Source organism: Oncorhynchus tshawytscha, linkage group LG16, assembly GCF_018296145.1.
Source record: "Oncorhynchus tshawytscha isolate Ot180627B linkage group LG16, Otsh_v2.0, whole genome shotgun sequence".
In the NCBI taxonomy this organism is placed as follows: domain Eukaryota; kingdom Metazoa; phylum Chordata; class Actinopteri; order Salmoniformes; family Salmonidae; genus Oncorhynchus; species Oncorhynchus tshawytscha.
The window spans coordinates 30,489,090-30,561,178 of NC_056444.1; positions in this window are offsets into that span (position 1 = coordinate 30,489,090).

The window sequence follows — 72,089 nt, forward strand, 5'->3', positions numbered from 1 at the left end:
TTGCAAACAAGGGCACCTATTGGTAGATGTGTAAAATAAATAAAAAGCAGACACTGAGTATCCCTTTGAGCTTGGTGAAGTTATTAATTACACTTTGGATGGTGTATCAATACACCCAGTCACTACAAATATACAGGCGTCCTTCCTAACTCAGTTGCCGGAGAAATAGGAAACTACTCAGGTGATTTTAAAACAGATACAGAATTGAAAGGTTGAGATATGTGACTTGTTTCAGGAAACAAGTCATATTCGTTTTTTGACAGAAATGCCTTCTGGAACATGTGAACTTGTGCCTTCATAACAAACTTGTATGGCATCTGTTTATATGAATAAACTTGTTAAATTATGAGCCTAGTTGGTTTAGCCATGGAAAAAGATAGGAACCTTGCCGCTAGCCATGACTGGCTGATATAATGGATGGGCTGGACATGCCGAGAGATGAGTTCAGATTGGTCTGCCATGTAGCCCGCTTCTGTTTATAACATGAGCTGGTCAGTATTTGTAGGTCATTTTTTCTAACGCTGCTTTTTAAAAAAGATATCAAAGTATTGCTCTCCATTTTCTGGAGGACCGAGTTTTGAAATCAGTTGAAGTCCTGGTGGAATTAGAATAAGATAGGTGAGGAAATAGAGAGAATTCTGGTGTTTGATTGCAAATATGCAGAGGGAGTCGAAAAGAGAACACACAGAAGACTGTACAAAACACCTGTCTCCGGGTAATAACTTAAAACTAAGGGCAAACATGGCATCCATGACAGAGAGGGAGAAACATCCATCCATGTATATTAGTAGTAAGATAGTCTAGCTAGCTACATTTCAAGATATTATAAGTTTCAAATTTAGTCAGAAAGTTGTTTTCATTTCAAGTTCAAGTGTACTGTTAGGTAGCTAGCTAACGTTTGACCTGTGTAGTAATATTATTTGTATCTCAGAACTATTTGCATTGATAGTGTTAGCTAACTTGGTTGGTTAGCTACCTGCAGATTCATGCAGCGTAGTAACGTTATGGGTTTGGATTATGGTTCATTGTTTCGCTAGCTAGCTACATGTCTGAACAAAAGACTCCACTTGTCACACCGTGTTCTCTTTAACCTGTCTTGTGCTTGTCTCCACCCCCTCCAGATGTCGCCCATTTCCCCCATTATCGCTGTGCGTTTATACCTGTGTTTTCTGGTTGTCTGTTGCCAGTTAGTCTTGTCTCGTCAAGCCTAGCAGCGTGTTTTTTTTCCCATACTCCTGTTCTCTCTAGTCCTTGTTTTAAAATTCTTCCGGTTTTGACCATTCTACCCTGACCCTGAGCCTGCCTGCCGTTCTGTACTTTAATGACACTGCCCTGGATAACTGACCTCTGCCTGCCCTGACCCTGAGCCTGCCTGTCTGTACCTTTCTGACACTGCCCTGGATTACTGACCTCTGCCTACCCTGATCCTGAGCCCGAGTGCCGTTCTGTACTTTACTGACTCTGCCATGGATAACTGACCACTGCCTGCCCTTGACCTGTCATTTCCCTGCCCCCTGTTTTGTAAATAAACATCTGTGATTCAAACTGTCTGCATCTGGGTCTTATCCCAAGTCCTGATACCACTATGCAAGTAACCATTTCAATAGAATGTTCATCATGTCACTGCGACAACTGTCGATAGAAGTAGCTGGTAAATTCGCTTTGGCTATCTACTCTGATTTCAGAGCAGTCTCGTCTGAGTGTGCCAGAGCGCAGAATAACTGATTAATTTACGAACGCTCAACTCACGTTGGATATGGACGTGTCAGTAAACGTTGGCAAAAAAGCATAATTAAATAGTTTCTCATATTATGAGAAAACTGAGGATGGATCAGTACAGGAATACAATATTCTAAAACATGCATCCTGTTTGCAACATGGCACTTAAGTAATAATACAACGTTTTGTCCTGAATAAAATGTGTTATGTTTGGGGAAAATCCAACACAACACATCACTGAGTAACACTCGTCATATTTTCAGGCATGGTGGTGGCTGCATCATGCTATGGGTATGCTTGTCATCAGCAAGGACTAGGGAGTTCATTAGGATAAGAGTACAGCTAAGCACAGGCAAAATCCTATTGGAAAACCTTGTTCAGTCAGCTTTCCAACTGATACTGGGAGACAAATGAACCTTTCAGCAGGACAATAACCTAAAACACAAGTCCAAATCTACACTGGTGTTGCTTACCAAGACAACATTGAATATCCCTGAGTGGCCTATTACAGTTTCGACTTAAATCGTCTTGAAAATCTAAAGCAAGATTTGAAAATTGCTCTCTAGCAATGATCAAGCTCGAAGAATATATAAAAAAAGGGCAAATAATTTATAATCCAGGTGTGCAAAGCTCTTAGAGACTTACCCCAAAAGACTCACAGCTGCAATCACTGCCAAAGGTGTTTCTAACATGTATTGACTCACAGGGTTGAATACTTATCTTATCAAGAGATCTTATATTTTCATTTTTATTTATTTTTTATAAATGTTCCAAATTTTCTTCCACTTTGACATTACAGAGTTTTTTTGTATAGATCGATGAGATAGATCGATCGCTTTGTAACACAACACCTTTGCCCGCTTTGAGTATAACATAGTGCCCTCGACGTGGCCCACTACCAAGGACTGTGGGCTCTCCTTCTCTGTCGCCAACATGAGTAAGACATTTAAGCGTGTTAACACCCGCAAGGCTGCCAGCCCAGATGGCATCCCTAGCCATGTCCTCAGAGCATGCGCAGACCAGCTAGCTGGTGTGTTAACGGACATGTTCAATCTCTCCCTATCCCAGTCTGCTGTCCCCACATGCTTCAAGATGTCCACCGTTGTTCCTGTACTCAAGAAAGCAAAGGTCTCACTTCAGTCATCATGAAGTGCTTTGAGAGACTAGTCAAGGATCATATCACCTCTACCTTAACTGTCACCCTAGACCCACTTCCATTTGCTTACTGCCCCAATAGATCCACAGACAATGCAATTGCCATCACACTGCACATTGCACTATCCCATCTGGATAAGAGGAATACCTTGGTAAGAATGCTGTTCATTGACTATAGCTCATCATTCAACACCATTGTACCCTCCAAGCTCATCATCAAGCTTGAGGACCTGGGTCTGAACCCTGTGCAATTGGGTCCTGGACTTCCTGACTAGGTGGTGAAGGTCGGAAACAACACCTCCACTTCACTGATCCTCAACACTGGGGCCCCTCAAGGGTGCATGCTCGGGCCCCTCAAGGGTGCATGCTCAGCCCCCTCTTGTACTCCCTGTTCACATGACTGTGTAAACAAGGACGCCACATCAATCATCAAGTTTGCAGACAACACAACAGTAGTAGGCTTGATAACCAACAATGACGAGACAGCCTACAGGGAGGAGGTGAGGGCTCTGGGAGTGTGGTGCCAGGAAAACAACCTCTCACGCAATGTAAAAAAAAACTAAGGAGATGATCGTGGACTTCAGGAAACAGCAGAGGGAGCACCCCCTATCCACATCGATGGGACCGCAGTGGAGAAGGTAGAAAGTTCCTTGGCGTACACTTGACTGACAAACTGAAATGGTCCACCCACATAGACAGTGTGGCAAAGAAAGCACAACAGCGCCTTATCAACTTCAGGAGGCTGAAGAAATCTGGCTTGGCACCTAAAACCCCCACAAACTTTTACAGATGCTCAATTGAGAGCATCCTATCAGCTGTATCACTGCTTGATACAGCAACTGCACCGCCCACAACCGCAGGGCTCTCCAGAAGGTGGTGCGGTCTGCTCATAACAAGGGGCAAAATACCTGCCCTCCTGGACACCTACAGCACCCGATGTCACAGAAAGGCCAAAAAGATCATCAAGGACAACAACCATCCATTCCACTGCCTGTTCACCCCGCTATCATCCAGAAGGCGAGGTCAGTACAGGTGCATCAAAGCTGCAATCAAGAGACTGAAAAACAGCTTCTATCTCAAGGCCATCAGACTTCTCATCTCAAGGTTCCATGATGGCGTAGCAGTCCGACGTCTGTTTTTGTCTTGTCTTGTCCCGTCCTGTGTATATATAATTTTCTTTGCATATATTTCTCATATTATTTAAATATTTTTAATCTCAATTTCCATCTACGGACTGAACATACTCTCCTGCAACCCGCCTCACCCAATGTGGTACGGATCTGCTATTTTTTATACTTTAGAACTGGAACCCCCATCAGAAGCTAGCCAGCTAACTAGCTACTAGCTAGTAGTCAGTTCGCCACTGCTAGCGGTCATCACTGTTATTTCGAACGTCTTCCAGCCTCAGCCCAGTCAATTCCTGCCAGTCTGCTTGGCGCAATATCAACCCAGAGCTAATCAGACTGCTTTTCTCTACCACATCTCTGGATTCCTATTGCAAGCTCTGAACCTTTACACTGGATCATCGCAGCTAGCTAGCTGCTATCTGAGTGGCTACTCCCGGCTAAACTCTCTGTCCCGAAGTCAGCACCAGTTAGCCTGGAGCTAGCCTTGAGCTAGGCCCATCTCCCGGCTAGCCGAAGAGATTCCATTAGCTGATTCCTGGGCTACAATACCTCTTTTACCAATTGGCCTGGACCCCTTTCTGCCGACATGGAGCCCCACCGATCCATCATGACTGGTCTGCCGATGTAACCGTACGAGGGGGCTTCTACAGGCTCTTCCATTGCGATGTCCCCTGCAGGCTAGCCTGCTAGTCCCGGCCTGCTAGCTGTCTGAATCGCCCTGTCTCCAGCTCGCCTAGCCACTCACTGGACCCTATGATCACTCAGCTACACATGCCTCTCCCTAATGTCAATATGCCTTGTTTACAGCGGTTTTGGTTAGTGATTATTGTCTTATTTCACTGTAGAGCCTCCAGCCCTGCTCAATATGCCTTAGCTAGCCCTTTTGTTCCAACCCCCACACATGTGACCTCACCTGGCTTAAACGGTGCCTCTAGAGACAAAACCACTCTCATCATCACTCAATGCCTACATTTATCTCCACTGTACTTACATCCTACCATACTCTTGTCTGAACATAACGCCTTGAATCTATTCTTCCACTCCCAGAAATCTGCTCCTTTTACTCCCTGTTCTGAACGCACTAGACAACCAGTTCTTATAGCCGTACCCTTATGCAACTCCTCCTCTCTTCCTCTGGTAATGTAGAGGTTAACCCAGGCCCTGCAGCCCCCGGCATCACTCCCATTCGCCAGGCGCTCTCATTTGTTGACTTCTGTAACTGTAAAAGCCTGGGTTTCATTAGAAGCCTCCTCCCTAAGTTTGTTTTATTCACTGCTTTAGCACACTCCACCAACCCGGATCTCCTAGCCGTGTAACATTTTCCGACAAGATAGAACTGCCAAAGGGGGTGGAGATGCAATCTACAGCAGAGTTCTGTCATACTATCCAGGTCTGTGCCCAAACAATTCAAGCTTCTACTTTAAAAAATCCACCTTTCCAGCAAAAGACTCTCACCGTTGCCGCTTGTTATAGACCCCCCTTCAGCCCACAGCTGTGCCCTGGACACCATATGTGAATTGATCGCCCCCCATCTATTTCCAGAGTTCGTACTGTTAGGTGACCTAAACTGGGACATGCTTAACACTCCGGCCGTCCTACAAACTAGGCTAGATACCCTCAATCTCACACAAATTATCAAGGAATTTACCAGGTACAACCCTAAATCCGTAACCATGGGCACCCTCTTAGATATCATCCTGACCAATTTGCCCTCTAAATACACCTCTGCTGTCTTCAATCAGGATCTCAGCCATCACTGCCTCATTGCCTGTGTGCGTAATGGGTCCACGGTCAAACGACCACCCCTCATCTGTCAAATGCTCCCTAAAACACTTCAGCAAGCAGGCCTTTCTAATCGACTTGGCTCAGATATCCTGGAAGGATATTGACCTCATCCCGTCAGTAGAAGATGCCGGGTTGCTCTTCAAAAAGTGCTTTCCTCACCATCTTAAATAAGCACGCCCCATTAAAAAAATGTAGAACAAAGAACAGATATAGCCCTTGGTTCACCCCAGACTTGACTGCCCTTGACCAGCACAAAAACATCCTGTGGCGTTCTGCATTAGCATCAAATAGCACCCGCGATATGCAACTTTTCAGGGAACCAATATACTCAGTCAGTTAGGAAAGCTAAGGCTAGCTTTTTCAAACAGAAATTTGCATCCTGTAGCACTAATTCCCAAATGTTTTGGGACACTGTAAAGCCCATGGAGAATAAAAGCACCTCCTTCCAGCTGCCCACTGCACTGAGGATAGGAAACACTGTCACCACCGATAAATCTACGATAATCGATAGTTTCAATAAGCATTTTGCTACGGCTGTCCATGCTTTCCACCTGGCTACCCCTACCCCAGCCAACATCTCAGCTCCCCCTGCAGCAACTTGCCCAAGCCCCCCCGCTTCTCCTTCACCCAAATCCAGACAGCTGATGTTCTGAAAGAGCTGCAAAATCTGGATCCCTACAAATCCGCTGGGCTAGACAATCTGGACCCTCTCTTTCTAAAATTATCATTATCATAATTATTATTATTATTAGTTGTTGCAACCTCTATTACTAGCCTATTCAACCTCTCTTTCATATCGTCTGAGATCCCCAAAGATTGGAAAGTTGTTGCGGTCATCCCCCTCTTCAAAGGGGTAGGCACTCTAGACCCAAACTGTTATAGACCTATATCCATCCTGCCCTGCCTTTCTAAAATCTTCGAAAGCCAAGCTAACAAACAGATCACCGACCATTTCGAATCCCACTGTACCTTCTCCACGATGCAATCTGGTTTCCGAGCTGGTCACAGGTGCACCTCAGCCATGCTCAAGGTCCTAAATGATATAATAACCGCCGTCGATAAAAGACAGTACTGTGCAGCTGTCCTGACCTGGCCAAGGCTTTTGACTCTGTCAATCACCACATTCTTATCGGCAGACTCAATAGCCTTGGCTTCTCAAATGACTGCCTCGCCTGGTTCACCAACTACTTCTCAGATAGAGTTCAGTGTGTCAAATCGGAGGGCCTGTTGTCCGGACCTCTGGCAGTCTCTATGGGGGTGCCACAGGGTTCAATTCTCGAGCCGACTCTGTATATATCAATGATGTCGCTCTTGCTGCGGCTGTGCTCTCTAATCCACCTCTACTCAGACAACACCATTCTGTATACATCTGGCCCTTCTTTGGACACTGTGCAAACAAACCTCCAAACGAGCTTCAACGCCGTACAACACTCCTTCCGTGGCCTCCAACTGCTTTTAAATGCTAGTAAAACCTTCAACCGATTGCTGCCCGCACCCTCCCGCCCGACCAGCATCACTACTCTGGACAGTTATTAACTTACAGTAGAATATGTGGACAACTACAAATACTTAGGTGTCTGGTTAGACTGTAAACTCTCCTTCCAGACTCACATTAAGCATCTCCAATCCAGAATCGGTTTCCTATTTCGCAAAAAAAGCCTCCTTCACTCATTCCCTCAACATACCCTCGTAAAACTGACTATCCTACCGATCCTTGACGTCGGTGATGTAATTTACAAAATAACCTCCAACACTCTACTCAGCAAACTGGATGTAGTCTATCACAGTGCCATCTGTTTTGTCACCAAAGTCCCATATACTACCCACCACTACGACCTGTATGATCTCGTTGGCTGGCCCTCGCTTCATATTCGTTGCCAAACCCACTGGCTCCAGGCCATCTATAAGTCTTTGCTAGGTAAATCCCCGCCTTATCTCAGCTCACTGGTCACCATAGCAACACCCACCAGTAGCACGCGCTCCAGCAGGTATATTTCACTGGTCATCCCCAAAGCCAACACTTCCTTTGGCCGCCTTTCCTTACAGTTTTCTGCTGCCAATGACTGGAACATATTGTAAAAAATCTCTGAAGCTGGAGTCTTATATCTCCCTCTCTAACTTTAAGCATCAGCTGTCAGAGCTGACAGACAATCTGTAAACAGCGCACCCAACTACCTCATCCCCATATTATTACTTACCCTCTTGCTATTTTGCATCCCAGTATGTCTACTTGCACATCATCATTTGCACATCTATCACTCCAGTGTTAATGCTAAATTGTAATATTTTGCCTCTATGGCCTATTTATTGCCTTACCTCCCTACTCTTCTACATTTGCACACACTGTACATACCTTTTTCTATTGTGTTATTGACTGTACATTTGTTTATGTGTAACTCTGTGTTGCTGTTTTTGTCGTACTGCTTTGCTTTACCTTGGCCAGGTCGCAGTTGTAAATGAGAACTTGTTCTCAACTGGCCTACCTGGTTAAATAAAGGTGAAATAAAATATAAAATAAAAGACTGTTAAATAGCCATCACTTGCACGTAAAAGTTGGTGCATATATACGTAGACTTAAAATCACTGGACACTTTAAAAAACGGAACACCAGTCACTTTAATAATGTTAACATATCTTAGCCTTTCGCTGCACCAAAAAGAACATCTGCTAAACACATGTATGTGACCAATACAATTTGATTTGATTTGAACAAATGTGGAAAACATCTAAGGGGTGTGAATACTTTCTGAAGGCACGGTAGGAATGAATATGCACAGCCATCTGTGACTGCCTATGGATTGAAGTGAATGGTGTGTATAGTGACTTATATCACAGTCGATGCGTTATGAATACAGTATGTCACCTCCGTATTTATAACGGATGGAAAACTATTTCACATATGACATTCATATGATGCCTGGAGCTAATGGAATATATACAGTGTAAAGAAACCAACTGAATGATTGATTCAATATTATTCCATTTATTATACTGAGATGGCTCCCAGGGTGGTCTTCATAAGTCAGGCCTGCAGGCCAGCTCACTGGTAATGTCTGTGGTGTGCTTTCTTATCTGGGAGATGAGACAAGAGGTTTAACCCAGCTCTTAAAGGAGAAACGTGGAGGAGTTGCAGATTGCAGCAATGGCTGACTGATCATCTGTTGCATGTGTGCACAGAGTCAAACCAGGAAAGCCTCCAAAGAAGATTCTGATTCCGAAGTTCTAGAATGTTCATTATTCTTCTCCCTCCTCCCATTCCATTGGCTGAGGATCTCTCAAGGATCTCTCCCATGGAGAGTGATGACGTCATCTTGACAGCCCACATGTTGACCTAACATTGCCTGGTAAAATGAAAGCCATGTGCTGCCCAGACCGAGACTGCGGAGCTGGCTGTCTGTAAATTGACAGCGTAGGCTTTGAAATAGCTGATTATGCACAACACCGGGTCTGGCCTGCCTGCCTTTACTACCCTCAGATGGCCAACTCTACAAGACGGTTTGATCAGAGGAAGTTGCGTCCTAAATGGCACCCTATTGCCTATGTAGTGCACAACTTTTGACCAGGGTCCACAGGGCCACTATGTAGGAAAAACTCATACAGCATCAATAATGTCACACCCAGTCACACTATGTGTCCCTTATATTATCATTATTAGTAGTAGAGCAGTGAGATTATGTCCCTTAATAAGCAGATAGAAGCAGCAGTGATGGAGAATGAGATTGTGATCAGAATCTGAATGAAAATTCCAAAGTTAAAAACAGGTGTTCTGTCAAATGAGGCTTTCATGATTCAGTTTATTGATGATGCCGTTATCCCCAAAAACGTATTAGCAGCAACAAGACTTAGATTTCACGTCTCAAAGAATTACATAGGATACAGTACAGTATATCTATATTCATATGCTGCTATCCGCAAAACGTCTCAGCAACAGCCAAAGTCCTCAGATTCATTGTAACGGCCTCAGACTCTCACCGCTGACCCTGACTCTAGGTCAAAGACATAGAGGTCATTAGCCAGCGTCGTCTGATGAAAAATATTGACCAACGTGGCGAATAAGCTGGAACCAGGGAAAGTGGTGAAGTGGAACTTTTTCACTTTGACATATAAGTCTGGATTAAAAGACTTGATGTAGTGCAGATCCATCAGTCAGGTTGAAGGACAGGGGATGGTGGATGGAGGAGGGGGGTGTATTGGGGACATGGTCATGACTCGAGGACAATCTATAGTAACCTATACCAAGTCTGTGTGTCCGGGTATAGCATAGTCAATGGCATCAGACTGAATATAAAGGGAGAGAGGGATGGATGGATGCCGGACAAAAGAGACGGCTGGCCTGGAGCTCTCTTTTTCCATCCATGGGGTTAGTGAAATCCATCTCAGGGGAATGGGAGACCTTAAGACATAGCTCACCCTTCTGACCCCCTGACCTGCATGCCCCTGCCCGGCCACACAGCCTTTAAACGGACAAGATGGATGGCTTCTCATGCATGATTCTAGTCAAATGATTTATTGATCGTTAAGTGATGGTGATATTTTTTTATTTTTTTATTTTTTATTTTACCCCCTTTTCGTGGTATCCAATTGTTTTAGTAGTTACTATCTTGTCTCATCGCTCAACTCCCGTACGGGCTCGGGAGAGACGAAGGTTGAAAGTCATGCGTCTTCCGATACACAACCCAACCAAGCCGCACTGCTTCTTAACACAGCGCTCATCCAACCCGGAAGCCAGCCGCACCAATGTGTCGGAGGAAACACCGTGCACCTGGCAACCTTGGTTAGCGCTCACTGTGCCCGGCCCGCCACAGGAGTCGCTGGTGCGCGATGAGGCAAGGATATCCCTACCGGCCAAACCCTCCCTAACCCGGACGATGCTAGGCCAATTGTGCGTCACCCCACGGACCTCCCGGTCACGGCTGGTTACGACAGAGCCTGGGCGCAAACCCAGAGTCTCTGGTGGCACAGCTGCAATACAGCGCCCTTAACTACTGCACCACCCGTGATGGTGATATTTGAGCATTTTTTTCTCCCCTGCCTTCTTTCAACTACAAAACCTTAATTTTGCAACATTTCACCACCATGGCGTCAATTTATTTCCTTATTCTTCAGATTTTTATCTTTTCATTAATTATTATCCAGCCAGACAGTAAATCCATCATAAAAGCCTCTCTGGCAGAGAAGTACAGATAGAAAGATAATCTTGACAGAGGCTCTTGCTCTACTATTAGTGGGAGATGGTAATAACTCACTTTTTTAATATCCATGTGTCACTTTGTGAGTTGAATGCTACTCTGAACCTAGCATTGACTGACTTTCCTTCGGGCTATAGAGTATACGTTCACCTTTAGCCGTCAACAGCATACCATAGATACTGTACAATGCATTGGGATTCACACATAGGCACTGTGGTGGAAAATTACAGGCGAGAGACTGGGCAATCTGGGCCAAAGTGTTCCATAACAGCCTGACAGGTTAGAACAGCACGAGTTCCCTGCAGATACGTGGCCTATAAAAATCTGCCAGTACATTATTGCACCTACTTCCCTCTCTCTCTATGTCTTGGTTGGTCTCTCTCTCTCTCTCTCTCTCTCTCTCTCTCTCTCTCTCTCTCTCGCTGTATCTATTGCTTCTTCTAGCTTGCAACCGTTCACCATCACAGAATAACTTGGTGTTCCCATCAAGAGTGACAAGCATGGTTCAGTGATAGAGCTCATTAGCTACTTCCCCTATATCTCTTAAATTCAGTCTGTTCAAAGCTTGTGGACTGATTTTAGGTAAGACTCTTCGGTCCCAACTGAATTGTTTTTTATTCTACTTCGACATCTAAAATGTCATCACTGCACAGAAGCTTCAAGCTGGAAGAAAATAATTAGCATTGAAAATAGTGATGAACTCAATGCAAAAAGAGCAAATGTTTAAAAAGAAAACAACCCTAATTCAAAACATCGCTCAGGCTCCTGTTGCATACTGCTATAATGCAATCGTTGTCTGGACCGCAATGCACCATGGGTGGGATTGGCTATTCAAACCACATTTGGATGTTTTTGTGTCCCCAGTCCCACCACCTTTATTGTGACCCCTCTAACCCCATCCAACATTAATATGCCACGGGCAAGTAACCACAAGAAGGATAAATGAAGAGAGCAGAAACAAAGACAGAAAGAGAGAGAGAGAGACCAAGACAGAAATACACCGTGAGAGGGAAAGAGAACGAGATAATGAGAGAATGAGAGAAAGGAGAAAACAGAATAATTAACACAGATCTGCAATCCTTTGCTAGAGGTCATGTGCCTGATAAACACTTGCTTGCCTGTCTGTGTTGCATCCTAAGTGAGGATCTCAGTGTAATTATCCTGGATGCAGTGAGATACGTGGCCGAACGTGTGTAATGTCACGCCCTTTCCCCCTCTCCTAAAGCGGGGGGCTCCCCTATGTCAGCCGCCCCACAGACAGGGGATAGAAGGTCACTCACCAAAAGGAAAGGTCAGGGGAAGAACCAGACCACTGGCAGAACCCAGCGCTGTAGCTAGAGAATGGGCAAAGGTTCGTTAAGATTCCTTTACTTTCTAAGTCCTTTCTTCAATTATGTATATTTTGCAGACAGTGGGGTTTTGATTATACATGGGTACCTATTCAGTCAAACCTGCATACTAGGTTTCTGGCATATGTCAATTTCATGATTCTTCTTGCAGAGACTCAGAGGCCATAAACACTGCATGCAACTTGGTTATTCTCTTTACTGATAGAGCTCTCCGGTGCAATTTGAAATCAAAAGAGCTACATGCTGCTACACTTTCAAATTCCTGTCGACATCTTCATTAAAACATCAAAAAGTCTCTCTTTTAAAGACGTGGGCAGCACTATATATGGAAAAAAACCTCTCCAAATTGAGAGGAGCCTTGCGTATATATGGTACCAGGACAAGCTCTGCTGTCTCGGCAGATTCCTGTGAGCCAGGGGGGACAGCGAGTAGTAAAAGGAGTCCTTCCTGAAGGCTCGCAGCGTGTGTTAGTGGGCGACACCACAGAGATCAGAGGGAGAGAGAAGTCAGTAGGCTGGCCCAGAGCCTCCTCTCTCTCCAGGGACACAGAGAGGCGAAAGCTTTAATCACCACACAGCCAGGCAAAGTGATCGTGAACTCCACAAGCCTTTGGTCTCTCTCTTGCTCTGTGTCTCTCTGTCTCTATCTGTCTCTGATTCTTTCTTTCTCTCTCTCTCTATCTCACTCTCTCTTCTCCCTCTCTCCCTATCTCTGATTCTGTAGTAGTTTTATGCTATACATCCGCACATAGAGGACCACTGTCTTGCAGAATTTCTTGTTGAAGCAGCAGAAAGGCAAATGCAAGGACAGTAGTAGTTTGTTCGCCTCAGTCAGAACTCTTTCCAGTATCCAGTAGCAGCACTAATTGAAGATGCGACAGACAAGTCCCTGATCACCAGGCCTCCAGAGAGTGGATACCATAAAAGCAGCTAACGCACTGGAAACATAATTGTCAGCGGGTATCTTTAGATTTTTCTGGGAAATGGCACATGCTGTTTGTTAGACAGACCTGCCCCATTATGAGGTACTCAGGAGTTGTAACACTGTGGGGAGGGTCTGAAAGCCCTGTCATCTAATGCTAATTGAGGTTGGAAGACTGTAATGACGCAGACAAAACTGTTTCATTAGCATAGAATCCACATCCAAAACCTGAGATTGGTGGCATTTGTTTCTCTCAAAAAATATTGCAAATCATCACTGGACATGTTCAGGCATTGTAAAGCAAAATGTTGGTATTGTTGAATTTGTCTGAGGTACATTTTCAGAAGCTTGTCAATTTATTTACTCATAAAAGATGAGGTATTCATCAAATATTTGGTCTTAGCTGTTAAATGTAGATATGCTCATATAGTGATAACAACAAGAGAAACATACTAGTTGTCATGCACAGCTTGACGCCTGTCATACTGTCATACAAACTGTATGGCCTATATTCTGTAGACTAACTTTGGTATCTGAGCTATTCTGTGAATTATTCTATTTAGGGTATTTCCTGGTTTGCCACCATAACATTGGGTTACTTTGCTCATAAAACATTTAGATTCCGTATTTGTCAGGCCATAACAGACAGCAGTGGAAGTGTTGCTAAGTACAGGGTAACTCAGTAAGTCAGTGATATCTCTGTTGCTTGCCAGGCATCACAAATAAATGACAGTTGAGACATCCCCTTTGGTTTTGAAACTCATTTCCTCTTAACTATGAAGAGAAGAAGAAGAAAACAATATTATTGAAGTTGCCATGGTGATTCAATTTAAACAGGTCCCTTCCCCCAACTCATCTCCTCTCTCTCGCCCGTTCTCTCTCTCTCCCTCCCTCATTTCCTTTCTAGAACAAATAACACATATTTTAGAGAGGAATTCCCTGTTTGTGGGAGTTGAGGCGAGCTGAGCTTCACGAACATAAACTACTGGGGACAGATGGACAGACGTGCTCTCCAGGATCCAGCTTTCTATCCCATGCATCCCTTTGGGATGTGAACTCATTGGCTATTCTGCACTCGCTAGTGACATCATCACCCATATAGGCCTAATGTGTTTATTTGGAGTTTAAACAGGGAGCCTTTTTTTCTTCCACCACTGTCACCATCACCACTGAGCCTCAATGCTTCTCCTAAAAATAGAACTTCTGGACTTTCCTATGGCGTAACTAAAAAACGCAGAGAAAATCTCACCACAAAGAGTATTCAAGTTCTTCGTCTGACACTGTGGCGACAGATCCTACGGTAAACACTCACTGTAGGAAGCGTTTCAATCAATTACTGTACATGCTGCTCGGATATTGAACATGTCAATGTTTTCTCTCAAGTGAAAACTAAACAAAATGGATATCATTCGAAGGAGTGGTTTACATTCATGTTGGATAAATGCAGACTGGCATTTTGATTACATTGCTTCACAGCTTTCCCACTTAAAATTGTAAGCCAGCCAGAGTGTGATCCAACAGTCTGTGTCTGATCCCCCTATTTTTTCCTCTCCTCTGTCTAGTGTCTGTCTCACACACAGTATCCGTCTGCCATGTTGGACATGTGCCCTACGAAAGAAACACGCACACACACAGACAGACACACACAAAGAGAGAGAGACAGAAACACTTGGGAGAAGCGATATGTGTTCCAGCTAAAACATGCTGTGAAACAGAATCACAAATCATCACAAACTGGATACTACATTTACATTTTACTGCACTGTGTATTTGGCTCCTCCAATACAAAGTCAAATAAGCATATGTAGCTACTAGCTAGAGCTAAATGTCCCACAGGATTGCCTATTAACTTTGCGATTCTGTGGTTTTCCAGATCCAGTGACTGCACAACATAATTATAGTTTAATCGCGCATGTTCCAGTGTTTAGCCCGGAATGACTGGTTTGATTGAGCAAGATGGGGTATGATACTGCCGGTGGGGAAAGCCCTTCGTCAGTGCCAGGATCTCTGAAATAGACCCACGTGACAGATCAGAAGTTGAAAGGGGATCCCTTCTCTCTGGTTCCTTCTCTCTTCGTGTTTTGTCAGCTATCTCCATGGCGATCTGTGTTTATGTCAAAGCGGCCAGCAACACTTGAATGACAGACTCATTTTGTAATACCTATTTATAAACTCCAACGGCACGCAGGACAGCGGCAGTGGAAAGCATGGTCTAACCACCATACGTCCTGTCGACTCTGATTAGTAGAACCACTGGTCAGCAGTTTAGCGCTGAATTACAAAGTAGGCCCAGGAAATACGTCCAGCTATTACCATGGCAACGGGGTCACGGAAAACAACTCTGTTATTGTATACACGTCATGGTTCAATATTGTCAGTCTTCTACTGAAATTCTTTCTGTTGTAACTGTTTTATCTGTTAAACATTCAAATAATAATGAACATAATAAATACATTACACGCGTTCTCTTCTAATTTCGGAGACCTCCACTGTTGTGAGCTTGTAGTTCAAAGATATAACAGACACGTCTCTCCAGAATCCTGAAATAGGATCGTCGAAAGGCAAATTATATCAAATGGGATAACTTTTTGCAGATTCTGTGGTAATGAGAGCCTCTCAGACCGTCTGAAGGACCTACCAGATAGCAGCGCTCCAGAGCTCTGAAGAGGTTCAATTTAACTTAATATTTTGGCTTTCATTAACCCAACATATAAACTATTAATGGTCTCTAAGGTTATTTTTCAAGATAAGGCTCCCACGTTTGAAAATATCTCATTAGCACCAAAATTAGGGGACTCTCATACTGTATAAGACAATCAAGATTGGGCTCACTAAGACATATTGAGCAAAATGCATATTTAGTGTGCACGTATGTGTGTGTGTATGTGTGTGTGCCTGCGTGAGAGAGAGAGACAGAGAGAGGCAGAGAGAGAGAGAGAGCGAAATAGAGAATGAAAGAAAGAAAGAAAGAAAGAAAGAAAGAAAGAAAGAAAGAGAGAGAGAGAGAGAGAAAGAATGAGCATGCTGTAAGCCTTGATGTGTCTGTATGATCTATCTCCAGCTCTCTCTGTTCCTCCCAGGGTGTGTGTCGTATCTCCAGGAAGACGAGTGTGTGCCAGTGCGTCCTGTGTCACTGGGTGTCCTGTCTGTGTCACTGCCTGTCTGTGTCCTTGACTCTGGGTGTGCAGAGAGCAGGAGTCAGGAGTCAGGAGTCAGGAGATACACACACACACAGCTGTCAGATCCACTCTCTGTCGTCATGTCACTTAAACAGAGGATGTGCAGCGTCTCTAATACAACATGCATTCCCATCTCAGAGACAGAAAGTGAATAAATCCAAATCAAATGAAATTGTATTTGTCACATGCTTCGTAAACAACAGGTTTAGACTAACAGTGAAATGCTTACTTACAGGCCCTTCCCAACAATGCAGAGATAATAAAATGAGAATTCTATCACAAGGAATAAATACACAATGAGTAACGATAACTTGGCTATATACACAGAGTACCAGTACCGAGTCGATGTGCAGGGGTACAAGGTAATTGAGGTGAATATGTACAGTACCAGTCAAAATTTTAGACACACCTACTCATTCAAGGTTTTTTCTGTATTTTTACTATTTTCTACATTGTAGAAAAATAGTGAAGACATCAAAACTATGAAATAACACATATGGAATCATGTAGTAACCAAAAAAAGTGTTAAACAAATCAAAATATATATCTATATTTGAGATTCTTCAAAGTAGCCACCCTTTGCCTTGATGACACATTTGCACACTCTTGACATTCTATCAACCAGCTTCACCTGGAATGCTTTTTCAACAGTCTTGAAGGAGTTCCCACATATGCTGAGTACTTGTTGGCTGCTTTTCCTTCACTCTGCAGTCCAACTAATCCCAAACCATCTCAATTGGGTTGTGGTAGGGGGATTGTGGAGGCCAGGTCATCTGATGCAGCACTCCACCACTCTCCTTACACAGCCTGCAGGTGTGTTGGGACATTGTCCTGTTGAAAAATAAATTATAGTCCCGCTAAGGGCAAACCAGATGGGATGGCGTATTGCAGCGGAATGCTGTGGTAGCCATGCTGTTAAAGTGTGCCTTGAATTCTAAATAAATCACAGACAGTGTCACCAGTTAAGCACCCCTTCACCATCACACCTCCTTCTCCATGCTTCACGGTGGGAACCACACATGCAGAGATCATCCATTTACCTACTCTGTGTCTCACAAATACATAGCCGATGGAACCAAAAATCTCAAATTTGGACTCATCAGATCAAAGGACAGATTTCCACCGGTCTAATGTCCTTTTCTTGCGTTTCTTGGCCCAAGCAAGTCTCTTATTCTTATTGGTGTCCTTTAGTGGTGGCTTCTTTGCAGCAATTCAACCATGAAGGCCCAATTCACGCAGCCTCCTCTGAACAGTTGATGTTGAGATATGTCTGTTACTCTGCTAAGCATTTATTTGAGCTTCAATCGGAGGATCAGTAAACTCTAATGAAATCCTCTGCAGCAGAGGTAACTCTGGGTCTTCCTTTCCTGTGGCGGTCCTCATGAGAGACGGTTTCATCATAGCGCTTGATGGTTTTTGCGACTGCACTTGAAGAAACTTTCAAAGGTCTTATTGACTACCCTACCATCTTCGTGATAAGCTTGGAGGGCACTATGATGTTGAACGCTGAGCTGTAGTCAATGAACAGCATTCTCACGTAAGTATTCCTTTTGTCCAAGTGGGAAAGGGCAGTGTGGAGTGAAATAGAGATTGTGTCATCTGTGGATCTGTTGGGGTGGTATGCGAATTGAAGTGGGTCCAAGGTGTTTGGGATGATGATATTGCTGTGAGCTATTACCAGCCTTTCAAAGCATTTCATGGCTACAAATGAGTGCTCAGGGGCAATAGTTATTTAGACAGGTTACCTTGGCGTCCTTGGGCACATGGACTATGGTGGACTGCTTTAAACATGTAGGTATTACAGACTGGGTCAGGGAGAGGTTGAAAATGTCAGTGAAGACATTCGCCCAGCTGGTCAGCGCATGCTCTGAGTACGCGTCCTGGTTATCCGTCTTGCCCTGCGACCTTGTGAATATTAGCCTGTTTAAAGGTCTTGCTCACATCAGCTACGGAGAGGGTGATCAAACAGTCGTCCGGAACAGCTGGTGCTCTCTTGTATAGTTCAGTGTTGCTAGCCTCGAAGCACGCATAGAAGATATTTAGCTTGTTTGGAAGGCTTGTGTCACTAGACAGTCCTCGGCTGGGTTTCCCTTAGTAATCCATGATTGTTTGCAAGTCCTGCCATAGCCAACTAGCGTCAGAACCTGTGTAGTAGGATTCGATCTTGGTCCTGTATTGACACTTTGCATGCTTGATAGTTCGTCAGAGGGCGTAGCGGGATTTCTTATAAGCGTCTGGATTAGTGTCCCACTCATTGAAAGTGGTAGCTTTAGTCTTTAGCTCAGTGCAGTTATTGCCTATAATCCATGGCTTCTGGTTGGGATATGTACATATGGTCTCTGTAGGGACAACATCATCGATTAACTAATTAATGAAGCTGGTGACTGATATGGTAAACTCCTCAATGTCATTGGATGAATCCCAGAACATTTTCCAGTCAGTGCTAGCGAAACAGTCCTGTAGCTTAGCATCCGCTTCATCAGACCACTTCTGTATGTCACTGGTACTTCCTGTTTGTAAGCAGAAATCAGAAGGATAGAGGTATGGTCACATTTGCCAAATATAGGGCGAGGGAGAGCTTTGTATCTCTGTGTGTGGAGTAAAGGTGATCTAGAGTTTTTTCACCTGTAGTTGCACAGGTGACATGCTGGTAGAAATGAGGTCAAATGGATTTCAGTTTTCCAGCACTAAGACTGCACCTCTGGGTGAGCATTTTCTTGTTAGTTTATGGCCTTATACAGCCCGTTGAGTGAGGACTTAGTATCGGTTTATGATGGTAAATAGACAGCTCTAAAAAATATGGATGAAACTCTGTTAGTAAATAGTGTGGTCTACAGCTTATTATGAGGTATTCTATCTCAGACAAGCAGAACCTCGAGACTTCCTTAATATTAGAGATCATGCACCACCTGTTGTTAACAAAGAGATACCCCTTCCTCTGAGCTTCCCCAACACAGCCGTTCTGTCCTGCCAGTGTATAGAAAAACTATCTACTGTCGGTTTCTATTTACCATGTCCTCGTTCAGCCACCACTTGGAGAAACATAGGATATTACAGTTTTTCAGATCACGAATGGTGGTCGGTTCATTCTCCAGTGATTGCACATTTGCCAATAGAACGGAGGGTAACTTATCCACTCTCTGTCGTAGTCTCGTCAGGTATCCCGCACACCGGGGATTATAGTGTCGTCTCCTCCTTTCGAGTGTCGGAGATTTGGGTGTGGTCCGTGATCATAAACATGTCTTTCCTCTTCCAAATGGCTGTTAGGAATAGCTGGTCTGATGTTCAGAACTCTTTTCGGTCATAGGAAACGATGGCGGAAGCATTATGTAAAAAAATAAGTTATGATCAGCTCCAGAAAATACACAAAATAGCACAATTGGTCAGGAGCCCGTAACACATTTGTCATTCCCTCTGGAGCCATTATTCATTCCAATGATGAAGTCGGTGACCATAGTGAACATGGCTTTCATATGTCCAGTCCACTCTGTCCAGTCCGTCCAAAGTAAAACAACAACCAAGAATATCTTTAACATCTTTACAACTGCATATACTGTATATGAAAATGTATCAAGTGACGCTGGAATTAAAATTACATTTCCATGACTTCCTATCCCGTTTAAAAATTAATGAGACTGAATAAAAAAGCACTCAAGTTAACAGCCTTGAAATATCGTGCCAAGCAATTTATCTACCCTTCCAGGAAGAGTAGGGCATGTTTAAAATGTTGGCAATATAACCAGCCTGCCTTTAACATAATGCTCATGTTCAACTTAATTGTTGTCTGCATTAGTAGCCAGCTTGAAACTTAAGTTTACTTTAAAAGTGTCAAACTTGAAACTTTGTTCACACAGACGGATGCAAACACATACACCCCCCCCCCACACACACACACACACACACACACCCACCACACACACACAGACACACACCCACACCCACACCCACACCCACACACCCACACACACGCACACACACCCGCACACATGCACACAGACACACATTCCTTCCATCAGGACTAAATTATAGGTGGGGTGTGTGTGTGGGAGTCAATAAGGATATCCCTCCATGGTTAGCTACGTGGAGCTGCCTGTTAGTCATCACCATCTCCCAGAAAGAACAGTATGTCCTGTTTACATTACCAAAGGAAGCCTATGTCCTCATGGAAGGATATGGCATCACCCCAAGATCCCGCCGGCCACACATTTCTGAATTCCCACTCCCCTTGGCATATAAGGTCACAACAATCTCAGAGAAACCAGTGGCTTAATAGTACTTGAGCCATGTCCACTAATACATAAGGCCAGATTACTGTCTTATTAATACAGGAGTCTTACTGCAATGTGCACACATATAGGAAGCTAGACTACCAGTGTCATATACAGTACACTTAAGCAATAATGCCCGAGGAGGTGTGGTATATTGGCCATGTATCACAAACCCCCGAGGTGCCTTATTGCTATTATAAAGTGGTTACCAACTTAATTAGAGCAGTAAAAATACATGTTTTGTCATACCTATGGTATACGGTCTGTCAGCCAATCCCCATTCAGGGCTCGAACCATATAGTTTCTAATATAGTATATAACATTGAAGCTAAAATCTGTGACTTCTAAGTGTATATTTTACTGTACATTCATGAGACACACTTAAAACCACTTGTTGGGGATCTCTCAGTGTTGCTATACAGTTCTGTCTCTCTTTTGTATTTCTCTCTATTGAAAAATCCACTTGTCACTTAAATCTCGCTGAATTGATATTCATCTTGCGACTCTTTCATACTCTTGCTTGTGACTGACGTTTTTTCATGTTTCATGTTTTCAACACACCCCGGTAATGTCAAACACACCCACGGTAATGTCAAACACACCCACGGTAATGTCAAACACACCCACGGTAATGTCAAACACACCCACGGTAATGTCAAACACACCCACGGTAATGTCAAACACACCCCGGTAATGTCAAACACCCCGGTAATGTCAAACACACCCACGGTAATGTCAAACACACCCACGGTAATGTCAAACACACCCACGGTAATGTCAAACACACCCCGGTAATGTCAAACACACCCCGGTAATGTCAAACACACCCACGGTAATGTCAAACACACCCACGGTAATGTCAAACACACCCCGGTAATGTCAAACACACCCACGGTAATGTCAAACACACCCCGGTAATGTCAAACACACCCCGGTAATGTCAAACACACCCACGGTAATGTCAAACACACCCACGGTAATGTCAAACACACCCCGGTAATGTCAAACACACCCACGGTAATGTCAAACACACCCACGGTAATGTCAAACACACCCACGGTAATGTCAAACACACCCACGGTAATGTCAAACACACCCCGGTAATGTCAAACACACCCACGGTAATGTCAAACACACCCACGGTAATGTCAAACACACCCACGGTAATGTCAAACACACCCCGGTAATGTCAAACACACCCACGGTAATGTCAAACACACCCACGGTAATGTCAAACACACCCACGGTAATGTCAAACACACCCACGGTAATGTCAAACACACCCCGGTAATGTGTCGGTAATGTCAAACACACCCACGGTAATGTCAAACACACCCACGGTAATGTCAAACACACCCACGGTAATGTCAAACACACCCACGGTAATGCCAAACACACCCTGGTAATGTCAAACACACCCCGGTAATGTCAAACACACCCCGGTAATGTCAAACACACCCACGGTAATGTCAAACACACCCACGGTAATGCCAAACACACCCCGGTAATGTCAAACACACCCCGGTAATGTCAAACACACCCACGGTAATGTCAAACACACCCCGGTAATGACTGAAATGGGCTCAGTGGATTAAATTGTCAATCCGTTGCATCTATAAGAACGCTAAAAGCTTCACCTGGGATTTAATGCACAGTCTCGACACTTACATCACAGGAAAGAGAAGAAAGCTAACTTCAATTTTTTTGTGGAATTTAAAAAAGTTCTAGTTACAGTTGAAATGTTTACAAATTAGAAGAAATGAAAGCAACTTCTGAAAATGAACACTCGGATTATAGTGATATTATGTCTGCTCTCGCAAACAATGTAAAATATGTTTGGATAGGTGTAATCTAGACTCCTGCAATTGACACACTTGTTGAATTGTGCAACAGAACATGACAACAACAGTAATTAATGAGCCTGTCTAGACAGCGCAGGTGAGAGCAGGTAGGGTAGACAGAGCCAGTGTTGGGTGGTTGCAACCCTGCTCCATCCCTCTATGTTCATTTATCCACATACGCAAATAGACCCGATGCATTTACGGAAATGAGGCACATACCATTGTCTTTATTTGAACACAAAATATTAAATAAATACCTCATACCATGAGAAAATGTATTGCATATGAGTGCATTCTAAGAAAAAAAAGTGAAATTCGATTTTTTAAAAATGGAATACCGAATTCCCCCCAATATCCCTGAACTCAATTAATCATTTGTCCATGCCAGTAAAAAATTTTATGTGCTATAATTTAGTCAATATCTATAAAAATTCAAAAAGTTTGGAGTATCTTCATCCATTGTCCAGCTGTTGCATTTCTTAGAATTGTTTTTGAAAACTTGTTTTTGAAATTATTTTGATGACTGTTGCTACTAATAGCACATTGTCATACGTGGCTTAGTTTTAACCATTACATTAGTCTCCCCTCTTGTAATATTGAGTGGTGTCACATCAGACAGCTATTCCCTGGCTAGCTGGCTCAGAGGGCTAGCCTTTCAGTGGCAGTGTAGCTCAGAACTGGGTTCAAATACTACTTGAAATCTTTCAAATACATTGACAGTTTGCAGTAGCGTGCCAGATGGCCTGATATGACTATTTTGGAAGTATTCTATTGGATGATTAAGCCAAGCAAGCTTAACCAAGCATGGAAAGTATTTCAGTTATTTCAGGTGGTGCTTGAACCCAGGTTTGTTTTTGTGGCAGTGTAGCAACACAAACAATCTTGAAGCAGGCAGCCCACATAATTAAAAACATGTTTCTCTCATTTCAGGCTTTGGGGCGTAGACTACTTTTAATAGCCCTTTGTTTATAAAAGTCCTTAGCTTCTAATTCAATTAGGTGTATTTAACTTAAGCAGCTATCGATGTTTGATGTCAGCCCCTGTAAACAGGGCTTTACAGTACAAATTCCTACCTTACCACCTTATTTTTCAGATAAAAAATTCTATATTGTATCGCTCGTGTTGTTAATAAAGTTTGTTCCAGATGAGGTTGATTGTTGGGTTGGGGCACGCTTTTGGGGTAAAGTGAGGAAACAAAAAAATTGGAGTTAGAAACCTTCCACCTATGAGTCCAATGTGTCCCAGCATGGTATCATGTTACATATGACATGAATCCCACCAAACGGGATTAGAGAATGAAAATAAAAGGATTTAATTAAGGATTTTGTGATAATAAAAGGCAGATGACCTTGAGCGTAGCTGCTGTCCACATTCCAACGGTGGCTTACGATGATTTTGGGTTAGCATCCAACCCCCCTCCCCTGGGCCCCCTTACCCCGTCCCTCCCAGGCATAGAGGCCTGCCTCTGGTATTTACACACGCTTTTCCTGGGGTCACAGAGCTGCTCCGCCGCTCGGCCACGCTGATGGGAATGTTTCGTTTTCCACTGTTTTCATTGGCCAAAATGTGCATGGGAAAGTGCTACACGTCCTCTGAGGTTTCCCTAGTCCACTCAGTCTGGCCAATCACAGCGGAGAACCCCTTTAATTCCCTGCTTGTAACCCCTTCTACTACGGAACACAGGGAAATAACAATGTGCATACATGGGATGGGATTTGACCTTTAAAGCTTTCTTCATGGGAATACGTTTTCCACAAAGTGACAAATGGCTTGGTGAGTAAGGCTGTATGGAGGAATTTGATCCTGATACCCATTTCTCAACACTCTAACAGTTCACGACTTTCAAATTCCATAAACAATATACTCAAATGTCTACAAAGACGATGGAGGGAGGAACATAAGCATCTATCATCCTTTGTACACATTATTTTTGTACAATCAATTCTAAATCATCTTCTAAAATATGAAGTAATGCACCAAATGCCCTTTCAGATATAAGGCTTACATTATCATTAAACAGCTACAAAATCTAAATTATAGAGATCAAAGAAACTCCCTGAGTCATCTCCTGAATAAAGAATTACTCTGTGGAATTAATTTAGTTTATATTTTCACTTTGATACATGTAATACTTTGTATTTAATATTATGGAGCAATATGTTCTACAAATTGGTCTATTTTTTGGATATTATCTTGACAGTTTGGTTAGACTCAAGCTGTGCTGTAAGCTTTCTCTTGTTGCTTAGTTACTTCTGATGATGTTGAGTGGCATTTTTAAAGAGTAGTATTTTGTATAAATGGAACTTTAACTGGGTATGTGTAGCTCCATTTGGGATGTATGTTTGTGCTAATCTAATGGAAACCACTCGTGCACTAGGGAGGGCTGTTATGTAACCATAGTAACAGATGAAAAACAGTAAGCTTGACTGTCTGACTATCAACTGTGATGCGTCCAGTTTTCACAATAAGAAGTATTAGTGTGCATTTACAAACAAAGATATCAACCATTTATGAAAATATACTTGTAAAATGAATATCTGATGAAGAACCAATGGGCAATCCACAACTTCTTTATTTTTTTAACAGAATGTAACACAGATGAAGTCGGAAGTTTACATACACCTCAGCCAAATACATTCAAACTCCGTTTTTCACAATCCCTGACATTTAATCCTAGTAAACAATTCCCTGTCTTAGGTCAGTTAGAATCACCTCTTTATTTTAAGTATGTGTAATGTCAGAATAATAGTAGAGAGAATGATTTATTTAAGATTTTATTTCTTTCATCACATTCTCAGTGGGTCAGAAGTTTACATACACTCAAATAGTATTTGGTAGAATTGCCTTTAAATTGTTTTAACTTGGGTCAAACATTTCGGGTAGCCTTCCACAAGCATCCCACAATAAGATGGGTGAATTTTGGCCCATTCCCCCTGACAGAGCTGGTGTAACTGAGTCAGATTTGTAGGTCTCCTTGCTCGCAAAGGCTTTTTCATTTCTGCCCACAAAATTTCTAAATGGATTGAGGTCAGGGCTTTGTGATGGCCACTCCAATACCTTGACTTTGTCCTTTTTGACTTTGTTGTCCTTTGTTGTCCATTCTGACACAACTTTGGAAGTATGATTGGGGTCATTGTCCATTTGGAAGACCCATTTGTGACCAAGATTTAACTGATGTCTTGAGATGTTGCTTCAATATATCCACATAATTGTCCTACCTCATGATGCCACCTATTTTGTGAAGTGCACCAGTCCCTCCTACAGCAAAGCACCAACACAACATGATGCTGCCACCCCCGTGCTTCACGGTTGGGATGGTGTTCTTCGGAATGAAAGCATCCCCCTTTTTCCTCCAAACATAACAATGGTCACTATGGCCAAACAGTTATTTTTTTGTTTTATCAGACCAGAGGACATTTCTCCAAAAAGTACGATCTTAGTCCCCATGTGCAGTTGCAAACGGAAGTCTGGCTTTTTTATGGCGGTTTTGGAGAAGAGGCTTCTTCCTTACTGAGTGGCCTTTCAGGTTATGTTGATATAGGACTCGTTTTACTGTGGATATAGATACTTTGTACCTGTTTCCTCCAGCATCTTCACAAGGTCCTTTGCTGTTGTTCTGGGATTGATTTTCACTTTTCGCACCAAACTACGTTCATCTCTAGGAGACACAACGCTTCTCCTTCCTGAGCGGTATGATGGCTGCGTGGTCCCATGGTGTTTATACTTGCGTACTATTGTTTGTACAGATGAACGTGGTACCTTGAGGCGTTTGGAAATTGCTCCCAAGGATGAACCAGACTTGTGGAGGTCTACAATTTTTCCTGCGGTCTTAGCTGATTTCTTTCGATTTTCCCATGATGTCAAGCAAAGAGGCACTGAGTTTGAAGGTAGGCCTTGAAATACATCCACAGGTACACCTCCAATTGACTTCAATGATGTCAATTAGCCAATCAGAAGCTTCTAAAGCATGACAACATTTTCTGGAATGTTCCAAGCTGTTTAAAGGCACAGTCAACTTAGTGTATGTAAACCTCTGAACCACTGGAATTGTTATACAATGAATTATAAGTGAAATAATCTGTCTGTAAACAATTGTTGGAAAAATGACTTGTGTCATGCACAAAGTAGATGTCCTAACCGACTTGCCAAAACTATAGTTTTTTAACAAGAAATTTGTGGAGTGGTTGAAAAACCAATTTTAATGACTCCAACCTAAGTGCATGTAAACCTCTGACTTCAACTGTATATTTGTATGTAACGTGTTCACATTAAACTTGTATGATATTACTACACGGCTGAGTAGGATGCATATACAGCTCCTCATGTTTAGATGATGCATATACAGATCCTCTCTTAGACATAGTGCTTACTGTGGCTGGTCAGAATATCACCTTCTCTGTTCCCTTTAGGTCGAACCCGGGGAAATACATGCCCTTAACCTCCATAACTCTTAACAAATTCCATTGGAGACAAGTGAATACAAATCCTGAATTATTTTAAACAGCTTTATTATGTTGTCTAGACTGAGCCGGAAATAAATTTGAGGAGCGTACATACTATACACGGAGGTTTTAACATCAAAACAGGTCCATAACTGGGTCTATCAGGTTGCGTAACATCATAAAACATATCTAGAGATGTTATTTATTGAAGTGTTATCCTTATGACATATGGAAACCTGAGTCAAATCTAAATAATCAAATACTTACATCACATTAAATATGCCCAGTGAATCCCAAAGCAGGATTGCTGATTCCATCTGGTGTGGAATGTTAGTAGGGAACCTAAAGTAAAGCCATCCACATTAAGTTTCTAGCTCTTACTATGTATAGTACAACTGAATTGGATAAACCATATCCTACTAAGTTACATCAAAATGTCCTGGTAGCTACAATGGAATACACTTTCTATGAAGTATTTTAAGGCATTATAAAGGATGTTATAAAGCATTACACCTATTTACTTTATAGAAATTGTTACCATAGTGCCCTCTATGAGGTAAAGATGGATGCAACAAAATATGAACACACATCAGGATGTTTCAGAATGCTTCAGTAAAAGGTTTGATATGGTTTCATCTAAATGTGTAGGAGAAGGAGAATCTTTGAAACAACACATCTGTTCTTTGGCATCCACATCCTTTGTGTATTTACCAGACACAGCAGAGAAAGTGGCGTATGAAAAATGGGATCCAAGCAAACATTTCAAGTTATAACAACTACTACACTCTCTCCTCCCTAAGTGTGGGTGTGGTGCTCCAACAACCCAACCACCGCCACATATCTGGAGAGTGAATAATAAAATAAATAGCATTTGAAGATGCTCAGATTAAACATTAGTCAGTCATGAATCATGGCTCCTAGAGTGAGGAGGCCCTCCCAGTGCTTAATCCTATTCCTTTTATGGCCGTCGACCAGCATTACTAACCTAAAGCCATACTTAGGGACTGGGTCTTTTTGTATGATTCAGAGCATGATGCCTTAATTACTGCAGCTGTACTGGGAGGTGTTTGGGGAACCTTGGTCCCAGCTGAGGCAAGGGTTCTTGGGGATATGGACCCCAGGAGGGTTGGGGCGGCCTGTGGGTTACCAGGTGCCTCTGGGGTGGGGTGGGGGTCCTCTATAGGTTACCAGGTGCCTGTGGGTCCCCTCAGTGGGTGGTGGCTCCTCCAGCTGTCTATGGGGCCACAGGTTATCCATCATTACAGGGGTGGACCAGTAACGGGAACACTGGGATGGAAATGATCGACAGCTGCATCATGTTGCTGCTGGGGCTAGTTGTCTTGAAGATGACAGGACAATATATCCAGGCGCCAATCATGTAAACCCTCCCTCCGCCCCTTCATTACCCTTTTTCTGTCACAGTCCAACCCCCCTCCCCCTCCAACCCGTCGTCTCATCCCTTCCCCCGGCAGTGTTTTTGAGTGACATCTCAGAGAGAAGAAAAAGGGTGGAGTCACTGGTTCTTTGCAGCTGGTGACCTGAGCGCCATCGGCAAGACAAATCACTTTACGGAAAGAGCAACCCATTTACTCTCAATGCAGGAGAGGAGTTATTCCACCTCTTCCACCCCCCTATAACCACCCCAACCCCCGTCCCATTGCTGTCCCCCAGGGCTAGAGGCACAGAGACTTTCACCTTATACCCTATTGATCTCCCCTCCTGAGGAGTGTCATTTATTTGCAGGCTGATATAAGTGGGAGTGATTAGAACAAGGGCTCTGATTGATTTGTGAACACATGCCGCACGGCACCCTGGGAGGAAACCAGGCCTGGCGGGGAAGGAGAACATTCATCTGCTGTTTGTCCAAACCCTCAGATGCCAGCTAACATTATTCTCCGGGAGAGAGTGTGTGTGTGTTTGTGTGTGTGTATTTGCGTGTGTCTTTGCTTTAGTTTAAATCATTCTGAGCAGCTTTGAAAGAAATAAAGGAGAACAAATGCAATTTGCATTCCAATTTGTTTGCAAAATAACCTATACACCGTCAAATGATAAGATAAAGCATAGTCTTCTCAACCTCTCTGATTTACTCTCTTTTGATAGCACAGGTGTGTCATTATAAACCTATGCAGTGTCCGGGGGGATATTGCTGATGGAGAACCTCTAATAAGCATATTTCACTTGTGACTGTGTCACTTTGAAACCACAGAGTGAGACGTGTCCTCTAATACGCCAATGATTAAAAGAATCAGGCTGTCTAAAGAGTTTCAATTAGCACACTGTTACGATGCATGTCTCTCCTTCTCCTGTCTTCCATCACTTTTCAGCAAACACACACAGCATGGACTCACTGCAAATGTTCTTTGATTGAAAGCGTGGCTTTATTTGATTTCTTTCAAATCTCAGAGAATAACAGCTTGTAGAGACCTGTTTGCCTGGCAGGCTATAGGCAATAGACTAAGACATATATAGAGTTTAGTATGTTCTTCCAAATGCCTTTTTTTGGAGAAGTGCCTGCTTTTGTTCAAGCAAACAAGACAAGGTTTCTTCCTGTTTCCTCTGTTTCACCTGTTCCTCTGTTCCCCCTGTTTCCTCTGTTTCCCCATCTTCTCTGTTTCCCATGTTTCCCCCGTTTCCTCCTGTTTCCGCTGTATCCCTGTTTTCTCAGTTTTTCCCGTTTCCCCTGTTCCCTCTGTTCCCTCTGTTCTTACAACCTTCTTTGTATTACATGCTCCTTAATGAAAGACCAGCAGGTTGTGAAAGATCAGTAAAGGTGGTTTCACAAGGAGCTTCCTCTGATGTAGCGGACGGAAGCCCAGAGCTCTAAAGCTCTTTAAGTGTATGCAGACTGGATGACTGTAAGGCTGTATGCACTCAGTCTGGATGGCTGTAAGGTTTATTCCTTTCATAGACAGTGGAACCCCATGGCCAAACTATCCTTTAAAAGCCACAGTGATATTTTCATGTTGCGTGCCAAAGGTACCCTATTCCCTACATAATGAGTTACTTTTGACCAGAGCCACACTGGCCCTAGTCAAAAGTATTGCACTATGTACTGTAGGGAATAGGGTGCCTTTTAGGATACAGCCTATCCATCTCCCTTTTTATGTAACTTTGCTATAGGCTGACCCTCTCCATTGATGACATGTGTCTGATCCAGGCCCTCCAGGCAAACTGTCTGTCTGCTAAGGGCAGACAGTATCCTCCACAAAATCTGCTAACAAGCCACATGTCCCAAAAGCTGCGTTACGCAGTGAAATTGTCTCAAATTACCTATCCTTCTGCACTCAGTGCTTTTATATATTTTGGTTTCTGTTTCTGTCAGTCCGTTTGTCATATCGTTTGATTGTCATGCATACTGTAGGGTAAAATGGGATTTCACTTTAATGTATGTGCCTTCATATGCATTAACTCTATTTGATACAAATGAAAAATACCAGAAAAGCTCATAAAATAATAATACCATGTCAGTGTTACTAACCATGCTTAAACGTAATACAAGGACCAGCCATATTGTAGCAATCAAACTCAATGCTTCTCCATTAACAGTAACTACAGGACACAGCTCTGTGATTTCTCCCACTAATTGATTTTGAACGGCCTTCTCTGTTTCTGGCATTATAGTTTGTTCCCAAAAGCAACATTTCAGCCAGTAAGTATTGCCAGCCTCCCTCCTGTATTGCATATTAACTAAGTGCATCTTTTTTTTCCCTCTCTCGTTCTTAAAGGCATTTGTCCTAATGTAGGAGGAAGTTGTGCTGCTTTACCGGTCCCCTCATGACTTATTCAGCATAATGTAGGACAGTGTCATTCTAATGGCCTCCTTCCTGTTGGAGCCACTAACAAATGGCAGTCCTGAAGTGTCCGGGTTTCTGTCTGATTAATAATCAGGGCAGCCTGTGTCAATCGATGAGGTGATGGGCCCCCTGGGACCAACAGAAAGGTCTTGATAGTGTAAAACTGGGAAGGATGGAAGAATATAATGGGCAGTAGTACAGACAGGTCCAATGCCATTTATTACATGACTTAAGTCCAGAATCACCCATGATAGCGTACTATATGTCCCCTAGAAAACCTTAGTCTAACTATTTACTGGATTTACCTAGTTCTCATCAACGACCATTGAAAAGGTTATTGTCCCTGCTTTGCGCAATACGTCCAAGGGTTCCCTGACTTCACTGTCGTTTAGTGGACAATTTGTGGATTCAAGTGAAATGATCCGTTCACTTTATTTAGAACCTCATTGGGGCTTAACAATCACCATTTGTTTTCATGCCTCCTTGGTACACTCTTACACTTTCAACACTTTTGACCCTGATCAAAGAACATTCCATGCAAGGTTCTACAGTCTGGTGATGCATCAATAAAACAGGGAGAGAGACAGAGAAAGACAAAGACAGAGAGAAAGCGAGAGAGAGAGAGAGAGAGAACACGGAACAGAGAGAACATGGAATGCAGAACATCCCTGGAGCAGGACCTTTAAAAGGTCCCTGTTTCTTCTCTAGTAAACTTCCAAACGATGACAAGCCAATTAACCAGCATCATAAGTTTGAGGGCCCTTTTAAATGAAACCACAAGGCAAAGGACTTTAAGGAGGTTTAGCATTATTGATCTAATGTCAGAGATCCGGGCCGGAAGCGGCTGTCATTGGGGAATGCAGCCAGCCAGCCAGCCAGGATCAGGTTGGAGCGAATTACAGTAATGGCTATCTGTGCCGTCTGAAAATCAGCTATCATTGTTAACCACTAATGGGCTGTAACATATTGTTAGTGTGCTTGCTAATGCATTACAGATTAGCTGGGTTTGGTTTCCCTAGCTCTCCCTTAGCCTTGCAGGGAGAGCTACAGTTTGAAAGTTTTTTTAGACAGACCACTGATCATCGAAGCAATCACATTTTTATTGAATCCCAAATTATTCCCAAAATAAAAGTTCCTGTTTAGCAAACTTTCTCCCAAGCAAGCAAAATTATATCAAAGGAAGCAACAGTAATCGCACAGTACACTATCCATTCAAACCCCAATGGTAATTTCTACCACGTGAGCTTAGTCAGTTTATTAATTTCAATGATACAAAACTTTAGTTTATAACTCCCTTTTATGAAGAATTTTTACATGAATTTTGCATGGCTCCGATATTTATGTTAGCACTAAAGAACATAAGAGTGTTACTACCACAGCACATTTCTCATTATATGGGAATAACACTAAAGATGGTATTTCTTTTCTTACCACGCTTTATAGCCAGTGAAATTACCTGTTTAACTGCCTGTTCTTTTACTATGTGACAAGAGGGATTCCTTGATATTACACATAAAACTGGTCTGTTCCTTCCAGTTTAATATCGACATATTATATATTGCAGCAAATTTGGTAGGTCGCCTAATCAGGGCTTGAATCCCAAACCTTGAGTTCATCTTCATTGACTCAAATATCATCATATAAATTTACTTATTTTACTTTGATTATGTGCATTTGTATATTCCTGTGTGGTAGAGCACCAAAAGCCCACATTTAGTAAAAACCTTGATATGCAAATATTTTCATTTGATTTCAAAAACACTTTACTCCAGGGTGCTTGGCCAGACATGGCTTGTAGGGTACGATATACCATGGATACTCTACATTAGACATGTATTGCACGTGTACTACCAAAGTGTGAAGTAAGCAGAAAGAAATCCAGTTGAAAACATGCCATTTCGCCATAGCGCCTGTCTCTATGCTACGAGCTAACCTCTCTACCTTCAAAGAGCATTTTCAAACTGCATTTTAAGGCTTGCCTGCATTACTTTCTTTTTTCAGGACATTTTCAAAACAATTTGCTTTTCCCGTCTTTACTTTTACGATGTTGATGCTGAAATATTAATGGAGTTCTCTTTGCTTTCCCCTGGTCTGCTGGGACTCCCCCACAATCCACTGCAGGTGGCCCCCATCTCCCCCTTTCTCTACCTCCCTCAGCCCCCATATTAAAGGGGTAAACATCTAACACACATAAAGATAGATTCCTCCTCTAATAATCGGGTATAATTCTATGAAGGATAAGGGCTTCTAGTCGGGAGCCATTTATCCCCAAGTGGTCACAAGCACAAGAGAGCCACATATATTGAGTGTTGTTCACAGGATGAATCAATTGTATAGCCTCTTGATTTTTCTGGTGGCTTTTCAGGTAGGATTTTTCACATCCCTATGTTGTGCGGAAGAAAAAAAACACAGTTTTTCAAATACGTTTTTTGGAATACAAAATGCTCAGGGGGGTTTAAGCCTCTGCACTGTTTGAAATGAGCATGGTGCAGCTCTGGTGCTTTGAAATGGTGGAAAGATGGAGCTTTAACACAAGCGTGCTCAACCAGACGCAACTCAATTTTGCTAAATATCCTCTCTGACTTCAGAACAATATTGCCAGGAAGGCCCCAGGTTACCCCCTCCCCCCTCCCATTCTACTCAGGTGGAGATGCAATTATAGATGGGCTGTTGTATGTGGAGATTACTGTATGTGTGTTAGCATGCATGTATGCACATTCACTACGCAGGGATTCTACTCTATATTTCTGCTGTTGGCAGATTGAGTTCACACAGATGCTCTCCCTCTCTTTCTCTGTCTCTCTCTCTCTCTGACATTTTGTGCGTTTGCGCTTCCTGAACCTGTGACCCTTCACACCTTGTACTGAAACCAGCTATCTCTCATCTCATCGTGAACATACACAACGCAGATGATGGAGTAACCAGTGAATTCTCTGTGACTCTAGTATTAGTGGGAAGCTGTTTGAGGACACACCTACAAAGGACAGAGTTGTTCCATTCCATGACCTCAACATGTACGTCTTTGTGGGACTTGGTATCATCTGTCTTTTTTTCCAGACTGGTTGAAGCATATGTTCCAATCATGGGCTGTATTTTAGCTGTACTGTATTTCAACCATGAATTTTACCACATTCGAAGGTAACATTAAGTCTTCATCACCCAAATAGTGACAAAATGTCAATCGTTACATTCATTGACTATACATTTACGCATATCTATCTCTCACCAATCATTCCCAGTCAAGTGTTTAGATGTAAACATTGTGATGTTGCCTGCTGGGTGTCCAGCCCCAGCTGAGATGAAGAGAAGTACCCTGGCTCTCTCCAGCCCAAATCAATGCTGAGCTGGGCTCCAGTCAGTCCAGGGGGCCCAGGCCAGGCAACCAGTTCAAAGCTCTTTATCTCCTCCAGAATTCCTCCACTGTCAACTCCACTAGGGCCCAGTGTTTTGATAGTCTCCTTGTCTTGTATGCTACTAGCTATTAGTACTAGTGTCAGACCTCTGTAGCTTGAGACCCAAGTGTGTGCATGGCTTTAATAAAGAGAGAGGACGGGAGCAGGCTGTACAGGGAGATTGTTGTACTATTAGTGGCTGTGGTAAATAAGACAAACATATTATACTACTTATACATTCAGTATGTATGTCTGGCCATGTTCTTGTCTTCGTGAGTTAGTGTGTCTTTGCTTTCTTGATGGATGGTGTCCTTCAACCATGGCTATTGATGCCAGGAGACTGCTTTGTAATGCCTTTGCATGGTTTAGCAAATTCAGATACAAAATTGCCAACGCAACTGATTTTTTGAGTTTGACAGAGAATCTTAAGCAGTGTAAATCAAGTTAATGGTGGTGAGATGCAATGGCATCCGATTCTCTGTGACAGCATATCACAGTGCGGAGCCCACATAATACATGAAATGTATTCTAAGTATGTTGCGGAGGAGGGCATCACAGCAGCGCTAGCTCATTGGCTTTCTTATGATGTCCTCCACTGCTTTGAAGATGTCCTCCAGCTCTGTTCACCTTTGAATCCTAATCGCATGCAGCCCAATAGATCAGTGCTGAAATATACCCTCAAAAGTTACGAATTCATGAATTCTTACAGCATTATCACCAAGGTGAAAGTTTCATCACTCAGAGGGGAAACTACAGCCATGAAAAATAAAAGCTACGGTATTATTAATATCCCATGTTTACCGTCTAGTCATGTTGTTTGGAGTCGGCTGCACATGGCGGCTTACTTTCATCTGGAGCGCAATCTTCATCTAGCCTGGAATTTCAACTGAATGTCACTGTAACAGGTCTCAGGCATGAGATCCCGCTACAGATAATAAAGTCCTGTTTTACACAGGGAGAAAGAATACACAGGAGATAAGTTCGTTTTTTCACAGGAGATAAGTTCGTTTTTTCACAGGAGATAAGTTCGTTTTTTCACAGGAGATAAGTTCGTTTTTTCAATCAAGCATTTTCCTTTTTTGGCTGTAGAGGAATTATGCGTACTCTATACCCTAAATGCTCCTCCATCTCCTCCTAGTGGTACACACTGGATAACATCGTTCCCATTGGAGGTATATGACAAACTGAAATAAAATAAAAAACCAATACAAAAAAATAATAGCTTAGAAAAATATATGTATCTTTCTCAAAACACTAACTTGTGACCAAAATAAGGTGACATTCCTACATATTTACAACTCGTTAACTTTCTTCAACCTTCTAGGTTCTCTAGTACACAGGATTGTCTCCAACTTGTTCCTTCACAATGTATATTGTCTTTTCTCAGTATGACCGTAGTTTCCCATAACCTCCTCGCTCACTGCGATTCTGAACAAGCACTCTGTCTCCTGGGTGAAGTGCTACGCCTCTCATTCATCATAGTACTTATTACTTCTCGAGCTGGATTGCTTACCATTCCTCAACGTAATGTTGTATGCCTCAGTCATTCGGGATGGCACATGTCTCGGTATATCCGCTCGATGAACTTGTCTCTACTTCTATCATCAAGCCAAAAAACAGGTCCACTGGCAGGCATGGGTGGTGGCCATATAGTAGGTAAATCTCAGTAGCTTCGTGTCTGGTGACATTGTATGCATGCACGATATGGTCTTTGGGATATGGTCTTTCCACTTGCATTACTCCTTCTCTTCAAGCATTCTTAGCATCTGCAACAGAGTCCTGTTGATCCTCTCAGCTGGATTTCCTTGGTGGTGGTACGGCAATGTTCTTGAAGGGCCTACTCCTGAAATCTGCTGGAGTTTCTTTAAGAGCTGGTTCCTGAACTGATCATGATGTAGTTTTCTAAGGGTATCCAAACCGAGGGATAAAATCATTGAAGATTTGTTCCGCTGTTGTCTTGCCAGACTTGTTCTTCATGTGGTAAGGTTGAGCAAACCTGATGGTCAACAACAACCAAGATGTAGTCGCAATCACCTTGACTGGCTTCTAAGTGAAGGTTGTCAATACAGACGAGCTCTAGAGGTGAACTGGAGTTGATACTGCCCATGGGAGCTTTGACATGCGTGACAGGTTTCTTCTACTTGATGCATGGGCATCTCCTTTTGACATATTTTATTTTTCATGAATGGCTAGAAGAACCTCTCTCTAGCAAGGTTAAGTACTCGTTCTGTACCTACATAGCCTACACTTTGCAAGTGTTTCAACACTGTTTGTCTGTACTTTATAAGTATGTTACTGTTCGATAATGTTAGAATTGTACTTCCGGCGCCGATAGAGATGGCCGCCTCGCTTCGCGTTCCTAGGAAACTATGCAGTTTTTTGTTTTTTTACGTGTTATTTCTTACATTGGTACCCCAGGTCATCTTAGGTTTCATTACATACAGTCGAGAAGAACTACTGAACATAAGAGCAGCGTCAACTCACCATCAGTACGACCAAGAATATGACTTTCGCGAAGCGGATCCTGTGTTCTGCCTTTCACCCAGGATAACGGAATGGATCCCAGCCGGCGACCCAAAAAAACGACTTCGTAAAAGGGGGAAACGAAGCGATCTTCTGGTCAGACTCCGGAGACGGGCACATCGTGCACCACTCCCTAGCATTCTCCTCGCCAATGTCCAGTCTCTTGACAACAAGGTTGATGAAATCCGAGCAAGGGTAGCATTCCAGAGGGACATCAGAGACTGTAACGTTCTTTGCTTCACGGAAACATGGCTCACTGGAGAGACGCTATCGGAGTCGGTGCAGCCAGCTGGTTTCTCCGCGCATCGCGCCGACAGAAACAAACATCTTTCTGGTAAGAAGAGGGGCGGGGGCGTATGCTTCATGGTTAACGTGACGTGGTGTGGCCACAACAACATACAGGAACTCAAGTCCTTCTGTTCACCTGATTTAGAATTCCTCACAATCAAATGTCGACCGCATTATCTACCAAGGGAATTCTCTTCGAGCAGAGGGAACACCCCCCTATCCACATCGATGGAACAGTAGTGGAGAGGGTAGTAAGTTTTAAGTTCCTCGGCGTACACATCGCAGACTAAACTGAATTGGTCCACCCACACAGACAGCATCGTGAAGAAGGCGCATCAGCGCCTCTTCAACCTCAGGAGGCTGAAGAAATTTGGCTTGTCACCAAAAGCACTCACAAACTTCTACAGATGCACAATCGAGAGCATCCTGTCGGGCTGTATCACCGCCTGGTATGGCAACTGCTCCGCCCACAACCGTAAGGCTCTCCAGAGGGTAGTGAGGTCTGCACAATGCATCACCGGGGGCAAACTACCTGCCCTCCAGGACACCTACACCACCCGATGTTACAGGAAGGCCATAAAGATCATCAAGGACAACAACCACCCGAGCCACTGCCTGTTCACCCCGCTATCATCCAGAAGGCGAGGTCAGTATAGGTGCATCAAAGCTGGGACCGAGAGACTGAAAAACAGCTTCTATCTCAAGGCCATCAGACTGTTAAACAGCCACCACTAACATTGAGTAGCTGCTGCCAACACACTGACTCAACTCCAGCCACTTTAATAATGGGAATTGATGGGAAATGATGTGAAATATATCACTAGCCACTTTAAACAATGCTACCTAATATAATGTTTACATACCCTACATTATTCATCTCATATGTATACGTATATACTGTACTCTATATCATCTACTGCATCTTTATGTAATACATGTATCACTAGCCACTTTAACTATGCCACTTTGTTTACATACTCATCTCATATGTATATACTGCACTCAATACCATCTACTGTATCTTGCCTATGCCGCTCTGTACCATCACTCATTCATAAATCTTTATGTACATATTCTTTATCCCCTTACACTTGCAGAAAAAGTATGTGAACCCTTTGGAATTACCTGGATTTCTGCATAAATTGGTCATCAAATTTGATCTGATCTGTCTATAAGGTAGTAGTTTTGGAATTGTTAGCTAGATTACTTGTTGGTTATTACTGCATTGTCGGAACTAGAAGCACAAGCATTTCGCTACACTCACATTAACATCTGCTAACCATGTGTATGTGACAAATAAAATTTGATTTGATTTGATTTGACAAGTTGTCATCTGACTTGTTTATAGTATGTTAGTAATAGTATGTTCATTACCGGAGATAAATAAGAAAGAACGTGCTTTCATCCACCCTCTTGGAAACACTACAGCCAAAATGGGAGCCACCTAGAAAAACTACAATTTCTGGGTCATTTTTCCAAAAACCAGCCTGAAACTCTTTCTAAAGACTGTTGACATCTAGTGGAAGCCCTAGGAACTGCAATTTGGGAGGACGTGCGCTTATAATTATAGTACTAGCCATTGAAAACAGCGCTAAAGTGAATCTTTTTTTTGGGGGGGGTGGTTTGTCCTCGGGGTTTCGCCTACCATATCAGTTCTGTTATACTCACATACATCATTTTAACTGTTTTAGAAACTTTAGAGTGTTTTCTATCTAAATCTACCAATTATATGCAAAATCTAGCTTCTGGGCCTGAGTGACAGGCAGTTTACTTTGGGCACGCTTTTCATCCGGATGTGAAAATACTGCCCCCTATCCCAAAGAATTAACCTTCACACTGGCTTTAGGTTTCACTTGTTGCTCTGTCTCAACTATTTCGGCTATTGGCTGGATTCTACCAAAGGCTGTTCTTCTTGGCAGAGTTATGTCATGCTGGTTGTGGTTTCCTGTACATAAGGGACCTGTACATAAGGTTTTGTGGCCTTTTGGATCTCTACTAAGCCCTCCCCAACATCTAGTTGTTATAGCTGCATGTGGTTTTTACTTGGCTCAAACAGCACACAGGGTTCTGACTGGTAAAAGCTGGGTGAAACTCTACACTTAACCTGTTGCTACTTGGCCTGGGGGGGGATAACTATGCTCTGTGATCCGACTCTCATGAGGCCATCTTCCGTGCTGGCTTGGTCTGTGTTGGCTTTGTGGATCTGGACAAAGTTTACAATGGCTTTGGCATGGTCATCTTGGATTTCCATGGCCCCACTGAGCAAGCTAACTATGTTCGACAAGACTCCCCCTGTTTGTCCTTTAACTAGCTGCTCTATCACATTAAACTCAAACAAGGGTCTCAAGCGTCGGCTGACTAACTAGGAATGGGACGTGAATGTATAGATCAGGGTTGTCGTTCCCAGGTAAGTTGACAGTAACTTCAACTCAGCTATCGAAGGCTATGGTACAGTATCTCCATTCACAACATCAAGACGTCCGTTGGCTCCCATAAGCTCAGTGAGCAACCTCACATTTTGACCAGGTATGTATTTTTCCTTCCAGGCATGATCTAAGATGCTCACTTGGGCTGTTGAATCAAGTAAGACACTTGCAGCCAAGCCATTCATATTACATCTGAGGAAGCATTTCTTTCCCACAAGCTGGGCTACTTTGGGGGGTACCGATGCCTGTGGCCAGCTGGCCTTGTGAGTGTACCTTGGGAGAAGCTGTCTCGGCGGGAAAAATGTTGTGAGTCCGTACTGCGATTTGCACATTGAGGTTTCAACCCTGTGTAACCATTGGGTTGGGACTGTAACTGCGGCCTGATCACTGGTTGTCCCTGTGCAGTGACCAGTTCCCATTTCCCGAGCACTTTAATCTCTTTCGACAGCCTACTGCTTTATTTACTTCCTCACCACAGAAGAACAGTGGCTACAGTTCGGTACACCATGTTCAACACATCTGGGGCGGCCATATGATTTGTCTCTTCTGGGCCCAGATGGTTGACTTGTAGAACACTGGCACGTATGTTCTGGTTGTTTTGACTCAGTCAGGCAGCTTATCATGCTGGTTATAGCATCAAACTGCACAATGAGCTGTTGTATGGTCTTACATGTGTGTTTACGGTCAGTGACCTCCTCCTCTTTGATACAGTCCCTCTTACTATGGCTATCACCAAGCTCTTGTCTGTAGTTATTTTCATCACATGCCTTAGTATTACTTCGTCAGACACATTGCTGTGAGAGAGGAGGGGTCTCAACTCCCGGCAACATGGCTCTGTTTGTGTCCAAGCCCCTGGTACAAGACCCTGGTACAAGGTATGTAAGAAGGTATCTTGCACTGTCTTTACATCATATCGTATGTCTGTGTTGGCTTCTTTTGGTATGAACAGAACTTTCTATTTCAGCCCTATCATCCTGTTCACTTTCCTTAGCACACATAAGGTCTTGGAATATATTGGTACTTTTCTTTTCCCCTTGGTGACTCTGGAGAAACCCTTTACGCTCTGCTATTGTCATGTCATCTTGTTCATAAGCATATCCTTGAAGTTGTCAGGCTTTATGATCCACGGTACAGTTCTGACTATCTCATTCACTGCAGTTCTCTACAATCCCTTCTTCTACTCTGTCTGACGCTTGGTCGCCTATTTAAGCCCCATGAATCTTGAATTCATGAGAGATCTGACTTGTCTAGAGTGTGTTGCACGCTCAGAGTGACGGCTACTGTGTGGTTGGTTATCATGTGCAGTGCTTTTTTTCTCAGCTGTGGGTGGGATATGGGAGTTTCCTACCTAGCTCCTCATGGCTACAAAGCATTCTTTGGTACAGTATCAGTATATGATGTGTCATTGGCTACATCATTTACATCAGCTGCACTACGCTCTTGGCTATCAGGTGAAAGTACAAGACTTAGACGATGACTCTGTATATCTACATCTATTGCATCTTTCAAAACCAGCAGTTTGACCATTCCCCCATCATCAGAATCAAGCAAGGTCTTACTGTACATGAAAGCATGGATATGCTCAAAACAACCCTCTTCATCACCCTTCTGAAATTCTGACCTGTCTATGTCTGGTACCGGGCCGACAGTCTTGGCGATCTGATAGGCAGCACCCGCTGTTAGCGAGTGCAGATTCTTCCTGATGTCCCACACTAAGCTCTTCCTTTCACTGTCCGACAAGGCCTCTCTTTATCCCTCAGACAGGTCATACGGCTACACATGTCACACAGTCCTGGATGGCTGAACCACTGGATCAGCATCATCCAACGGGTTAAGCCGCTCCCGGACGAGTCCCCAAGAATCTGTAACAGGTCTCAGGCATGAGATCCCGCCACAGATAATAAACTCCTGTTTTACACAGGGAGAAAGAAGTCACAGGAGATTAGTTCATTTTTCAGTCAGGCTGTTTACTTTTTTGGGCTGTAGCGGAATTTCCCGTACTCTATACCTTAACACTCCCGCAGCTCTCCCTAGTGGTACACAGTAGATAATATTTTTTTTCGCATTGGAGGTATATGAAAAAAAAAACACACAAAAAAACAATACAAATAGATAATAGCTGAGAACAGAATATTTTGGTCAAAACACCAAATTGTGACCAACATCTGTGTCCTTCACATCACTCTGTATCATAATTCAGTGTGGATTCCAGGTTATTCTTTTACAACTATACGTTAACAAGTTGTCACGTTCTGACCTTTATTTCCTTTGTTTTGTCATTATTTAGTATGGTCAGGGCGTGAGTTGGGGTGGGCGGTCTATGTTTGTGTTTCTATGTTTTTTTCTATTTCTGTGTTTGGCCTGATATGGTTCTCAATCAGAGGCAACTGTTTATCGTTGTCCCTGATTGAGAACCATATTTAGGTAGCCTGGGTTTCACTGTTGGTTTGTGGGTGTTTGTTTCCGTGTGAGTGTTTGTTGCCACACAATACTGTTTTGGTTTGGTTATGTCACATATTTGTTTATTGTTTTTGTATTTCATAGCGTTCAGTGCTTTTCTTTTTAAAATCGCCATGAACACTTACCACGCCGCATCTTGGTCTGATCCTTACTCCTCTTCAGACGAAGAGGAGGAAATCTGCCGTTACACAAGTGTTGCAAAACATCTAGACAGTATTGCCTTGCGTTTACCAACATGTAAGGATCTGTTGTTATAAAGTACCACTGCCTGTCTGTCTGCCTGCATATGTCCGCATGTGATCTAGAACCCTTGTGCATGTGTGGGTGTGGTGGTCCACGTGCTGAGCTCGAACTCGTACGTCTGTTCCTTAAATTTGGTTCTTATAATAGTTCCACACTGTACAGTGATGATGACTCACACATCCCGTACTGAACCAGGCCGCCACACCATCCTAGAGACAGCCCTGTGAGGGGCCCATATAAACAGAGTGATTTACCTCCCTGTTATTCCAGCACCAGCAGCTGGAGGAGTGTGTGGAGAACACACACACTCACGCACACACATGGAAGTTAAATCAAATACACTTTTATTGGTCACGTACACATATTTTGCACTGAAAATGTTTATATTCCTATCTCCAACAGTGCCGTAATACCTAACAATACACACAAATCCCTCAAAATAAAAAGACAAAAATTAAGAAATATCAGAACAAGTAATGTCAGAGTCCGGAATCTATCTATCTATCTGTGCATAGTCACTTTACCCCTACCTAAATGTACAAATGACCTACATTTCCTCAAGTAACCTGTACCCCCGCACATTGACTTGGCACCGGTACCTCCTGTATATAGCCTCGTTATTGTTATTTTATTGTGTTACTTTTTTAAAACTTTAGTTTATTTAGTAAATATTTTCTTAACTCTATTTTCTTGAAACTAGATGGTTGGTTAAGGGTTTGTAAGTAAGCATTTAATAGTAAGGTATTCGGTGCATGTGACAAATATGATTTGATCTGAGCTATCTATCAATAAATCTATCTATCTAGCGATCTATCTATACATACGTCTACAGCGCCTTCAGAAAAATTTCATACTCCTTGACTTATTCTACATTTTGTTATGTTACATGGAATAAATCTATTTTTTTCTCTCTCATCTACACATAATACCCCATAATGACAAAGTGAAAATGTGTTTTTAGACATTTTTGCAAATTTATTAACAATGAAATTGTCACCTACACTCCTTCTCCGGCCTCTAGGTCATCAGGCTTCTGATTATCCCACACACCTGTCACCATCGTCTGGCGCACTAGCGCCTCATGACACTCACCTGGACTCCATCACCTCCCTGATTATCTCCCTATATCTGTCACTCCCCTTGGTCCTTTCCTTAGGTGTTATTGACTCTGTTTCATGTCGGTGCGTTGTTTGTGTTTCGTGTTTATTGTTTTGTATTATTTATTAAAACACTCACTCCCTGTACCTTGTCTCAGGATGGTGAGTTGGTGGTTGAAGATATCCCTCTAGTGGTGTGCGGGCTGTGCTTTGGCAAAGTGGGTGGGGTTATATCCTTCCTGTTTGGCCCTGTCCGGGGGTGTCATCAGATGGGGCCACAGTGTCTCCTGACCCCTCCTGTCTCAGCCTCCATTATTTATGCTGCAGTAGTTTGTGTCGGGGGCTAGGGTCAGTTTGTTATATCTGGAGAACTTCTACTGTCCTATCCGGTGTCCTGTGTGAAATTAAGTATGCTCTCTCTAATTCTCTCTCTCTCTTTCTCTCTCTCGGAGGACCTGAGCCCTAGGACCATGCCTCAGGACTACCGGGCATGATGACTCCTTGCTGTCCCCAGTCCACCTGACCGTGCTGCTGCTCCAGTTTCAACTGTTCTGCCTTATTATTATACGACCATGCTGGTCATTTATGAACATCTTGGCCATGTTCTGTTATAATCTCCACCTGGCACAGCCAGAAGAGGACTGGCCACCCCACATAGCCTGGTTCCTCTCTAGGTTTCTTCCTAGGTTTTGGCCTTTCTAGGGAGTTTTTCCTAGCCACCGTGCTTCTACACCTGCATTACTTGCAGTTTGGGGTTTTAGGCTGGGTTTCTGTACAGCACTTTGAGATATCAGCTGATGTACGAAGGACTATATAAATACATTTGATTTGATTTGTACTTGCTTCCCGACTCTCAGCGCACTCGTTACAGAATAACACCTCACCTAAGGAAAGCATCAGGGAGTGTTTTTCTTGTGTAAATGATACTGCGTCCCGGAGCCGCTACAGGCTTTCATGCCTCAGCCAGATCGCCAAGCTCACCTGCTTCCACCGGCTCATCAGGCTCTCATGCCTCAGCTGGATCGCCAGGCTCCCCTGCCTCAGCCATTCTGTTAGGTTCTCGCGCCCCAGCCTGCTCGACAGGTTTCCGCAACCTCAGCCGGCGTAACAGGTTCCCACGCTTCAGCAGGGGTGAACGGTCAGCTCCTGATCCCCGGGTTTGTCCCCTTTGACGGCATCCTGCGGCTGGAGCCGCGCAGGGGGTACTGTCACATATACTCCCTCTCTGGCCTCTAGGTCATCAGCCTGCTGACTATCCTGTACACCTGTCACCATCGTCAAGCGCCTCATGACACTCACCTGGACTCCATCACCTCCTTGATTATCTCCCTATACTGTATCTGTCACTTTCCCTTGGTTCTTTCCTCAGGTGTTATTGACTCTATTTCATGTTGGTGCATTGTTTGTGTTTCAAGTTTATTGTTTTGTATTATTTATTAAAACACTCACTCCCTGTACTTGATCCCCGACTCTCAGCGCACTCGTTACATAAATATCGTATTTACACAAGTATTCACACCCCTGAGTGAATGCATGTTATAATCCCCTTAGGCACCGAATACAGTTGTGAGTCTTTCTGGGTGAGCCTCATGGTGAACTCCCTGAGCGGTTTCCTTCCTCTCCGCCAACTGAGGTAGGAAGGGCGCCTCTATCTTTGTAGTGACTGCACCATCCAAAGTGTTATTAATAACTATACCATGCTCAAAGGGATATTCTATATCTGATTTTTTTATTTGACCTATTTACCAATATCTACCCCTCTTTGAGAGGCATTGGAAAACCTCCCTCGTCTTTGGTTGAATGTGTGTTTGAAATGCACTACTCAACTGAGGGACCTTACAGATAATTCTGTGTGTGGGCTACAGAGATTAAGTAGCCATTCAAAAACCATGTTAAATACTATTATTGCACACATGCAACTTATTATGTGACTTGTTAAACACATTTTTAATCCTGAACTTATTTAGGCTTGCCATAACAAAGGGCTTGAATACTTATTGACTCAAGACATTTCAACTTTCATTTTTAATGAATTTGTAGAAACACAATTCCGTTTTGACATTATGGGATATTGTGTGTGACACAAAATCTCAATTAAAAACATTTTAAATTCAGGCATTAACAAGAAAATGTGTAAAAAGTCAAGGGGTGTGAATACTTTCTAGGAGCACTGAATGGACAGTATATGAATAGAAAAGGTGTACAGCAATAGTTATTTAGGACGAGCCTTGACTATAATACATGAAGTTGGCAAAATAGTTTTTAAACATGATTAAAGTGACTGACCAGTGTTCATTGACTATGTACATCGGGCAGCAGTCTCTAAGTAGCAGGGTAGAGTACCCGGGTGGTAGCCCCTATTAACAGTGACTAAGTTTCAGGCCTGGGTACTGGACAGAGGCTATAGTGGTGACTATTTAATAGTCTGATGGCCCGGAGATAGTTGTTTTTCAATCTTAGTCCCAGCTTTGATGTGCCTCTACTGTCTCCATCTTCTAGATTGTAGCGTGGTGAATAGGCCATTGCTCGGGGGATGAAGCCACAACGTCTGTGTGAATAGACCATTTCAGTTTTTCAGTGATGTGCACACCGTGGAACTTCAAGCTTTTGACCCGTCACTTTCTAAGGTCTTCGAAAGCCAAGTTAACAAACAGATTTCTGACCATTTAGAATCCCACCATACCTTCTCCGCTATACAATCTGGTTTCAGAGCTGGTCATGGGTGCACCTCAGCCATGCTCAAGGTTCTAAATGACATCATAACCGCCATCAATAAGAGACATTACTGTGCAGCCGTATTCATCGACCTGGCCAAGGCTTTCGGCTCTGTCAATCACAACATTCTTATTGGCAGACTCGACAGCCTTGGTTTCTCAAATGATTGCCTCGCCTGGTTTACCAACTACTTCTCTGATAGAGTTCAGAGTTCAGAGGGCCTGTTGTCTGGACCTCTGACAGTCTCTATGGGTGTGCCACAGGGTTCAGTTCTCAGGCCGACTCTCTTTGCTGTATACATCAATGATGTTGCTCTTGCTGCTGGTGATTCTCTGATCCACCTCTACGCAGACAACACCATTCTGTATACTTCTGGCCCCTCCTTGGACACTGTGTTAACTAACTTCCAGCCGAGCTTCAATGCCATACAACTCTCCTTCCGTGGCCTCCAACTGCTCTTAAACGCAAGTAAAACTAAATGCATGCTTTTCAATCGATCGCTGCCCGCACCTGCTCGCCCGTCCAGCATCACTACTCTGGATGGCTCTGACTTAGAATAGGTGGACAACTACAAATACCTGGGTGTCTGGTTAGATTGTAAACTCTCCTTCCAGACTCACATTAAGCCTTTCTAATCCAAAATTAAATCTAGAATCGGCTTCCTATATCGCAACAAAGCATCCTTCACTCATGCTGCCAAACATACCCTCGTAAAACTGACCATCCTACCGATCCTCGACTTCGCTGATGTCATCTATAAAATAGCCTCCAACACTCTACTCAACAAACTGGATGCAGTCTATCACAGTGCCATCCGTTTTGTCACCAAAGCCGCATACACTACCCACCATTGTCACGATTTACTAGGAGTGGTGGGTGGAATCAGGCGCAGAGAGCAGGGTTCAGTAGATTGTCAATTTATTCTCTGGCCCACAAAAACAGTCACGCCAACACACAGGGCGCATACAATAGACCAGCCCAAACACAGGACCAAAATAGTCCGGAGAATAACCATACGAAAACCACCATACAACAGAGTAACAAAAACAATCCCGCACAAAACAAGGGCGGGACAACCTACTATATATAAGGACGCTAATTAAACTAAAATACACACAGGTGAAACTAATAAGACAAAACCAACAGACAAACGAAAAAGGGATCGGTAGTGGCTAGTAGGACGGTGACGACGACCGCCGAGCACCACCCGAGCAGGCAGGGAGCCAACTCGGCGGACGTCGTGACAGTACCCCCCTGACGCGCGGCCACCGCAGCGCGCCGCCACCGGCCTCAAGGACGACCCGGAGGACGAGGTGCCGGGCGATCTGGGTGGAGGCGGTGGAAATCTCTCAGGAGAGAAGGGTCCAAAATGTCCCCCACCGGAACCCAGCATCTCTCCTCCGGACCGTACCCCTCCCAGTCCATGAGGTACTGTAGGCCCCCCACCTGGCGTCTCGAATCCAGAATGCCCCGAACCGTGTACGCCGGGGACCCCTCGATGTCCAGAGGGGGCGGAGGGACCTCAGGCACCTCACCTTCTTGCAGGGGACCAGCCACCACCGGCCTGAGGAGAGACACATGAAACGAGGGGTTAATACGGTAATACCTAGGAAGTTGTAACCTGTAACACACCTCGTTTATTCTCCTCAGGACTTTGAACGGCCCCACACACTGCGGCCCCAGCTTCAGACAGGGCAGGCGGAGGGGCAGGTTTCGGGTCGAGAGCCAGACCCTGTCCCCCGGTGCAAACACGGGGGCCTCACTGCGGTGCTGGTCAGCGCTCCTCTTCTGCCGTTCTCCCGCTAACCTTAGTGAATCCTGAACGGCTTTCCAGGTGTCCTGGGAGCGCTGTACCCATTTCTCCACCGCAGGAGCCTCGGTCTGGCTCTGATGCCATGGGGCCAGGACCGGCTGGTAACCTAACACACACTCAAAAGGGGACAAGTTAGTTGAGGAGTGGCGTAGGGAGTTCTGAGCGAGTTCAGCTCAAGGAACATACCTTGCCCACTCACCAGGCCTGCCCACAACCTGGTTTACGCGCTCCACCTGCCCATTACTCTCGGGGGGAAAACCTGCGGTTAAACTGACCATAAACGCCCTCCACACTCTGGATGTGAATTGGGGATCCCGATCAGAAACGATGTCCTCAGGCACCCCATAGTGCCGGAAGACATGGGTAAACAAGGCCTCCGCAGTCTGCAGGGCCGTAGGGAGACCAGGCAACGGGATGAGACGACAGGACTTAGAAAACCGATCCACAACGACCAGGATCGTAGTACTTCCCTGGGACGGGGGAAGGTCGGTAAGAAAGTCCACCAATAAGTGTTTACACGGCCGTTGTGGAACGGGGAGGGGTTGTAACTTCCCTCTAGGCAGGTGCCGAGGAGCCATGCTCTGAGCACACTGAGCAGGAGGAGACATAAAATCTCACGTCTTTAGCCAGCGTGGGCCACCAGTATCTCCCTCTAAGACTCCGCACTGTCCTCTCGATGCCAGGATGACCTGAGGAGGGGAGAGTATAAGCCCACCGGATCAGCTTATCCCGGACCCCCCTCGGCACATACTGAGTCCCCACTGGACAGTTAGGGGGGGGGCGGCTCTAACCGTGAGGCCTCCTCTATCTCAGCGTCAACCTCCCATACCACCGGTGCCACGAGACATGACGGTGGAATGATGGGAGTTGGCTCAACGGACTGCTCCTCGGTATCATAGAGGCGGGACAGCGCGTCGGCTTTGGTGTTTTGGGAGCCTGGCCGTAATGACATGGTAAACCGAAACCTGGTAAAAAACATGGCCCATCTAGCCTGACGTGGATTTAGTCTCCTCGCTGCCCGGATATACTCGAGATTACGATGGTCAGTCCAGATGAGAAAAGGGTGTTTCGCCCCCTCAAGCCAATGTCTCCACACCTTCAGAGCCTTGTCTATAGCTAACAACTCCTGGTCCCACACGTCATAGTTTTGCTCCGCTGGACTGAGCTTGCTCGAAAAGAAAGCACACGGGCAGAGCTTGGGTGGCACGCCTGAGCGCTGGGACAGCACGGCCCCGACCCCCGCCTCGGACACATCCACCTCCACTATGAACGCTAAAGAGGGGTCCGGATGCGCCAACACGGGCGCATTGGTGAACAGCTCTTTCAAACGACTGAAAGCTCTGCCCGCCTCTGCTGACCAACGCAAGCGCACCGGTCCTCCCTTCAGCAGTGAGGTGATGGGAGCAGCCACCTGACCAAAACCCCGGATAAACCTCCGGTAGTAATTGGCAAACCCTAAAAACCGCTGCACTTCTTTCACCGTGGTCGGAGTCGGCCAATTACGCACGGCTGTAAGGCGGTCATCCTCCATCACCACCCCGGAGGTGGAAATACGATACTCCAGGAAGGAAACGGACTGTTTGAAAAACTCACATTTCTCCGCCTTGCAATAAAGGATCATGCTTCAGCAGTCGCCCAAGTACCTTATGCACCAGAGACACATGCGCCGCGCGGGTGGCAGAATAGATCAAGATGTCATTGATGTACACTACCACTCCCTGCCCGAGCAGGTCTCGGAGAATCTCATCTACGAAGGATTGGAAGACGGCTGGAGCATTCTTCAACCCATATGGCATGACGCGGTACTCATAATGACCAGATGTAGTACTAAATGCGGTTTTCCACTGATCTTCTCCCTGGATACGCACCAGATTATATGCGCTCCTCAGGTCCAGTTTTGTGAAGAAGCGCGCCCCGTGAAATGATTCCACCGCCGTAGCGATGAGAGGTAGTGGGTAACTAAACCCCACTGTAATGGAATTTAGACCTATATAATCAATGCACGGACGCAGACCTCCATCCTTCTTCTTCACAAAAAAGAAGCTCGAGGAGACGGGTGATGCGGAGGGCCGAATGTACTCCTGTCCCAGCGATTCAGCAACATATGTTTCCATCGCTACCGTCTCCTCCTGGGACAATGGATACACGTGACTCCTAGGAAGTGCAGCGTTCTCCAGAAGGTTTATCACGCAGTCCTCTCGACGATGGGGTGGTAATTGGGTCGCCCTCTTTTTACTGAATCGGCATATTCAGAGGGAATGCGCACGGTGGAAACCTGGTCTGGACTCTCCACCGTAGTCGCACCAACGGCAACTCCTATACACCTAACACTCCTCTGACCACCCCTTAAGAGCCCCCTGTCGCCAGGAAATCACCGGGTTGTGTTGAGCTAGCCAGGGAATTCCCAACACCACTGGAAACGCAGGTGAATCTATAAGGAACAGACTAATCTGCTCCTTATGATCCCCCTGCGTTACCATGTCCAGCGGCACCGTAGCCTCCCTAACTACTCCTGACCCTAATGGTCGGCTATCTAAGGAGTGCACGGGAAAGGTAGGTCTAACGACACCAGGGGAATCCCTAGCCTTAACGCGAGCCCAAGATCCATGAAATTCCCAGCTGTGCCTGAATCGACTAGCTCCTTATGCTGTAGAGAGAGAAAAAAAACAGGGAAAGAAGTCAACACATACATATGACCGACAGGAAGCTCTGGGTGAGTCTGGTGCTTACTCACCTGGGGTGATCGAGTAGTGCTCCGCCTGCCCTCCCGACTCCCAGACAAGTTCCTCCAGCACCGGTCGGCCGCGTGCCCTCGGCGACCACAACTGGTGCAGGAGGACACTCCTCCTCCGGTCCCCCTTGAAGCCGCCCCTCCTAATTCCATAGGGATAGGGGCAGGAGGGCTGGGAAGTGGAAACGACAGGACCTGATCCGAACACCCGCGGGCAGCCAGCAGGTTGTCGAGACGGATAGCCAAGTCAATGAGTTCATCCAGGGTGAAGGTGGTGTCCCGACATGCCAGCTCCCTGCGGACGTCCTCCCTGAGACTGCATCGGAAATGATCTATCAAGGCCCTGTCGTTCTTCCCTGCTCCTGCGGCCAAGGTCCTGAACTCCAGAGCAAAGTCCTGAACGCTCCTCGTCTCCTGACGCAGGTGGAACAGCCGTTCACCCGCCGCCCGACCCTCTGGTGGATGGTCAAACACAGCTCGGAATCGGCGGGTGAAATCTGGGTAATTATCCCTCGCCGAGTCCGGACCATTCCACACTGCGTTGGCCCATTCGAGGGCTCGCCCAGTCAAGCAGGAGACGAGGGCGCTCACGCTCTTCTCTCCGGAGGGAGCAGGACGCACGGTAGCCAGGTATAGTTCCAGTTGGAGAAGGAAACCCTGGCACCCAGCCGCCGTTCCGTCATACTCCCGTGGGAGCGTCAGCCGAAGAGCCCCGGAGCCAGATGTGGTTGCAGGAACAGGAGGTGCTGAAGGAGGGGGTGCTGGAGATGAGGTGGGAAGGCCACTCCTCTCCCATCGATCCATCCTCTCCATCATTTGGTCCATGGGCGAACCAATCCTGTGAAGCACGCTGGTGTGATGGAGGACCCTCTCCTCCATTGATGGGAGAGGAGACACAGCTGCTCCTGCTGATTCCATTGTTCCAGTGGTGCGGGATTCTGTCACGATTTACTAGGAGTGGTGGGTGGAATCAGGCGCAGAGAGCAGGGTTCAGTAGATTGTCAACTTATTCTCCGGTGCACAAAAACGGTCTCGCCAACGCACAGGGCGCATACAATAGACCAGCCCAAACACAGGACCAAAATAGTCCAGAGAATAACCATACGAAAACCACCATACAACAGAGTAACAAAAACAATCCCGCACAAAACAAGGGCGGGACAACCTACTATATATAAGGACGCTAATTAAACTAAAATACACACAGGTGAAACTAATAAGACAAAACCAACAGACAAACGAAAAAGGGATCGGTAGTGGCTAGTAGGATGGTGACGACGACCGCCAGGCGAATTGCAAAATCTCTGAAGCTGGAGACTCACATCTCCCTCACTAGCTTTAAGCACCAGCTGTCAGAGCAGTTTACAGATCACTGCACCTGTACTTAGCCTATCTACTTACCTCATCCCAATACTGGTATTTATTTATTTTGCTCCTTTGCACCCCAGTATCTCTACCTGCACATTAATCTTCTGCCGATCTACCATTCCAGTGTTTAATTGCTATATTGTAATTACTTCGCCACCATGGCCTATTTATTTCCTTAACTTACTTCATTTGCACTCACTATATATATACTTTTTGTTCTCTTTTGTTCTACTGTATTATTGACTCTGTTTTGTTTATTCCATGTGTAACTCTGTGTTGTTGTATGTGTCGAATTGCTACGCTTTATCTTGGCCAGGTCGCAGTTGCAAATGAGAACTTGTACACAACTAGCCTACCTGGTTAAATAAAGGTTAAATAAATTTTAAAAACTTTAAACTTTTGACCCTCCAGTGCGGGACCAAGCCACAATGTCTGTGTGAGTAGACCATTTCAGTTTGTCAGTGATGTGCACGCCGAGGAACATTACGTTTTTGACACTCCACTGCGGCCCCTTCAATATGGACGGGGACGTCTTCTCTCTGCTGTCTCCTGAAGTCCACGATCGTTTTATTAATGTTGAGGGAGTGGTTATTTTCCTGGTACCACTCCACCAGGGCCCTTACTTTCTCCCTGTAGGCTCTCATCATCTTTGGTAATCAGGCCTACCACTGTAGTGTCGTCAGCAATCTTGATGATTGAGTTGGAGATGTGCTTGGCCACACAGTCATGGGTAAACTGGGAGTACAGGAGGGGGCTGAGCACACACCCTAATGGGGCCCCCGTGTTTAGGATCAGTGTGGCGGAGGTGTTGTTGCCTACCTTCACCACCCGGGGTCGGCCTGTCGGGAAGTTCAGGCCCTGAGCTTAGTGATGAGCTTGGCGGGCACTATAGTGTTGAAAGCTGAGCTATAGTCGATGAAATGCATTCTTACATAGGTATTCCTCTTGTCCAGATGGGATAGGGCAGTGTGCAGTGCGATGGTGATTGCGTCATCCGTGGATCTGTTGGGGTAGTATGCAAATTGTAGTGGGTCTAGTAATGTGAAGGTGATATGATCCTTAACTAGTCGCTCAAAGCTCTTCATGATGACAGAAGTGAGTGCTATTTGTCGAAAGTAATTTACTTCAGTTGCCTTCGTTTCTTGGGTACAGGCACAATGGTGGACATCTTGAAGCACGTGGGGACAACAGACTGGGATAGAGAGAGATTGAATATGTCCGTAAACACTCCAGCCAGCTGGCCTGCACATGCTCTAAGGACAAGGCTAGGAATGCCATCTGGGCCAGCAGCCTTTGCGAGGGTTAACATGTATGCATGCACACACACACACACACACACACACACACACACACACACACACACACACATTTTGCATGGTGTTATGCTTGAAGCTGTTATCAGGCTGCATCTGTTTCCTGCTGCTTAAGCTGGGTGACAGACTCCATTGAGTTACACATGAGAAACATGGTTGCTGCATTTAGCTAGTTAGTAGCATGCACCTCTATGGGTGAGTCATGGAGATAGTTGGGGTCATCAGAAGAGCATCGCTATCATTTCTCTGTAGACCTATCCAAATAACACACAAACAAACTACAGGCCTGCAACCAGCAGCGTATCATAGCTCTAGCTATGTACCTCTACCTTGATTTCTACTGTTAAATTCATTATATAACTTGCGTATATTTCCTAACTTCTAACTTTTTTTACTTTCTTAACTGCAGCATCCAAGCTTGCAGACATTTTTTTTCTCTCCATCGAACACCACATCACACCAGTGAATAGAAACATGGGAAAATACTTTGACCCACTTATTCATGTGAAAGCAAGGGCATCGATCGATCAACCACAACTACATAATGTTTGGTTGTCAGTCTTATAAGCCATGTGCTTCTTGTAGAAGAATCAGCATTTACCCAGCTCACATCACACCTACCAGTCAACAGAAGTTTGAGTAGTCTATTAATGATATCCTATTGTCATAGGTTTCACAAAATGACGCACAAAATGTGAACCGAATCACTTTGGAGACATTTGCTGTTGCTATATTATTGAAGAGCATTAACATAAATCTTGACAAGAGAAAGAAAATGCACAAGACTGTAAGCCCAGTGCACAATTAGAGGGTGTGTGTACACACCATGGAAATACCGCTGATGAAGCATCCATTACGGCACCCTGAAGGGTAGAAAAAGAGTATCTCATTGCTTTAGTCAACACACACACACGGACGTACACATTCATGCACAAACGCCCACACACACATACAAGTACACACACACGCACACACACACATCCATGCAGATGTTGGGGATCTGTTAAACATACACTCCCCTTGAACAATCCCACTGGGGTGAGGTGAAACAGCTGTGGGTGATTTAGGCTACCTCTCCCATCACACACCCCCAACCCCTGGCCCCTGTCATCCCATCTCCCTCTCTCTTTCTCTCTGACCCAGTGCAGAGGAAAGGCTAATGCCACCCCCATTTCTATGGCCCAGCTGGAAAGGGGTGCCTTTGGGGGATCACGTGCTCCTATGAATCACCTTGGCACACAAAGCGGACTTGACTGAAGCGGATAATTGGGAGGTCTTGTTTGAGGAGAGGAAGGGGGGCGACTGTGCATGGCTGGTGATGTTGGGTTCTTCCCCACCTCTATAATTCCTCCCTCTAACCCTCCCTCTATGCCTCCTCCATTGAAAGAGACGGAAGAGTGATTATGAATGAAAAAAGACAGAAAAAAAGCAGGGTTTTTAAACGCGCCATCGCCATGAACAATTACACTTAACAGAATGTCTGAGTCAATTCAAACACATCTAAATCCTTCCTGTAGGTCCCCCACTGATGCACCATCATTCCTGTTTCACACAAAATCCCTCTAAAAGGGCAATCTCAGTATGGCCTCAGAAAAACATTTGACACCATTGTCTATTTAAGCAATAAGGCACGGGGGGGTGTGGTGTTTTGCCAATATACCATGGCTAAGGGTTGTTCTTGGAGTGCCTGGATACAGCCTTTAGCCATGGTATATTGGTCATATACCACAAACCCCTGAGGTGTCTTATTGCTATTATAAACTGGTTACCAACGTAATTAGAGCAGTACAAAGAATTGTTTTGTCATACCCATGGTATACGCTCTAATATACAACAGTTGCCAGCCAATCAGCATTCAGCGCTCGAACCGCCCAGTTTATAATCATCTTTGGATGGGGAAGCGTAAAATAGAAATCACTCAGGAATTTTTTCTTAATGTATGAAATCTGCCACAGCACAAGAACGTAAAAACATATTTATTGATCTGTCTAGGACTCCAGGTTCATCCAAATCTCCTGTGTCCCTCTGCTCTTTCATCTTTCCCCTCCTCCCTCTGACTCCTTCCTCAATTCCTATCTTTTTCCTTCCCTTCACCCCACCACAGTCGATTGACGGTAACCGTGCCAATCAGTCAATCTTTAAGCAAACTGAGCATATGCCTTTCTGAGCACCATGCTCCAATAAAAGGGTACATTTTCCTCTTCTCCCCATCTGTCAGCAGCTGCATCACAGCAGAGCCCAGCAGGAGAAATCAATGGCCTGTATTCTTTTTTTACTGCTAACCCAGTCCGGGGAATAGCTCTTTAAAGCCATTTTGTAACAAGTTTACAATGTTTAATATGCAATGCAAACACATTCCATGGGGTTCTATGAAAGTACCTGGGTTTATTAGTATTTTTTTATATTTTTTATCTAAATGCACTCTTCACAATAACTGCCTGCCACAGTGCAGGGACTGACATATTTCTGGTTGTTGCGGTGCTGTTATGGAAAAACATTGGGTTATTTATGTCAATCTCAATAATCGTCTCATTAATTCATCATTAGCTTGCTGTGTTCAACAGATGTTACTTTGACTTCATTGTGCATTTCTTTTTGTTGGAAACGGCACAAACAACAGAAAACACTGCATAGCCACAAGAGTATTTTCACTGTTCAAACGGTTAACATACAATCTGTACTGAGAGGCGATGAATTGAAGCAGTTGTAGCCTGAAAGTGAAAAATACATGTATATCTCTGTGTTGACAATACAAACAGTGCTACTAATTCGTTCAGTGAGGCTATTACACTGTCCACTGTATTTCTGCCTATGCATGGCCACTTTGCAACAACTTGATTTAAATACTTGATCTGCCAAAGACATAGGACCTAATACGACTATTACACACTTAAGCTGCAAACTAGCCGAGAGCACTCTGGGTTAATGAAAGCCAATGGGAATTAATGGCACCCTTATGTGGACGATGGAGGGTGCGGTTCTGGAGTGCCCAACCCTCTTTGTAACCTGTGAGTAGGCATCCAATTACCTCTGCAATTACCACAAGTGTTGTTGAAGACACTTTAACAAAAGGTCATAACAAAAGGTAGTCTGGGAGAACTACATGCATTGGTTTGGAGGATCATCATGAAAAAGACCCGATATTGTCATATTCAGGTTTAGTCATAACAACAAAATTGTTAGGATATACTTCAAAAATGCTTTAACAAAACCCATACGTAAACCATCAAAACGGCAAGCTCTGGGAGAGCAGTGTTATGGAGAAAACTCCCAAGTAGGGAAGAAACCTTGCGAGAAACCAGATCCAGGATGGGTATAATCAATCTTACAGTATGACTTGAAGCAATATTGATTTTGTTATAATATATGTGACCCACCACCTGGATTCGGTCCAATGTAGCAAAATTTGAAATTGTGTTTTTTTTTAACATAGGATAAAAGTACAGACTCAGAGCTAGAAATTAGTATATAATACACTGCAGTTGACGAACAATGGGAAGGTAATTCTGCTTTGAAATTTGATAAACATTTGGTAACTTCACATTGAGAAAATGGCCCTTGAATGATTTGGTACACCCACTGGAGAGCTCTTCTCTGTCTACACCCATTCAGCATCATTCACACCCTCTTAAGCCTTAGAGCCACCCATCTCTTTAATGATTCACCAGTGAGGCCATGCGTTAAACATAGTGAATAGTGTAGTAAAGAGTTCAAGACTAAAAGTGGTAAAAGTAGAAGCCTACTATAAGGAAAAACTCAAGGTAAAAATACACTATCTAGTCCTTGGCCTATATCCTAATCTGACTTTGGTGCAGGTCATGTTGTTCTTCACATTACTATCTCTGGTAAATACACACTATATCAAATAAAATCAAAGTTTATTTGTGACATGCACAGGATACAGAAGGTGTAAACGGTACAGTGAAACAGTTACTTGCATAGTAGTACTATCAAAACCAGAAAGTGTCCAGATACAAATATTTTATAATTATTGGACTACGCTTACCCAACACACTTGTCTAAATTGTTGTGTCATGTGAAATAAATGCTATTTCCTCCCCCCAGCCACATCTACAGTGCATTCGGAAAGTATTTAGACCCCTTCCTTTTTTCCCAAATTTTTGTTACGTTACAGCCTTATTCTAAAATGGATCAAATCATATTGTTCCCTCATAAATCTACACACAAGACCACATAATAACAAAGTGAAAACAGGTTGGCATTTTGGCAAATGTATAAAAAACAACAGAAATACCTTATTTACATAAGTACTCAGACCCTTTGCTATGAGGACACAAAATTGAGCTAAGGTGCATCCTTTTTCCATTGATCATCATTGAGATGTTTCTACAACTAGATTGGGGTCCACCTGTGGTAAATTCAATTGATTGGACATGATTTGGAAAGGCACACACCTGTCTAAGGTCCCACAGTTGACAGTGTACGTGAGAGCAAAAACCAAGCCATAAGGTGGAAGGAATTGTCCGTAGAGCTCAGAGAGAGGATTCTGTCAAGGCACAGATCTCGGGAAGGGTACCAAAACATTTCTGCAGCATTGAAGATCCCCAAGAACACACTGGCCTCCATCATTCTGAAATGGAAGATGTTTGGAAGCACCAAGACTTTCTAGAGCTGGCCGCCTGGCCAAACTGAGCAATCGGTGAAGAAAGGCCACGGAGGTGACAAAGAACCCGATGGTCACTCGGACAGAGCTCCAGAATTCCTCTGTGGAGATGGGAGAATCTTCAGAAGGACAACCATCTCTGCAGCACTCCCCCAATAGACACATGACAGCCCATTTGGAGTTTGCCAAGAGGTACCTAAAGGATTCTCAGACCATGAGAAACAAGATGATCTGGTCTGAACGCCAAGCATCACATCTGGAGGAAACCTGGCACCATCCCTACGGTGAAGCATGGTGGTGGCAGCATCATGCTGTGGGGATGTTTTTCAGGGTTGAGGGAAAGATGAATGGATCAAAATGCAGAGAAATCCTTGATGAAAACCTGCTTAGGACATCAGACTGGGGCGATAGCTCACCTTCCAACAGGACAACGACCCTAAGGACACAGCCAAGACAATGCAGGAGTGTTTTCGGGACAAGTCTCTGATGTCCTTGAGTGGCCCAGCCAGAGCCCAGAGTTGAACATCTCTGGAGAGACCTGAAAATAGCTGTGCAGCGATGCTCCACATCCAACCTGACAGAGATTAAGAGGATCTCAAATCAAATCAAAGTTTATTTGTCACGTGTGCCGAATACAACAGGTGTAGACCTAACCGATGGTGCGAGAAAAAAAAGGTATGTGTCTGTGTGTGTGTGTAGGTAAGTAAAGAAATAAAACAACAGTAAAAAGTCATTTGAAAAAAGAGTAGCAAGGCTATATACAGACACCTGTTAGTCAGGCTTATTGAGGCAGTATGTACATGTAGGTATCGTTAAAGTGACTATGCATATATGATGAACAGAGAGTAGCAGAAGCATAAAAAGAGGGCTTGGCGGGTGGTGGGACACAATGCAGATAGCCCGGTTAGCCAATATCCGGGAGCACTGGTTGATCGAGCCAATTTAGGTAGTATGTACATGAATGTATAGTTAAAGTGATTATGCATATAAGATTAACAGAGAGTAGCAGCAGCTTAAAAGAGGGGTTGGCAGGGGGCACACAATGCAAATAGTCCGGGTAACCATTTGGTAACTCAGTCATTTTGGCTTGGGGGTAAAAACTGTTAAGCCTTTTTGTCCTAGACTTGTCACTCCGGTACCACTTGCCGTGCGGTAGTAGAGAGATCAGTCTATGACTGGGGGTGGCTGGGGTCTTTGACAATTTTTAGGGCCTTCCTCTGACACCGCCTGGTGTAGAGGTCCTGGATGGCAGGCAGCTTTGCCCCAGCGATGTACTGGGCCATACGCACTACCCTCTGAAATACCAGGCAGTGATGCAACCGGTCAGGATGCTCTCGATGTTGCAGCTGTAGAACCTTTTGAGGATCTCAGGACCCATGCCAAATCTTTTTAGTTTCCTGAGGGGGAATAGGCTTTGTCGTGCCCTCTTCACGACTGTCTTGGTGTGCTTGGACCAATCTAGTTTGTTGTTGATCCCTTTGTAGTCTGTAATAGTTTGCAAGCCCTGCCACAACCGACGAGCGTCGGAGCACGTGCAGTATGATTCAAGCTTAGCCCTGTATTGACGCTTTGCCTGTTTGATGGTTCATCGCAGGGCATAGTGGGATTTCTTGTAAGCTTCCGGGTTAGAGTCCCACACCTTGAAAGCGGCAGCTCTACCCTTTTTCTCAGTGAGAATGTTGCCTGTAATCCATGGCTTCTGGTAGGGGTATGTACGTACAGTTACTGTGGGTACGACGTTCTCAATGCACTTCTTGATTAAGCCAGTGACTGATGTGGTGCATTCCTCAATGTCATCGGAAGAATCCCGGAACATGTTCCAGTCTGTGATAGCAAAGCAGTCCTGTAGTTGAGCATCTGCTTCATCTGACCATTTTTTATAGACCGAGTCACTGGTGCTTCCTGCTTTCATTTTTGCTTGTAAGCAGGAATCAGGAGGATAGAGTTGTGGTCGGATTTACCAAATGGAGGGCGAGGGAGAGCTTTCTATGCGTCTCTGTGTGTGGAGTACAGGTGATCTAGAATTTTCTTCCCTCTGGTTGCACATTTAACATGTTGATAGAGATTTGGTAGAACTGATTTAAGTTTCCCTGCATTAAAGTCTCCGGCCACTAGGCCGCCGCCTCTGGGTGAGTGGTTTCCCGTTTGCTTATTTCCTTATACAGCTCACTGAGTGCGGTCTTTGTGCCAGAATCTGTCTGTGGTGGTAAATAAACAGCCACGAAAAGTATAGCTGAGATCTCTCTAGGCAAGTAGTGTGGCCTGCAGTTTATCGTAATATACTCTACTTCAGGCGATCAAAATCTAGAGACTTCCTTAGCACCAGCTGTTGTTTACAAACATGCACAGACCGCCCCCCCTTGTCTTACCGGAGTGTGCTGTTCTATCCTGCCGGTGCAGAGTGTATCCCCATGTCGTCATTCAGCCGAAATTCCGTGAAGCATAGGATATTTGTCATGATTGTCGTATTGAGGAGACCAAAGCGCAGCGTGATGTGAAAACATCTTTTTAATGAAAGACAAAAAACTTGAAGCACACTAACCAAACAAACAAAATAACAAGACGAACGTGACCGCTATCAAAAATGAGTGCTAACATGCAACATCACATAGACAATAACCCACAATACAAAACAGGCTACCTAAATATGGTTCCCAATCAGAGACAACGACAAACACCTGCCACTGATTGAGAACCATATCAGTCCAAAACACATAGAAACAGACTAACTAGACATGCAACATAGAATGCCCACTCATATCACACCCTGACCAAACAAAACATAGAAAGAAACAACTCAAATAATGGTCAGAGTGTGACAATATTACAGTTGTTGATGTCCTGTTGGTAGGATATTCGTGATCTTACCTCGTCTAGTTTATTGTCCAATGATTGCACGTTGGCGATTAATATTGACGGTAACGGCAGCTTTCCTAGTTGTCTTCTGCGGGTCCGGACGAGGCTTCCGGCTCTTCTTCCTCTGCGTCGCTTCCTTTTGGGAATAATTGGAATGTCTGCCCTGTGGGGTGTTTGGGGAATATTGTTTGAGTCCTGCTTGTTGTTGTTGTTGAAGAAATCTTAGTCTAATCCGAGGTGAGTGATCGCTGTCCTGATATCCAGAAGCTCTTTTCTTCCATAAGATACGGTTGCAGAAACATTATGTACAAAATAATTTACAAATATTGCGAAAAACCCCCACATAATAGCACAATTGTTTAGGAGACCATAAAACGGCGGCCATCTCCTCCGGTGCCATTTTCTCTCTGCAGAGAAGAATGGGGTATTCTCCGCAAATGCAAGTGTGCCAAGCTTGTAGCTTCATACCCAAGAAAACTCAAGGCTGTAATCACTGCCAAATGTGCTTCAACAAGGTACTGAGTAAAGCGTCTAAATACTTATGTAAATGCGTATTTTCCTTTATTCATATAAAAAAATGTATGTCTAGAAACATGTTTGTGCTTTGTCATTATGGGGTATTGTGTAGATTGATGAGGGGAAAAAACATTTCATTCATTTTAGAATAAGGCTGTAAAGTAACAAAATGTGGAAAAAGTCAAGAGGTCTGAATACTGTAATAACCCTGGATTTGTAAGCGCAGATATCGAAACTTCTTCAGGATTGGTGTCCCTTCCACGGGCTGGCTGAGTTAACATAGACTGATGCGATTAGCATGAGGTTCTAAGTAACAAGAATTTCCCAGAATATAGACATATCTGATATTGACAAAAAGCAAATTCTTGTTCATCTAACTGAACTGTCCAATTTACAGTAGCTATTACAGTGAAAGAATACCATGCTATTGTTTGAGGAGAGTGCACAATTTGGAACATAAAAAGTTATTAATTAACAAATTAGGCATATTTGGGCAGTCTTGATACAACATTTTGAACAGGAATGCAATGATTCATTAGATCAGTCTAAAACTTTGCACATACACTTCTGCCATCTAGTTGCCAAAATGTATATTGCACCTGGGCTGGAATAATACATTATGGCCTTTCTCTCGCATTTCAAAGATGATGGTACAAAAAAATACAAAATAATGTTTTTTTTTTCTTTGTATTATCTTTTACCAGATCTACATTCCTTTCACATTTCCACAAACTTTAAAGTGTTTCCTTTCAAATGGTACTAAGAATATGCATATCCTTGCTTCAGGGCCTGAGCTACAGGCAGTTAGATTTCAGGCGAAAATTGAAAAAAAGGGGAGGATCCTTATTAAGCATGCTTTTGGGGCACAGTCGATAACGTGCTGGACTTTGGGCTAGAAGGTTGAGGGTTTGAGACCTGATCCCTGCTGTTTCATTACAATACTTTCCAAATGTACTTTAGCTAAGTGGATGGGTAACTATTGTCTAAACATGTACAAATGTTCATGAAATGCAATAGATGGCCATAATCACCCCCAGACACACCTGGCTAACGTGATGGGTCATATAATCATCTGGTGAAGTGGAGTCTTTTGTTTATTCATGTAGCTAGATAGCTAGCTAAACAATGAAATGGCCCAATCCCAACTCATACTACTACAAACACAAACATCTTCATAGCTGTAGTATGAATTTGCAGGGAGCTAAAGCTAACCAACTAGGTTCAATGTTAGCTAGCTAACATTAGGCTATAACTAGCAATGCAAATGTATTTCTGATTTGAATAATATTACTACACAGATCATACACTTAATGTTAGCTAGTGAGCCAGCAAGCTGTTTTGTTTGTAGCTACATCTTGTTTGGACAGCGTTGTGTCAAGTCACTTCGGTTCACACTGACTGTGGTGTGTGCAGAAAGTAGTCCATCACAACTGATCTGTCGATAGCGCTTGCTAAATTCAGGGTATCAATGTTGTTGAGAAAGTAGAAAAACCTTTGTAGTTCTCGATGGCTAACATTATATCTTTCAAAAAATGCCGCGATAGAAAGGACTATCAACCCATAATGAGCAGCTCGCGTTATAGACAGAAGCATGCTACATGGCCAATCCAAACTCATATCCCGGCAGGTCTAGCCCATCAATTATCTCAGCTAATCACAGGAATGTTCCTGTCTTTTTCTGTGGCTAAACCAACTAGGCTCGGAATTTAACAATTTTATTTGTATTTCCATATGGACTACCAGTTTGTTATTAAGGAAAATTAAAGTTTACATGTTCCAGAAGGCATTTCTGCAAAAAAACGTATTATGATTTTTTAAAAAGACGTTCAAATGCCTCTCCTGTGAAGTAGTGACGTGCGACATATGCCTAGCTTCCTGAAACGGGTCACATATGGTCAAACAATAGCTGAAACATTAAGCATACCATGGCTGGTCTACCTTGCTGTATGCTGTAACCAGAACCATATGAAGCCAGTGAGGATCATGTGTTTATCCACCTCCTCATATGATCAGCTGTGTAAGGGATGGCCAGCATCTGTTCTCCATGTCTTTGCCCTAGGGTCTAGGCCTTAACCACAGAGAGCAGATCCATCCATCTATGTCAGCAAATACAGATACAGATCCACACAGAAACAGCATGTACAGTATGTATGCATTCAATGCATCCAATGCCTACACCCTGGCCCATTTAGCCAAACATTTTAGCCAACAAAACAGGAACTAATTGAGTAAAACAAAGTAAAAGTGCGAGAAAAAGTTCTCTACTCTGGGATCATCTTGAACTCAAAGAACTCTTAGTGCTCTGTTTAATCGTATTTCGCAACCATAACAGCTTTTACTTCAGTTAATTATTTTTTAAATCTTGAAACAAATACATAAGGTACAACCCTTCAATTGGATTTTGATGTGCAAGTCAGGCCTTCCTAGGCAGTAGCCGGGGCTGTTTTGTAACCATTTTAACTGTGGGTAATCAAATGATTCGTAATGCTCGCTCTGTGTTCTCTGAGAGTAGGGGAAAAAAAGATAAGAAATCAGTTTCTGCTATTATGATTTGATTACGTCTACCCAGAGTAATCCTTCTTGGTACTATCTCTCTCACTATCTCTTGGTGGTCTATACTGATTTAAAAGTAAATGATGAAGTTAAACATGAAATGGAGAAAGAGAGGATAATCCTTTAACCCAAAACTCAGATGAGCGATGTTGCCTTGTACTACGGTAGAATCTAAGATACTCATGTCTTGAGCATGATAAACCTATGCTAACAATGCTAATGACCTGATCAATACGGTCAATCTTCTAAAAACTACAGTATGCTATTCTGCCTCGTTCAACTCCATTCATCAAACTGATATGATGAGTTAACTTTCTCTGCTGCTTCTGTAAACGTGTCACCTTTGGAACTCTCCCTTAAATAAGTGTCCATGGTCAGTTAATGGATGAGTTCTTGGAAGCTCTATCGCTCTTTCTTAGAATGATTGATCCACATGGTGAATGCATGTTTGACCCAGTACAAAGAGAACAGCTACAGAGACGACTGCGGCATCTCTATGCAGTTGATGGATGGTCAACCAACGTTTATTTGGTTCAGAAAAGCAGAGCTGATACCACATTGTCTTTCTGCCCACAAGCCAGAGCCTCAAGCACTCCACGACATATCTGGAGTCCCTGGTGTGTTTCTGGATATCAATATCAGACCACAACATTCTCATTTGAAGCGAGTACATTCTATCCAGTTGGTATTATCCAAATAATATTCTTGCCAAAAATCTATCACTTTATTTTGACCACTGACATACATTGTTTGTGTTCTGCAAGCAATTGTAGTCCTGTATTTATTCTGGTGATCAAGGTATTGCCTGTCTGAAACATCCCTGAGATATAACAGCTACGTATAGATGATAAAATCCTGTTGACATTCCTTTATCACTCTGCCATCAGGTTTGCCACCAGTGCCCCTTACAAGACTCATAATTGCACTCTATACTAAATCTGTTAACTGGCCTTCACTACAAACTAGGCATAAAATCCAATTGTCCCTGCTCACTTACATAACCCTCCAAGGTCTAACTCCCCTCTACTTGAGATCCTGGGTACTTAGCTCTGCTTCTACTTACAACACCAACTCTGTCCATCAGAGTTAAAGTTAAAGTTTCCTAAAACTCTCACACGCTCCTCATTTCAGTTTGCTGTAGCCAGTGACTGGAATGAGCTGCATTTTTGGGGGTAAACTTGCGAAATTTGTATCTCTTTGTGCCTTTAAGAACTCAATCACTGACATTTTCTCTGACACCTGTACTTGTTACCCTATCTAATCAGTTTTTAGTTTAGTTTAATCTAGTTTTTGCAACATTATTTGTCAACATATTGTGACGAGGAATCTACGTGGAAAATACATTGCATTTGAAAAATGTCAGCATTGTAAACTGTTGTTTTGAGGGTGACATTTTGAGGGTCATGATTATGTCATCATTGTAACCAATTTTCAAAATAGACACACCTTGTATAAAATATGTTGATTTTGTACCTTTGAAACAACTTCAAATCTTCAACATTATAGCCATAATAAAAATACAGTAGGCTCGGCAGCACCTCCTACTGGAGTTGATTTGCAGCTATTCACTTGGTCTCCCATCCAACGTTTTAACCAAGCCCAGCTTTTATATTTGTCACTACTACCAATTGTGAGAATGATTATTGAGAGACCTCGTAATAACTACATATACTGAACAAAAATAAAATAAATAAACGCAACATGTAAAGTGTTGGTCCCATGTTTCATGAGCTGAAATGAGCAATCCCAGAAATGTTCCATATGCACAAAAAGCATATTTCTCTCAAATTTTGTGCAAACATTTGTTTACACCCCTGTTAGTGAGCATTTCTCCTTTCCCAAGATAATGCAAACACCTGACAGTTGTGGCATATCAAGAAGCTGATTAAACAGCATGATCATTACACAGGTGGACCTTGTGCAGGGGACAATATAAGGCAGTTCTAAAATGTGCAGTTTTGACACACAAAACAATGCCACAGATGTCTCAAGTTTTAAGGGGGCGTGCAATTGACATGCCAACTGCAGGAATGTCCAAATAAAATGGGTATAAATCAAATTAAATCTAACTTTAAATGCAATTGAAATAAAGTTTGATTTTAATTTAGTCCTTTTCATTCAATGTGATTCTTGGTTGAGATGGAGATGTGAATCCAGCATTTAATTTATTTAAGTGTGTATTGCAAAATTGATATTGAATTATGTTTGATTGTCAACAAATTCCAGTTTGTCTACAAATAAACTAAACCAACTAAACCAAAAATAAAATGTAAAGAATAGGATTAAGCTAGTGGCTCAGATGAAACTATCCTGGACTGTCCACCAAACACAATTCTAATACAGTAAACAGCCCATAGTGAAGCCCTTCTTACAAACTAATGTAACAGTATTTATTCATCCTTAAAATTAGTAACACATCCATGGCCACATTTTGAGGTCACTGTAACTATAAATGTCTTATATAATCATATGAAGTGTGCATGTGAATGATAGTTTGCATTGGTCACAGGCCTGTGGTTGTAATCTGTGCAAATTCATGAACAGCATTGATCACTTGTACCCTGTACTTTTAGTGTGGTCTCAGTTGCAATCCCGGTCATTTGGTTCTGCTATTAGATGAAGCACAGTGATAACACGTGACGTTTTTGTACGAATACAAAATATCTGACAATGTATTCCCATTTGCTGTGATTTTAAATGGTTGAAAAGCATATACAGTATAACACATTAAGATGACCAAGAAAACAACCATCAGACAGTTTTTCCGTTGGAATTTCATTGTGCTTCTAGATGATTGAAAGCATAGTGATAACGCAAACTTCTGTCTGTCTTTTTGAGTGGGTGAATAAAGGTTGAAATCTCATTGATCAACGTCTCAACCAAACGTGGCCAACGTTTCCACGTTGACAGGACGTGGTGTGCACAGTGGACTGGATATAACTTGTTCCTCTGCCAAAGCATGTACACTTTCACAGACACTAACTTTTTATTCTAACAAATAACATGGAATATTATGGACATTCCCATGGACACTTTCCATTGTGCTTATACATATTGTACCTGATATTCTATTCAATGTATTGTTGACTGTCTACTCTCTATGCTGACTGTTTTCACTAAATGTTGTGTTGTTGCCATGTGTTTCTGACCGACTGTGTTGTGATATCGGTTCTCCTTGTGCTGTAACTGCTATGTATTGACCTATGTGTTTGTTATTTTAATTATTGCGCCGCACTTCCCAGTTGTCACTGGCCAGGCCATCATTGTACAGAAGAATTTGTTTTTAATTGACTGGCCTGGATAAATAAAGGTTAAATACCCTTTTAAAAAGCCCACATCACAAAGTGCAAAACAGTCTAAGGCCACACCAGACAGTGACACATTGCCTGAGGTCCCATTGGGTGATTCTACTGATTCTTCTCTGACAGGTTAGAATACCTAGGTGTTCAACATGCACGAACCTGTCCAGTGCCCTCTTTACAACTAATGGAATTTGTCCAACCCCCATCCGATAAAAACCACGTGAAATTGGGAATCCTATTATTTCAACATGCACAATCATCACATAAAGTTTATTCCACACATTTTAAAAGCAATGCAACAACACATGATTGTAGAAATCATTGAAGCTATTATAGGTTTGGTCATACCAAATGAAATGATATTGAATTAGATTACAGAAGGAAATTGGCAGAGTACACACCAGTAAAAAGCAATCAGGGTGGTAAAATCGAACAGTAATGAGCGAACTACAGCCTATCTAACCTGGTCGATGGTTATCTGTCTCACAAATGTCACATGTAGCGCAAGTAAATCATGTTGCAGTCAATGGAGAATCAAAACGAGCAGAGGAGAGAAGCTAACACCTTCTCAGGGAGTATGTCGGAAGGTTTGACCACCAACAATATGGAACAGAAAATGAGCAGCTGTGAAAAGACCTGATGTGTCTCGGTACTTGAGGGTAATAAAATATTTGTCCACCTCTGTGGTCATGGGTGAGAGGTCAAAACCTCTAAAACCACAAGAAACCACCACACAAAACCATATCCTCACATAGCTCCCTCACTTTCTATGCCTGTGTTTCAGTGAGTGGGGGTTCGGTTGCTAAGAAGCACTGATGTTACGTAAGACACACAAACCCCTGGTGAAGATAAATACTAGATTTTGCTTGCGTAGGGTGGAGAGATGTAGCTCCTAAAGTACGACTCATTGACGGATACCATCTCTTAGAAACTGCACACAAGGAGACAGCTGGTTTATGTCTGCTTTGGCGTCAAAGAAAGCACTTCAGCACAGCACCAACCCATGGGTTTAAATCATGCTAGTCTACTCCCTTCCAATGACATTCCTGTGTAACCACAGAGTAGAGAGTCCATGTAGCCTCTTGTGTGTACTCCCTAACCACCCAAACATTTTATTTTGATTGCTACGATTTAGCCTTAAGATGTGATGTCTGCCGCAAGTATTTCTCAGGAATCTACTCCAAATGATTGTTTTCCTTCTAAAGGAGTGTGTGTGCTTCACTTCAGGCTTCGGGAAGAGTAGAGAGAGAGGGAGAGCAAGAGAGAGAGTTTCCCTGGCCCACATCTGTTCAACATAAGAGCTTGTTGACAGCAATTCTCTTCTTCTCTCTTTGTGGCCTGATCATCCCTTCTGTGGATGCTAGCTGCTGCTTATCCAAGATTAAACAGAATGCATCTTGCCCCTCAGTCCAGCCCCTTGCCTTCACTCCTATCTGTACTTGAGCCAGGGTTCGGTCTAAGATAAGGGGTGTTTGTGTAAGGTATTCCATGAGAATATATTTTGAGTTTAAAAGTGAATTACACAGAATTAAATGCCACAGTAGGGATATTTTGGCCAGTATTAGCCTGTGTTTAGCCGGGTTACAGTGTCTCTACAGTGTGTATTTTCATTGATTTCAGTTACATTTCATGGTAACGTTGGGAATACAACCATTGTTTGTATGTTTATTACTGATGTAAAAGGATATTGAAGCCAGATAATTAAGTCAGATAATTTAATTAAATATACAAATTACATTTTTTTAAAATTAAGGCCAAGCTGTTTTGCTGGAGAATTGAAATCCACCCAAACCTATAATTGGGGAAAAGGCCATTTGGACAATCACAATTGTCCATTTGGTTTTAAAAGGCAAACAGATCGATGCACAGCATTAAAGGGGATCTGTGAGAGATCTAAATGCTTCTACAGCCACAATCTGTATTTCCTGTTTAGATATGTGCCCTTAATGATTGGCTTCAACTCAAAGCTGCAAGTAAGCTGTAGAGTCCATCAGATAGACTAGATAGGGTCTGACACCACTAGAGATTGACCTTTCTACCTCAAATCAAAACAAAGTGTATTGGTCGTGTACATAGATTTTCAGATGTTATCGCAGGTGCATCAAAATGCTTGTGTTTCTAGCTCCAATAGTGCAGTAATACCTATAAATAAAACATTAAATAAAAACACAATACACAATCCAAAAAAGCCTGATAGAACAGTGACTAAGGTTAAGGGCAGGGTACTGGGCGGAGGCCGGCTAGTGAAAACTATTTAACAGTCTGAAGGCCTGGAGATAGAAGCTGCTTATCAGTCTCTCAGTCCCAGCTTTGATGCAACTGTACTGTATCCGCCTTCTAGATGGTAGCGGGGTGAACAGGCCGTGGCTCGGGTGGCTGAGGTCCTTGATGATCTTCTTGGCCTTCCTGTGACACCTGGTGCTGTAGATGACCTGGAGGGCAGGCAGTGTGCTCCCGATGATGAATTGGGCTGACCGCACTACCATCTGGAGAGCCTTGCGGTTGCAGATGGTGCAATTGCCGTACTAAGCGTTGATACAGTCCGACAGGATGCTCTCAATGGTGCATCTGTAGAAGTTTGTGAGGGTTTTAGGGGCCAAGCCAAATTTCTACAGCCTCCTTCAGCCTGCTGAGGTTGAAGCTGTACTGTTGTACCTTCTTCACCACGCTGTCTGTGTGAAGGGACTCTTTCAGGTTGTCAGTGACGTGCATTCCGAGGAACATTTGACCCTTTCCACCGCGGCCCTATCGATGTGGTTGGGAGAATGCTCTCTCTGCTGTCCTGTAGTCCACGATCATCTCCTTCATTTTGTTGACTTTGAGGGAGAGGTTATTATTCCTGACACCACTCCACCTGGGATCTCACCTACTCCCTGAAGGCTGTCTCATTGTTGTCGTTAAATACCTTCTGTCATTAAACCATTACTGGTAAAGATATTCACCCATCTTACCCGAGTCAACACTAGAGAGGCTAAACTGGTAATTTATTTATCTAAGCAAATTTATTATTTGCATTGGGACAAGAATTATCTCTCAGAAAAAATACAAAGCAAACATAATGTAATCTCCTCAGATCTACAACAATGTTAGTCTCAACCTGCAATTTGCAACCTACAAAATCCATGTAATAGTGCCTGGCACTAACCTTACACATCTCTGTAGTGTTCTGACCATGCACCTGTTTGTTGCCGTATTGATCTGGTCAGTGGTCAGTGGACGTCATGATGTTTTCTGGGAGAGGAAACAGCATTCCGAGCTCAAAGCTCTGCACTTCAGAGCTCAAAGCTCTGAAGCACACTATATGGGTGATTTTACAGAAAGTGGTGTAAATTGCTGTCCCACTGTCACGTTCTGACCTTAGTTCTTTTGTTATGTCTTTGTTTTAGTATGGTCAGGGTGTGAGTTGGGTGGGTTATCTATGTTAGTTTTTCTATGATTTGCTATTTCTGTGTTTGGCCTGGTATGGTTCTCAATCAGAGGCAGCTGTCAATCGTTTTCCCTGATTGAGAACCGTATTTAGGTAGCCTGTTTTCTATTGTGTTTCGTGGGTGATTATTTTCTGACTTTGTGCATGTTACCAGACAGGACTGTTTCGTTTCGTGTCATTCCCATTTATCGTTTTGTTGTTTTGTTTGAGTATTCGTTTTCATTAAAAGGCATAATGAATACTTACCACGCTGCCCCTTGGTCCTCCTCTCTTTCTCCCACAGACGAACGTTACACCCACCCCAAACACCTGATTTAAAATATAGATACAGTGGGGCAAAAAAGTATTTAGTCAGCCACCAATTGTGCAAGTTCTCCCACTTAAAAAGATGAGAGAGGCCTGTAATTTTCATCCTAGGTACTTCAACTATAACGGACAAAATGAGAAAAAAATCCAGAAAATCACATTGTAGGATTTTTTATTAATTTATTTGCAAATTATGGTGGAAAATAAGTATTTGATCACCTACAAACAAGCAAGATTTCAGGCTCTCACAGACCTGTAACTTCTTCTTTAAGAGGCTCCTCTGTCCTCCACTCGTTACCTGTATTAATGGCACCTGTTTGAACATGTTATCAGTATAAAAGACACCTGTCCACAACCTCAAACAGTCACACTCCAAACTCCACTATGGCCAAGACCAAAGAGCTGTCAAAGGACACCAGAAACAAAATTGTAGACCTGCACCAGGCTGGGAAGACTGAATCTGCAATAGGTAAGCAGCTTGGTTTGAAGAAATCAACTGTGGGAGCAATTATTAGGAAATGGAAGACATACAAGACCACTGATAATCTCCCTCGATCTGGGGCTCCACGCAAGATCTCACCCCGTGGGGTCAAAATGATCACAAGAACGGTGAGCAAAAATCCCAGAACCACACGGGGGGACCTAGTGAATGACCTGCAGAGTGCTGGGACCAAAGTTACAAAGCCAACCATCAGTAACACACTACGCCTCTAGGGACTCAAATCCTGCAGTGCTAGACGTGTCCCCCTGCTTAAGCCAGTACATGTCCAGGCCCGTCTGAAGTTTGCTAGAGAGCATTTGGATGATCCAGAAGAAGATTGGGAGAATGTCATATTGTTCAATGAACAAACATATTGTTAAATTAATATATTATAAAGGCATTGTTTATACACCTATTTATATTGAGAGGTGGCTACCCCACACCCTGACTACTAAACCTCATGCTTGAAAATAAAGCAACTAATGATTTTTTGTAATATTTTTTAACACAATTCTGTTAATTGTGTTATTAATTATGTTATTTTTAACACAATCTTGAGTTGTTCTACTTTTATCTACTTATATATTTTGTTAATTTTTTAAATGTCTTTTTACAAAAAATGCTGTCCCACATTTTGATGTCACTATTGAAACACACACCTTAAAAGACTGTAGAATGAATGTGTCTTAAGCCAGACCCCTACAAAATATCACCAGGTGATGGGATTATACCCCTCTCCAGCATGGCCACATTGTGAGTAGTTTGTCTGCAAACATTTTTAAGAAAATGATTGAGTATGTTGATAAATCTTCATATTTTTTTAAGAAGTGTCACCATCAAACATCTAATATTTCCAGAAATATGTCAAGTATGGTTTTGGGACTAA